The sequence below is a fragment of the Zingiber officinale genome, chromosome 11A (assembly GCF_018446385.1).
Source record: "Zingiber officinale cultivar Zhangliang chromosome 11A, Zo_v1.1, whole genome shotgun sequence".
Lineage (NCBI taxonomy): Eukaryota > Viridiplantae > Streptophyta > Magnoliopsida > Zingiberales > Zingiberaceae > Zingiber > Zingiber officinale.
This window is the reverse complement of record NC_056006.1, coordinates 3,119,447-3,191,535: the sequence shown is the minus strand read 5'-3', so window position 1 is coordinate 3,191,535 and position 72,089 is coordinate 3,119,447. Positions and strand designations below refer to the sequence as shown.

Sequence of the window (72,089 nt, the reverse complement as noted above, 5' to 3'; positions counted from 1 at the left end):
CTCATATAATAATCCATGAAACATCTCATGGTGGGTCAATTCAGTACATATTCTCTAATATATACTCATGTGTCAACGTGATATCTCATATCTATGACTTGTGGGATTAAGTTATCAATTGACCTACATGCTAGTCTCAATGTATTAATATTGTCCTTACATATTAATACTTGACTAGAAATAGTTAAGAGTAGTGTTCTATATATGTATTTACAATATCCCACTATCAATTCAACCAATTAATATGTTGTAGACTAAGACCTACTACCTTAGGACATTATTATACTTATTCATTCACCACTGAACTGGAATTAATATAATAATCATTGCCTTTGCCTTTTATTAATGAAATATGATACGAAATGTCCTAAGTCAATCAACTCTTGATTGGCTCTTAGGGTTTACACTAACAATCTCCTTATATCATTAGTATCAATCACTGAGATATCTAATATCCATTGATCTAGTGTGACCATCATTCTTCCTCTGTGCCAAAGTCTTGGTCAAAGGATCTACAATGTTAGCATTAGTCGGTACTCTGTATATCTTCACATCTCCTCTATCGATGATCTCTCGAATGAGATAGAACCGCCTTAATATATAATATCCAACACTACCATTTAAGTAAAACGCATACCCTAACTACAATCTATAATCATCCTTATCAGTTTGTAAGCTACATCATTGTAATCCTTTACAACGAGCTCCTCATCATCTCCAAATATCAATAAATATTCTTTCATTCTTCTCAAGTACTTAAGAATATTTTTGACTGTTGTCCAATGACCTTCACCTAGATTTGATTGGTATCTGCTCATCATGATTAACGCTTACGAAACATCAGGGTGAGTACAAAGCATGCCATACATGACAGATCCTATAACAAACACATAAGGAATATGATCCATGTAGTTCTGCTCTTCCTAGAAGAGAGCATTGAGTATTAGAAAGACTCACACCATATGACTTTAGCAGAAATCCCTTCTTGAAATTCTGTATGGAAAAACGATTAATCACCTTGTCAATATATGTATTCTGACTTAGACCAAGCAATCTCCTAAATCTATATCTATAGATCTTGATGTATAAAATATAATATGTTTCACCTAAGTCTTTCATTGAGAAATAATTCTCAAGCCAAGTCTTCACTGACTGAAGAGTGAGGATATCATTTCTAATGAGAAATATATCATCAACATACAATATGAGAAAGATAACTATGCTCCCACTAACCCTCTTATAGATACAAGGTTCATCTTCATTTTTGATTAAACCAAATGCTTTGATTACATCACCGAATCAAATATTCACTACAAGAAAAACTCTCATAGACATCGGTTTTCCACCGCTGTCTATTACAAAATCGACCGATGTCTATGAAGGCGATGTAAAAGGTCTGTCATTTTAGACATCGGGTTATAACCGATGTAGTATCATTTAACGACACCAGTTTTTAAATCGGTTATGAACTGGTGTAGTATCACTTAACGACACAAGTTCAGCAACGGTGTAAAACCGATGTAATATATGTTAATAACACCAGTTTTGGCAACGGTTTACGACCGATGTAATATTAACAACACCAATTCCATCAACGATATAAAACTGATGTAATATCAATTAATGACACCGATTTTGGCAGCAGTGGAAAACCGATGTAATATTAGTAATGTTTAATGACACCGATTCAATTTCCGAAACAGTGAAAACCCGATATTATACAACATTTTAATAATACAAAATATAGTTAATCTTATTATACATCGGTGTATCTAAACACACCAAGTCAATATCCATATAACCAACACATAAATATTATTCTTACAACATAAAAAGATATAGATATTGTACACATCAAGTCCGTATCCACAAATTACACAAATATTCTTCTTACAACATCAAAAGGTAATAGATATTGTACACATCAAGTTAGTATCCATAAAATACGCAAATATTCTTTTTACAACATCAAAAGGTCATAGATATTGTACACATCAAGGTAGCATCCGCAATTTATATTCCATGCAAATGCATGCATCATCCAAAGTTTTCAAAAATCAAATACCTTTCCTACTCAAATGTAATCTAGCATGCATTCAACCCACTCGAACCGCACTTTATCAATTTCAACTCTGGAGTACTTGAGATTTGTAAACTATAACAACACATAAAAACAGATATTGCAGCACTTTCAATTTGTGAATTTTTTAAAAAAAATAAAAGAGACATCATTGAGGAAAATAAAAAAGTAAAAGGTGTTGATTACAAAGAAACTTACTGAGACTTGTAAAATATCTTCACAAGCAAATGCAACATCCAGTAGAAGAAGGCATACACGGAGAGCTATTTGCTGCATAGGAAAAAATAGCAAGGCAGAATAAAAAGAATCATCTTATCAATAACTCATAAGATGATTAAATTAAGGCATACCTCTTCAATTGCTCGATATTCTGGAACAGCTTTTTGAGAACAGATAATGATTGTGCATACTCATGGATATCAGAATGATTGCCTGTGAAGAACCAAATTAACAAAAATACTAAGAAGAGAGCAATTTATTAACTCATTCACTAATTGTGGAAAGAAATTTTTTGACAAAATACGTTGAACTACATACAATATTCAGCATTGTTACTGAGACATCAAACTCTTGGGCATGGACAACTCTACTACTATTTATAGTAGCACTTTGATGAATTGAAGCACTATTAGCTTTAGACCCTGAAACCCTATAGCCTAGGCAGCTATTCTCAAAGTTAATCTGGTCCACAAAAGTATGCGCAAACTCTTCACTCTGCTCCTATAACCAATATAGTTATTAATCAAAGAGTGCATGTAAAATATCTTTTCAGTTGCAAGAACAATGCTAGTTTAAGAAATCATAGAATGTTGACTAAATGGATAAACATAGATTAAATTATTTCCAACTTTGAAAAAAAGATAGAGAAAATGGTGAAATTACATGAAATAGATAATAAAATATTAGCAATATTCAAAATACCATGATTTGGAGAAGACATGATTCCCAAGGAACAACAGACTTTTCTGCTATAGAAGAATGGATGATTCTAAAGATCATGTTTACCCTTATCATACATGTTAAGTATAATCATGTCATATAATACATATGTTTAATATGATTATAGCTTTAATGTTTAATAATTTGTTTCCTCATGAATGCCAGTATGAAGATGAGAAATTATCTTCATAAATTAATTCAAAAAACCAATTACCTGTGATTCAGAAAACTTACTTTAACCTTGTTTAATGCATCAAGGAGATTCCTAGGATCAGTGCAACCATCTCAAAAGTATTCTGCAATAGCAATGTTATGAAGAACCTGAAATAAATAGAAAATGATTAAGGTTCTCACAAACAAGAACTACACATAGTAAATAAACTTCTCTTCTTTTATATGCAAGTCAACAACAAATCATCATGTACTTTAAAAATGAGTAAGATATTAGTTAAAATAGAATTAATTAGAGGAAAAAAATAGACATGTTTCATATAGCAGCCAATTAATACATTTTGACATGGAGAAACAACATCAAACCCTGAGTTGCAACTATTAGGGAGATCTAAAGACAAACAGTGTAAAAGTCTTCGCACAAAAAGTAGAAGTGTGGATACCAAATATGCAATTTCTTCTTTCATATCAAACCCAACAAAGAATTATTGGATCACTATCATTTTTGGGAAGCAATGAGATTTCAATTAAAATAGAACAAATTTGAGGAATTTTACATTCTTGATTTGTATAATAACTGGTCAATTGATTTTCGTATGGAGAAGAACCAAGTAAAATATAGTCAGTCTAAAATCCTTAAGAGTTGAAGTCGAATTATATTTCAACTAAAATATAGATTAAATCAATGACAAATGATAATCAAAGTAAAGAAATAAACAAGTAGACAACAAGTTCCATTATCACAATAGTTCACAGAACCTAAACATTCTAAAAACACTAAATCTAAGAATTTATTTGTGGTAAAGAATCTAAGCTTGCTGTGCATGAAATGTAATGAATCTGGAATGCAAATGCTAAACACACTAGGAGTTGAAGTCTTATGAAAGGTCAGGTGCAAGAAAAGATGAGGAGGGCCCCTTGAGGTTTAATCTTAACAATTTAGCATCTAATATTTGGACACTAAAGTTAATGCAGGCTGATGACTTTTGAGTCTGAAATCTACAATATCCACAGTTCACACATGATTACAATACACTCTTCTTTATAGCAAACAACACAGAGTAGGAATCTACAAGTTCCGTTATGCAAGGTTGACCATAGAGAAAGTTAAAATCCGGTTGCTCTTACTTGTTGGTCTCACCGCAGAATTACATCCGTCATGCATTTGCTGCAATTTCATAAAAGATATCCTTAGGTCATTAAGCCATGTGTAAGTTCTGTTCATCTTTTCACCATTTTTTAAGCCCCAAAATCTTATATATATTTTTATCATAAATGACCTTTCGTTTGCTCATAGCTTGGATTTGTAGTAGCGTCTGCATATGCTAGAAGATTGGTATAAATGCTTGAAGTAATTATTGGACTAAGAGAGACTTGTCTTCTTCAGTTATCTATTCTACAAACTGTTAAGTCGTCATTCAAGCAGCACTTCCCATTGAGAATTAGTATTCGGAATCCCCCTAACTAGAAATGTATCAGATAGCGGAATCACAGTATAACGAAAGATAAATTAGACGCGCCTTCGCATCACCTCTCTTTTTATCAAAAATCTGGCTCAATATTTCAACGTACTCCTGGAACCGCCGGTTCTGGAACAAGAAAGCAGCTTCCTTGGCAAGCCCTTTGGCATCGGAGAGATTCCCTTCGTCGTTGCTAGGCCCATCCATGGTCCCGGCTAGAGCCGCCGCGGCCGAGGGAGAGGCTAGCGAATCCTTAATGATCATAATTAACTTGGTCATAAATCGATTTAACAAGAAGGTCAAAATAAAATACTCACCTAATGATCAAAGCTTTTAAGTTGTATATGTAGCGCGTCTAAGAAGCCCAACACACAAATCCTGTAGAAACAACAACAACAAAAAGAGGCAAATTTATAAACCAGAAAACATGACATATCAATCAAAAGAATTAGCATATACATAAAAGAAACTTGATAGTTCAAGGAATACATAAAACCAACTTAGCAACAGGTCTAGCAAACAAAAATGATAAAATCAACTCAGGATAGTGTTTGAGGAAATTCATCAAACACATTGCATGCATCAATCAATTAATACTTGCAATCAAGAGATCAAGAAGATGAAACTGTCGAAGATGAGGAAGGACTTCAGTAGCGACGATGGATAAAGGAAAAATTACCGGAATGCTAGCGGCGAGGAGGAAAGTGGTGGCGGCTTCGATCTAGGAAGGGGAAGAGGAAGGGGCGTCGATCATGGCTTACATATAGCGTGATAATGTTAAGAAGATGATCTAGCCAGCCAAGAAAATAAGCATATTGTGCTGATTTATAACATCAAGAAGGTGCTTCTCTGAGTCACAATTTTCAATTTCTATACAAAGCTTGACGAAGTTTGCATAGTTTGATATCTAAATTTAGTTAGTTGATTCTCCGAGACGATAAAATGGACAATAGGAGGTGAGCTAGACTCATAATCATCATGGCTTACATGTAATATATATCTTGTTATTAAGATGACAATTATATTGTGAAGATTAAGATATTATAAGAGCTTCAACCTTAAGACACAACCATAGTCTTACCCGACATTCAAATCTACTGTGTTTGAAGAGTAAATGTGAAACCAAACCATTTTTCTGAATCTGAAACGTGAGGCATGAACAAGAGATGACCAGACTAAACTTATTCTTTTAGAAATTTACCTTCAATTCAACAAGGATCTCCAACGTTCCCCTTCCAGAGGCGCAGATGAGGAACACAAACCCAAACTTCTCCTGGTAACGAATATTCCAGTCCACCAATTAGTACAGTTTGACGAAAGAAAAAGAATTCAAATCTCAAATTAAAAGAATGATCTCTAAAATAAAGAGGGGAACATGATCAGATCAACTTGCAATGTGGTATCATTGGCAGTAGCCATTGCAGCAGATTGTTCTTCCTTGGACCACCTAATCCGGCCAACAATAAAAAGTTAAAAGGATTCCAGAATAGAAAAAGGAATGAGAGGGATTGGAAGAATAGTGACTGCGAAATGGAGGGAGAGATGGATCCGATCGGCGGGTGAGCCGCGAAGGCCTTGAGCCATCCGACAACGTCGATCTGAAGAATTAGAAGGTGAGGAAAGGGGTCAGTGAGAGTGATCGAGAGTAGAGAAGAGGGGGGTAAAGGTGCGACCTTGTTGAACCAGATCCCGCAGGCAGACTGGATTGCATGGTGGAGGTCGGAAAATGGCGAGGCGGAGGCGAGCTCCTTGGCGAAACGCTTGCAGCCGCAGCACCATAGCACATCCTCCTCCGTCCACGAAAAAGACAACATCTTTCGTAGATCTAGGAAGGGGAAGAGGGAGATGAGGCGAGGAGGAAAGTGGTAGTGGTGTCGCGATGGTATATGGTGGACAGCGCGATATAGGTTTAGGTTTGGAGGAAAGAGTGAAGTGTTGCAAATTTTGGCTAAGTATTGATGGGAAAATTAAATTATTTTATTTTGGTTCATTAACACCACTTTTAACAATAGTTTTTTACTATCTGATTTCATAGATAGAATAAAGAAGCTATCATAGACACCGGGTTTTAAAAACCGCTATTAAAATCGATGTTTATTAACGAAAAAAAGGTGCTCATAGACATCGGCTAAAAAAACCGATGTCTATGAGCGAAAATCTACACTCATAGACACCGATTTTTGGAAAAATCAGTGTAAAATACACAAAAACATCGGAATTTGCTTAAAACCGCTGTTGTTCCACCGATGTCTATGAGAGTTTTTCTTGTAGTGATTCTAGTTTCTAGAATCTTGCTTTAATTCATAAATGGACCGTTATAACTTACATACCTCTCTAGCATCCTTTGGATCTCAAAACCCTCAAGTTATGTCATGGACACATCCTTGAGTATATTGTCATTCAGAAATATAATTTTGACATCCATCTGTTATATCGCATAATCATGATAAGTTGTAATAGAATTTAAGATCCAAATAGACTAAAGCATCCAATTAGTGAAAAGGTTTCATCATAGTCTATACTATGAATCCGCTTGAATCCTATAGTTACCAATCACCCCTTATAGGTATGCATATAACCATCCATATCAGTCTTCCTCTTAAAGATCCACTTACACCCAATGAGTTTAATCCCTTCAAGTGGATCAACCAAAGTCCAAACTTGGTTAATATACATGGATTCTATTTCGGACCTAATGGTCTCTAGTCATTTCTCATAATGTGGTCTCATTACAGCTTCTTGATAGGATGTAGCCTCGTTGAGACCAACAGACACTACATCACTGTGGTCAAACAAGAAAAAAATATCTCTCAGGTCGATGACGGGTTTATCAGATATGCGCAGAGCTTATTCTACTTGAACAGGTTGTTGCTCCATAACTTCTTACGGTATAATAAAATCATTATCTACAATATCTTGTGGTACCTGTTTAATTTCCATTAAGGCTTCAGTGTTAGTTTGTGTATCTTGAATTTTTTCAAGATCAACTTTACTTCCATTAGTTTTTCTAGAAATAAATTATCTTTCTAGAAAGATATTATTTCTGGCAACAAACACTTTACCTTGTGTAAAATTATAAAAGTAATATCCCTTTGTTTCCTTAGGATTATCCTACAAAATAGTACTTTTGAAAATTGGATCCTAGTTTATCTGAGACTTGACATCAAACGTAAGCCCCACATCTCTAAATTCTTGATGAAAGATATCTTGGGACTCTTCCCAGTTCATATCGTATATGATGTCTTTATCATGACTTTAGATGGAATGGAATTAAGTGTGAAAGCGGTTGTCTCTAGAACATATTCCCAAAAGGAAGTAGGAAGATCTATTTGACTCATCATCGATTGTACCATATCTAATAAAATACGATTCCTCCTTTCAGATACATCATTCCACTGTGGTGTTCCAGGTGGAATAAGTTGAGATATGATCTCAAACTCAACGAGATGATTTGAAACACTTGGCTTAGGTATTTCTCACCTCGATCTGATTGAAGTATCTTAATACACTTACCAAGTTAGTTTTGTACTTCATTCTTAAATTCTTTGAACTTTGTAAAGGATTCTGACTTGTGTTTCATTAGATACACATAGTCATATCTACTAACATCATTAGTAAAAGTAATGAAGTATTAATAGCCTGCTCTAGCTTCTATTCTGAAAGGGTCACATATATCAATATGTATAAGTCCTAATAAGTCATTAGCTCTTTCACTGTATCCATTAAATGAAGTCTTTGTCATCTTGCCTTGTAAATAAAATTCACATATCTCATATGATTCAAAATCAAATGAGTCTAAAAGTTCATCCTTATGGAGTTGTGAAATACAATTCTGATTTATATGACCGAAGCTACAATGCCAGAAATATGTTTGGTTCTAAACATTAAACTTGAACCGTTTGGTATTTATGTTATAGATCAGGTTTTCTAAGTCTAAAACATAGAGTCTATTCATAAGATATGCACTATAATAGAACATTTCATTAAAATAAATAGAACAACATTTGTCCTTTATTACAAATGAAAAATCTTTCTTGTCTAAACAATAAATATAGATAATGTTCTTAGTTAAAGCAGACACATAACAAGACTCTTCAAGTTCCAAAATTAGTTCACTGGACAAATATAAGGAATATGTTCCTACAGCTATAGCAGCAACCCTTACGACATTGCCTACTCATAGGTCCACTTCACCCTTCATCAATGATTTACTATTTCTCAACCCTTGCAGATTCGTATAAATGTGAGATGTACAGCCAGTATATAATACTCATGAAGAAGAAATAGATAGATTGACTTCAATAACATATATACCTGAGGCAGAGATCTCAGTTCTCTTCCCTTTTACTTTCTTTAGGTATAATTTAGAGTTCCTCTTTCAGTGATCGGTCTCATTGTAATGGAAGCAGCTTCCTTCCTTAGCCACCTCACCTTTTAGTTTCAATGCATGAAAGCTAGCCTTGCCTTTGGCTTGGGTCTTGCCCTTACCTTTGGGCTTCCATTTGCCTTTTTGTACCATCATTATATTACTAGGTTTTGCCTTCTTAAGGTTGAGTTTAGCAGTTCTCAGCATGCTTAACATCTCAGGCAATAATTTGTCAAGTTCATTCATATTCTAGTTCATGACGAACTGACTGTAGCCTTCTAGCAATGATTGCAGAATAAGGTCAATGGCCAATTCTTAGCCCAATGGAAATCCCAATCTTTCAAGGTTCTCAACATACTCAATCATTTTGAGTACATGAGTTCCTACGGAACTTCCGTCTTGCATCTTGCATTGAAACAAGGCTTTGGATATCTCAAATCTCTCGTGTCTTGTCTGCCCCTGATATAGTTGTTTAAGATGTGCAACCATATTATGAGAATCCATGTTCTCACGTTGCTTCTGAAGCTCAGAGTTTATGGTGTTAAGCATAAGGCATGTGATACATCTAATGCGTCATCTTGATGCTTCTTATAAGCATCCTTATCCGCACGAGTAGCAATGGTGGTGGGTGATTCAGGAATAGCTTGCTCTAGGACGTATAATTTTTTTTCTTATTTGAGGACAATTCTCAAGTTTCTATACCAGTCCTGAAAATTAGCTCCATTGAACTTGTTCTTGTCAAGGACAAATTGCAGAGAGAGTGTATTTGACATGTTTGACGAAATGATGTTCTACAACAATAAAATACAAAAATAAGTATCATATTCAAATCATTTAATTAGGTTTTTAATTAAATGATTCTCCCATTGAATTCTAAAGTTTGGTAGGAGCAAGTTGTTAGGATCGATGGTCGCGACTAGAGAGGGGGGGTGTGAATAGACGACCCCAAATTCTTTCATTTTTTCCTACGATTAGGGTTAGTGCAGCGGAAATGTAAAACACCGGAAAAATGATAATTAATAATAAGGGAATTTTCCGAAATTTTTAGGAATTTTTCGGGAATTTTTCGGAGCCCGTATGGACGAGTTCACGGGGATAAAAACGGGGTCCGGAAAAGCCTGTTTAGGCGACCCATTTTAACGAGGAAAAGTTTTCTTTTCCTTTATATTTTCTTTTCTTTATTTTCTTTTCTTATTTTTTTTCTTTTCCTCCGGTTTCTCTCGACGCCGACCCAAGCTCTCTCCTTCTCTCGCGCCCGACGCCGGCCCTAACCGCCGGCCGGCGGTTCCTCCTCCCCGAGAGCACAAACCCTCGGCCACTTCTTCTCCTTCTATTTCTTCTGCCTGAGCCTCACCCGACGCCACCACAGCGCCCGACGCCTCTGCCCTAGATCGGAGTTGAAGCCCTAGCGGCCGACGACGCAATCGGCCACTTTCTCTTCCTTTCTCCCCTCCACCCGAAGCTGTTGCCGATTATCTTCTTCTCCAAGCGCCGGCGACTCTGCCACCGCCGATTTTCCCTTGTGCCCTAGCACTATCGCCGGCACAGTGGGTGCATCCCAGCCGCCGCCGCACCTTTGCATTCCAGCCACCAGGTTCTGCCGAGCCCTAGTCCTGGTCTTCTTCTTGATATGTTTGATTTCAGCAGTGAGGGTTTATTTAACAGGATTGTGTGCTGTGGGTTGATACTGTGGTGTTGGAATTTTGATCGTGAGATGAAGTAGGACTTGTTGTGGGATTGCTTTTGGTTTCCAGCAGCTACTTCATCCTGTAGCAATCAGCTTTGACTGTGAATTGAGGTAAGATTTAGGGATTTGATGCATGATGTAGAGGATGGTTAGATAGGTAAATACATTGAATTAGGTTGGAATTGGGTTATTATGATGATGGATATGAAATAGGTTTATGGGTTGATATTGGAATTAAGGATGAACTTATTATTTAATTGGATTAGAATTTAGTTTGGCTAATTGTTGTATGATAGAATTAGCTAAACTAGACATTATGTTGGATACAGGACTTTGACACGAGACGAGTATCTCGACATCGTGTTCGGACCGGATTGGACCATTTTATCGGAGGCGGGTACTTTTGACTTATGTCATTTGATATGCTTAGTAATTAAATTAACATGTTGTATTAATTGTATTTTTTATCTGTTTCGGTTAATCACTACCCAAATCTTACATGCTTGATTGATTGATTGGTTTTGCATCTCAGGTATATTTTACCTGTTTATACATGCTTATAGGGGTAGTGATATACCATGTTTCACCATGTTCAGGACCTAGGTTTTATACCTTCTGTATACCTTTGGATTGTTTTGGATTCGTTGACCTATGATGCATTTTTATATATATGTGGATTAGGTCAGGATATTCTTGTGGTTAGTGTCATGCACCATTTGCATGATTGCATGCTGTGCGATAGTCCGCTCCATTATTGTTGAGCACATCGCCAGTTACATGGATCTGCACACACCACCACTCATGGGTTAGTGGTCGATTCAGGCTGAGTGTGTTGCAGCAGGGACTCTGTTAGGCACCGTTGGTCCGCTCATGGGTAGTGTGACACAACGTGTTATCCGGCAGGGATTCCTCCCCGTCTTTGAGTACCGGGAGATGAGAGCATTGCGCTCCCCCATTTATGATTTGGGGTAGGAGGATAGGTGTACTCCGACATCCCGTCCACTCGGTCACTCATCAGGAGTAGTGACGACAGAGTGCACGGTTGTCACAGCCCTACCCACTCGGCCTCACTTTTGTATGAGATGATCGACTGGCGTCAGGGGTGACCAGGACGCATCATTGGCATCATATGCATGATGCATTTATTGCTTGTGTTTGTGTTTGCTGCATTTATATTTGGTTGGATACATTGTTTGACATGCATACAGGATTTCCTTATGCCTCGAACTGCTTGACCTTATACTCGGACTGTTAGTACAGTATTCTCCTGTTTATTTCGATGCATTCTTATCTTTCTTATCAGAGTCCGCATGATTAGTGCTAGGTGTTGTTTTTTTACTTTGCATATCAATTGTACCGAGTGTTGGACTCACCCCGCTTCATTGTTGTTATTTTCAGGTTGATCTTGGAGAGAATTCAGTTGCTAGTCCCCACGTAGTGCTACTCCGCTTCTGGTTTTTGAGTTGTTGTTTCATTTTAGCTTTTCGCTATCGGACTTTGTTTTAGTTTTGTTTTGGACTTACATATGGATATTGTATGGAATCTTTCCGTTGGATGGACTTTTAGTATGATTTGGATTTACTCTACTACATGCCTGCTGGACGGCAGAAGAGGTAAGAAAAATCGGATTTGGGCTTTACGAGTGTAGTTGAGTAGGGTTGATTTCGAGTCAGAGTATTACTATGTTGTTTATTTTATTAACTGCGTGGTTGTGACAGCCAGAGGCTGAATACATATATAAACTGCGTGGTGATTGATTTTATTTATTGTTATTATTCCAGCCGGCTGAGTATTTAGTGCTTGTAGAAAATTTTGATTGTCAGTCGTACAGGGGAGATCTTCGAAATTTTCTTCAGGGACTCTTCAGGGGCGTGACAATTTAGTGGTATCGGAGCAGTTTTACGATCTTTTGTTTTGTATTTTGGATTTTGATTCGATACCAATTTATTTGGTATCGGAGCGGTTTATGATACCTGCTTTTGGTGTTCTGGATTTATTGGTAATCTGATACGATTTTTGGTTAGCCTAGGTAGGAGTCAAACCGGGCATTATCGGATTTTCGATATGGTTATGTTTCGGATTTCCGTTTGGATATATTTGGATTCCGTGATATGTACGTTCGAATTTTGAGGTTAAATTGGGGACTGGACAACGACGGAACATCTCCAGACGGCAAATAGGTATGTTGTTATTTTATGTTGGTTATATTGGTATTGATATCCGTAATTTAATTTAACAGATATGAGACGATCTACTCAGCTGCGAGGCGTGGTGCTGGACGACCACGTGCGAGGACCACGGGATCTCTGGATATGCCAGAGATGCCCACTGTTAGTGAGCTTGTCGGTCAGGGACAGACTCAGGATGCAGCGGGAGCATCGGGCTCTCAAATCCCGATAGCTCCTGTAGAGATACCTACTTTGGCCACACCGACCGGTATCCACGCCTACCTGCTTACTGCACCATCGGGGTACCATTGGTACCGACATCCGCCTCCAACAGCCTCAACAGATTCAAGACCACCGCCACATGGACCTACGGTGTACCCAACACCAGGACACTGCACCCCTCAAAGGCTCATGCACCATATCCTATCATTACCTACCGTACTCCACCGCCACCACTTTTGTCCCCAGCAAGACCACCGACGGCCTATGCTCCGGTATATACAGTAGCACGGGAGTTCCTCCTCCGGTTTATTCCGCGGTACCACCTGTAGTATTAGCTCCAGTGTTTCCGCTAGTTCACTTATATTGTCGCTGCACGAGCTAGGATTCCAGCACTGGCCGAGTCGATGAAGACTCGTTTCACTCTTTTCCGCGGAGATCTCGATCCGAGTATGGCTCTGTCATGGATAGAGACTATGGAGCAGACTTTCTTCTATATGGCTTGCTCCGAGTGGGAGAAAGCAGAGCTGGCTGCCTATCATTTACGGGATGAAGCTAATGCCTGGTGGGTTACTCAGCGTTCTATTATTGGTGAGCGCAACGTCACATGGACCAGGTTCAGAGAGGCTTTTGAGAGCCGTTTCTTTCCACTGTCCTATCAGATGTCTCGCCGACAGGATTTTATGAGTCTGAGACAGAATAACCGCTCAGTGACCGAGTATAATACAGAATTCCTCCGGTTGGCTCAGTTTTGTCCAGAGTTAGTTGCGGAGGACAGAACTCGCATGATGCAGTTTATACAGGGATTGGATGGTTATCTGCATGTACAGCTTGCCGGATTAGGGATTTCATCTTACTCTGATGCATTGAATCGAGCTTTGATGATAGAGTTAGCTCGGCAGACAACATATCCCAGGAAAAGGAAGCATACGGTCGACATCGGGCAGTCCAAGCAGACTCATGCCTCGTAGTAGTCACAGTACAGTCGAGTTCTTCAGGGTGTCTCGAGGCCCTCGTAAATCGAGGCGGTCTTCTTCAGACGTTCCGGTTTCTCACAGAACCGACAACCATCTTCCGTGATACACATTGTTTCGATGTGGATCCGAGATCACCTCACCCCCTGCTTGCTCTGGGACGTTGCTTTTATTGCAAACCGCCGGGCACCAGAGCCGAGATTGTCAGCAAGGCTCAAGACATGGCTTCCGGAGGGTCAGTCGAGGGACAGTCTAGTCGGCATATCGAGGAGGCGAAAGCCCAATCTTCACAATACAGGAGCAGCCCTCCGCAGCAAGATTTGGCATGCTTGGACAGAGTACTCAGTGCTTCAGAGCACCCGAGTTTTGCTCCAGACCATATTATCCGACTCGAAGACGACTCGGTCCCCACCGACAAGACGCCACCATCCTCTCGCCTTATCGCACATAGTCCAAGAATAGCCGCCCATCCGCAAGATTACCACCTCCTCCTCCGCCAGAGCCTGGTCGTGTTCATGCTATTACCAGAGGATGCTCGGGTGGAGGATCACTTCAACAGTTTCCATTTTATGCATTTCTCATATTTTGATTGATACTGGTATTTCGCACTCTTTTATATCCCGTACCTTTATGCGGGAGATTGGTAGATTACCTACTATTAGGTTGCGGCGATTGACTGTGTCCCTACCGTCCGGTGATACTTTAGACGTCACCCATGAGATCAGAGGTTGCCCGTTAGACTTTGGCAACATGATACTTACAGTAGATCTTCTAGTATTGGAGATGGTCGAGTTTGATATTATTCTTGGCATGGATTGGCTATCAGTTTATCATGCTACCGTTGATTGCCAGACGAGGGTGGTCACCTTCCGGCCTCCGAACCAACCCTCGTGGAGTTTCACTGGCATCAGAGACGACGGCATCTCGATTATTTCGGCGATTCAGGCGCAGAAGCTGCTGTCTCACGGCTGTCATGGTTTTCTGTTGTCGTTGATCAGTACTGAGGACAGTAGTAGTTCGCAGCTCTCCGACGTTCCTGTTGTTCGGGAATACCCAGATGTATTTCCAGAGGAGCTGCCAGGTTTGCCTCCCAGAAGGCCAGTGGAGTTCGCTATTGAGCTGATTCCGGGAACCGCGCCGACATCGAAAGCTCCGTATCGTATGACACCAAAAGAGTTGAACGAGCTGAAGGTTCAACTCCAGGAGCTTTTAGACAGGGGATTTATTCGCCCTAGTGTTTCACCATGGGGTTCTCCAGTTCTATTTGTCAAGAAGAAAGACGGCACCATGAGATTATGTATTGACTACAAACAGTTACCATCATAAATAAATATCCATTACCACGGATTGAGGATTTGTTTGATCAGCTCGAGGTACATCATTGTATTCTAAGATTGATCTGCGATCCGGATATCATCACCGAGGGTCGAGACTCGGATATTCGTAAGATGCCCGCACCGATACTGGTCATTATGAGTTTTGGTAATGCCATTTGGCTTACCAATGCTCCAGCTGTGTTTATGGATTTGATGAACCGCATCTTTCCGGAGTATCTGGATCAGTTTGTTATCGTTTTCATTGATGGCATATTGGTCTACTCTCCGAGGAGGAGCATGCACAGACATCTTCGCACAGTCTTGGAGATTCTTCGACGACATCACCGTACGCTAAGTTCAGCAAGTGTGCATTCGGGTTATCCTCGATCGGTTTCGGGACACGTGGTTTCCAGCAGAGGTATTTCATTGATCCTCGAAGATCGAGGTCACACCTTGGGAGCACCAAGTCACCAGAGATTCGCAGCTCGATTGGCGGATATTACCGACGCTTTGTCGAGGGTTTCTCGCGTTGCTATGCCACCGACACGTCTTACGAAAGGCGTGAAGTTTACATGGTCCGAGGATTGCGAGACAGGAGCTGAGGCGGAGATTAGTGTCGGTTGCAGCTTTGGTTTCACCTTCCGGAGAGGATGGATTTGTACTTTACACCGACGCGTCTCTATTTTGGCGTTGTTCCGATGCAGCACGGCAGGTAGTCTCTTATGCTTCTCGTCATGAAGGAGCATGAGAAGAACTACCTTGTTCATGACTTGGAGTTAGTCGCCATCATCTTTGCTCGAAGCTTGGCGTCATCATTTATACGGTATCACATTTGAGATTCTCACCGATCATAAGAGTCTCAAATACATTTTCACTCGAAGGAGCTTAACGAGGAGATGGATGGAGTTTGAAGGACTACGATTGTACCATTAGCTACCACCGGGAAAGCTAATGTGGTTGCAGATGCATTAGCAGAAGTCCAGAGGGACTTTAGCTTGCCACCGAGTCACGGACTTGATTCGAGTTTCGGAGTTAGATCTTGAGGAGCAGGACCGGAGCAGGGTATTATGGTTACCATTGTTGCTCACCGTCGATCGGACGAGGATCCGAGAGGCATGGCCGATGATCAGGATTTGCGGTTATTAGCGATCGATAGCTTCCTGACGGTAACCGAGTTTACACGAGACGAGGAGGGTATTATATTCTTCCGAGGCGATTATGCGTACTTCGGTCTCATCCGGTCTTACAGAGCTACTTCAGAGGCACACTGTTTCGATTTGCGATCCATCCAGGCGGGACCCATATGTATCGAGACTTGAGACGTTCCTATTGGTGGAACGGTATGAAGAAAGACATCGCGGATTTCGTAGCTAGATGTCTTGTTTGTCAGCAGGTGAAGGCTGAACACCAGAGACCTGCAGGGTTACTTCAGCGGATTCCTATTCCTGAGTGGAAGTGGGATCACATTACCATGGACTTTGTGGTGGGTTTGCCGAGGACACGACGAGGCCACGACGCGATTTGGGTAATCGTTGATCGATTAACCAAATCAGCGCACTTCTTAGCGATTCGGAGGACTGATTCCCTGGATCGATTGGCAGATCTGTATTGCCGAGAGATTATCAGACTACATGGTGTTCCATTGAGTATCATTTCGAATAGAGATCCACGGTTCACGTCTCGTTTCTGGCAGAGTCTGCAGCAGGCCTTGGACACACAGCTCCGTTTCAGTACAGCTTTCCATCTACAGACAGATGGACAGTCAGAGCGGACCATTCAAACTTTAGAGGACCTGCTGAGGTCATGTGTTATGGATTTCGGAGGCAGTTGGGAGGACCATCTGCCATTGGTAGAGTTTGCCTACAACAACAGCTTCTATTCGGCTATCCAGATGGCACCGTTTGAGGCGTTGTATGGTAGACCTTGTCGGACACCCGTCCTTTGGGATGAGGTTGGAGAGGCTCAGTTGTTGGGACCTCATAGAGTTCAGCAGGATGCAGAGTTGGTCCGTACTATCAGACGGAGGATGTCAGAGGCGCAAGACCGCCAGAAGAGTTACGCTGATCGGAGACGTAGACCACTAGAGTTCTCTGTTGGCGACCATGTATTTCTACGAGTTTCACCCATGAAAGGGGTGAAGAGATTTGGCCTCAGAGGTAAGTTAGCTCCGCGGTACATTGGTCCTTTCGAGATCTTGGAGAGGATCGGAGCAGTAGCTTACCGATTGGCACTACCACCGTCCCTGTCAGGCGTTCACGATGTATTTCACGTATCGATGCTGAGGAGATACGTGCCTGATCCGACACATGTGCTGGCAGATATTCCGGTTCCAGTTCAGCCTGACATTACCTATGAGGAGGTTCCGGTACGGATTCTCGACCGGAAGGAGCGTCAGTTGCGGAACAAGACCATCCGGCTGGTTAAAGTCGGATGGCAGCATCATTCGGACGAGGAGGCTACTTGGGAGCTTGAGGACACTATCCGAGCTAGATATCCCCATCTTTTCACTTGAGGTATGTGATTTATTTACCGTTCAGCATTTATACTCTATATCTGTTGTTAGTATGTGCTGATGGTAGATAACGAAATTTGGGGACCAAATTTTTATTAGTGGGGGAGAATGTAAAATACCGGAAAAATGATAATTATTAATAAGGGAATTTTCCGAAATTTTTAGGAATTTTTCGGAGCTCGTATGGACGAGTTCACGGGGATAAAAACGGGGTCCGGAAAAGCTTGTTTAGGCGACCCATTTTAACGAGGAAAAGTTTTCTTTTCCTTTAGATTTTCTTTTCTTTATTTTCTTTTCTTATTTTTTTTCTTTTCCTCCGGTTTCTCTCGACGCCGACCCGAGCTCTCTCCTTCTCTCGCGCCCGACGCCGGCCCTAACCGCCGGCCGGCGGTTCCTCCTCCCCGAGAGCACAAACCCTCGGCCACTTCTTCTCCTTCTATTTCTTCTGCCCGAGCCTCACCCGACGCCACCACAGCGCCCGACGCCTCTGCCCTAGATCGGAGTTGAAGCCCTCGCGGTCGGCGACGCAATCGGCCACTTTCTCTTCCTTTCTCCCCTCCACCCGAAGCTGTTGCCGATTATCTTCTTCTCCAAGCGCCGGCGACTCTGCCACCGCCGATTTTCCCTTGTGCCCTAGCACTATCGCCGGCACAGTGGGTGCATCCCAGCCGCCGCCGCACCTTTGCATTCCGGCCACCAGGTTCTGTCGAGCCCTAGTCCTGGTCTTCTTCTTGATATGTTTGATTTCAGCAGTGAGGGTTTATTTAACAGGATTGTGTGCTGTGGGTTGATACTGTGGTGTTGGAATTTTGATCGTGAGATGAAGTAGGACTTGTTGTGGGATTGCTTTTGGTTTCCAGCAGCTACTTCATCCTGTAGCAATCAGCTTTGACTGTGAATTGAGGTAAGATTTAGGGATTTGATGCATGATGTAGAGGATGGTTAGATAGGTAAATACATTGAATTAGGTTGGAATTGGGTTATTATGATGATGGATATGAAATAGGTTTATGGGTTGATATTGGAATTAAGGATGAACTTATTATTTAATTGGATTAGAATTTAGTTTGGCTAATTGTTGTATGATAGAATTAGCTAAACTAGACATTATGTTGGATACAGGACTTTGACACGAGACGAGTATCTCGACGTCGTGTTCGGACCGGATTGGACCATTTTATCGGAGGCGGGTACTTTTGACTTATGTCATTTGATATGCTTAGTAATTAAATTAACATGTTGTATTAATTGTATTTTTTATCTGTTTCGGTTAATCACTACCCAAATCTTACATGCTTGATTGATTGATTGGTTTTGCATCTCAGGTATATTTTACCTGTTTATACATGCTTATAGGGGTAGTGATATACCATGTTTCACCATGTTCAGGACCTAGGTTTTATACCTTCTGTATACCTTTGGATTGTTTTGGATTCGTTGACCTATGATGCATTTTTATATATATATGGATTAGGTCAGGATATTCTTATGGTTAGTGTCATGCACCATTTGCATGATTGCATGCTGTGCGATAGTCCGCTCCATTATTGTTGAGCACATCGCCAGTTACATGGATCTGCACACACCACCACTCATGGGTTAGTGGTCGATTCAGGCAGAGTGTGTTGCAGCAGGGACTCTGTTAGGCACCGCTGGTCCGCTCATAGGTAGTGTGACACAACGTGTTATCCCACAGGGATTCCTCCGGGGCTTGACACTTGTAACGTTGGCATTGCCCCTAAACCCATTTAGGAGGATAGGTAATGAGCGGTATCTAGCAAGACATCCTTACTACCCAAGTGACAAGAATGTCGAGATCCGACATCCTACCCACTCGGCCTCACTTTTGTATGAGATGATCGATGGCGTCGGGGTGACCGGGACGCATCATTGGCATCATATGCATGATGCATTTATTGCTTGTGTTTGTGTTTGCAGCATATGCATATTATTTGGATACCTATGTTTGACATGCATCTGGATTTCCTTATCCCTCGGACTGTTTGACCTTATACTCGGGACCTGAGTACAATATTCTCCTATTTATTTCAGATGCATTCTTATCTTTCTTATCAGGTGTCCGCATGATTAGTGCTAGGTGTTGTTTTTTTACTTTGCATATCAATTGTACTGCTGAGTGTTGGACTCACCCGCCTCCATTGTTGTTATTTTCGGGTTGATGCTGTCGGAGGGAGTTCCATCGCTAGTCCCCATCGCACGTAGTGCTACTCCTTTGGTTTTTGAGTTGTTGTTTCATTTTAGCTTTTCGCTATCAGACTTTGTTTTAGTTTTGTTTTGGACTTACATATGGATATTGTATGGAATCTTTCCGTTGGATGGACTTTTAGTATGATTTGGATTTACTCTACTACATGTCTGTCTGGACGGCAGAAGAGGTAAGAAAAAATCGGATTTGGGCTTTACGAGTGTAGTTGAGTAGGGTTGATTTCGAGTCAGAGTATTACTATGTTGTTAATTTTATTAACTGCGTGGTTGTGACAGCCATAGGCTGAATACATATATAAACTGCGTGGTGATTGATTTTATTTACTGTTATTATTCCAGCCGCCTGTGGCTGAGTATTTAGTGCTTGTAGAAAATTTTTGATTGTCCGTCGTACAGGGGAGATGCTGCCGAAATTTTCTCGGACAGGGACTCTTCTGGGGGCATGACAGGAAATAAACAATAGAAACGATAAAGGAGAAGCAAACCTCAACACGAAGATGTAACGAGGTTCGGAGATGATACTCCTACTCCTCGGCGTGTCCGTAAGGTGGACGAAGCCTATCAATCCGTCGGTGGATGAGTCCCCGGAAAACCGGCTAATAAGAACACTCCTTCTGGGTGGAGAAACCTCGCCACAGAAACTTCTTGCAACAGCAAGAAAGGTGTACAAAAATACAACACAAAACAGAAGACAATATGAATGTACAAAACAAAGCTTGTCTACTGTTCTTGTCGACTGGAATCCGAAGCAGCAACTTCAGGAAACTCACAGCAGCAGCTGATCAGTCGAGGAAAGCTCACCCGAAGTTTCAAGAAGGAGCGAGCTCAGCAAAGCTCAAATCACAGTAGTGAAGAAGAAGAAGCAGAAGCTTTGAAGAGAGGTAGAACTGTAGAAAGCCCTCGATCTCCTTTTATAACCTGCGCAAAGAAGACAGCGAAGAAGACGGAGATAGCCATTGTCACTCACAACGGCTATACCTGGACCGATCAGGCTCCACCCTGATCGGTCCAGGGTGCTACTGATCGGTCATGGGGACCGATCAGGCTCTATGCTGATCGGTCCCCAGACCGATCAGAACGCTTACAGAGAGTTGTCTGTGCGTACCCTGATCGGTCCCGGGTGTTGGTGCGGTTAGCACTAACGGTCTAACTCAGGTTTTGATGAATGACAAATCAGGTTAAGTTAGGTTTGTTGTTGTCTGACACTTTTATCAAGTGTGCAGGAAAAGTCCAGGTAGGTCGACGGGCTGACCGGATAGCTGGCGAGAAGTCCAAGCGGGTCGACGGGCTGACCGGACGCTTGGCGAGAAGTCCAGCTAGGTCGACGGGCTGACCGGATAGCTGGCGAGAAGTCCAAGCGGGTCGACGGGCTGACCGGACGCTTGGCGAGAAGTCCAGACGGGTCAACGGGCTGACCGGACGTCTGGCAGGTAAGTGAGGTAAGTCACTGGAGGGGAGTGACTGCGAGGACGCGTTCCCGGGTAGGGAACATTAGGCGTCGATCCGGCTTAGATCCATTTCGGATATCTGAGTCGAGATCGTGACTAGATTCCGGTCTCGGAAAGACGGAATCTAAGTCATACTTTGCTCATCTATAAAACTGTGCTAACATTCTTTGCTGCAGGGTACATTTGCCTCGGACTAACCTTTTCTTGCAGGAGAAGGACTTTCTGGAGAAGAGGGGTCCGGGCGCCCGGAGGTCCGGGCGCCCGGAAGGGATCCGGGCGCCCGGAAGGCAAATTTCATCCAGCCGAGTCGTCGCCACGTGGAGCATCATGGGATCCAGGCGCCCGGAAGGGATCCAGGCGCCCGGGACAGCATATAAAAGAAGCCCCAGGCAGGAGCTTCAAAATAATCATTACTGAGAACTCTTCGACTGCTGGTCCTGCTGCTCCACGTTCCTGCGACGCTAACAAAGCTCCGACAAAGTGCTTCTTCGTCTTTTTGGTTAATTTCCTTGTCGGTATTACTTTGTTTCATTAGCATTCCTTGTACTCATTTTGTAATTATATTCGAATTGCTAGTGATTGCCCAACGAAAGTGGTCAAGGACCACGGGCCTTCGAGTAGGAGTCGTCACAGGCTCCGAACGAAGTAAAAACAACTGTGTCTACTTTTCTTTTCCGCTGCGCTTATACTCGATATTTTCGAATCGATATTCACCCCCCCTATCGAACATGTGGTATCGGAGCAGGTACCGCTCTGATTTGGTGCAACCACCAATCAGACAGGGGGTGAAATATTTTTCAATTCCAAACTGATATTATTATCTTTTTGGAAGATTTTTTTCGTTACACTTAGAGTTCTTTTTTTTCCGCACTGCTAATCCAAGACGAAGTCTTGGGATTTCCTTTTTTCCAGTTAATTTAGTGTGTGCAGGATAAGATGTCTCAACAAGAAGGCTTCAGCACAGTTCGTCCTCCCCTATTCAACGGGGATGACTTTTCGTACTGGAAGAGAAGAATGGAGGTCTACATGAAGACAGACTACGACCAATGGATGAGCGTCACAAAGGCTTATAAAATTCCAGTAGACAACTCCGGGAAAATAATAGACCCTGAAGAATGGACAAATGATTTAAAGAAAAAGGCATCAATTGAAAACAAAGCCATCAACACTCTACACTGCGGACTAACACGAGAAGAACTGAACCGGGTCGGACCGCATGAAAACGCTAAGGAGCTCGGGATAAATCGAAGCTGCACGAAGGAACAAGCGACGCGAAGGTAACAAAAAGAGATTTGCTGTTAAATAAAATTTTTAATATAAAAATGCAGGAAGGAGAAACGGCAAGTCAGCTCCACGCGAGGGTCAAAGATATCCTCAACGGTCTCCACGCGATAGGACACCAAATGGAGAACCGAGACTTAATAAGGTACGCGTTAAATGCTTTTCCGCGAAATAATTTGTGGGCATCAATTGTAGATGCCTACAAAATTTCAAAAAATTTATCTAAATTAAAATTGGATGAACTCTTCTGTGAATTAGAACTTCATGAGCAAACTAACGCCGGGGTCGAGAAAGGTGTAGCTTTATTCGCAGGTTCATCTAAAGAAAAGAAGAACAAACCCGAATCTAAAGAAGATTCCGATCAAGACTCTGAAGACGAAGAACACCTGGTGAACCTGGTAAGGAAAATGTTCACTAGGAAAAAGAGAAACTTCAGCAAACAGGATCTTCAGAAGATCAGTTCGCCAACCGACTCAAGAAATGTCACATGTTTCGGATGCAACAAAAAGGGGCACTACAAGAACGAATGCCCAAGATTGAAACTTGACAAACCAAAGTCAACAAAGAAGAAAGCCCTCAAAGCAACATGGGACGATTCCTCCTCAGACGAATCGGAGGGAGAAAGGCAAAAGCACCAAAGTCACCTCGCGCTGATGGCTCGCGAAGCTGAAACGGAAGACGAATCAGAGGAATCGGAAGACGGGTCCGAACCCGAATCAAGCCACGAGTCCGCACTCGTTTCCGAAGGTTCCGAAGAGGTATACCTAAACTTAAATCGTAAATTCTTTAGAATTATCTCGTGTTTAAATAAAAAATTAGTTAAATTGGAAAATGAAAATAAATCACTTCTTGAAGAAAATCAAAACCTCAAGGAACAATTAAAAAATTCGAATCCAACTCAAGACCGAACACTTGAGGAGGAGAATTTATCATTAAAAAGTGAAATTAATAAGTTAAGAGAATTGTTGGAAAAATTCACAACAAGATCTAAAAATCTAGATTTAATTCTAAATAACCAAAAGGCATGCTATAATAAAACCGGACTTGGATATAAGTCAAAATCAAACAAAACCTTTAAATCATTATTAACCCAACACAAAGTAACTAAACAAGCTTGGGTCCCGAAAGCGTGCTTAACCACGCAAGTAGGACCTAATCAATTCTATATACCTAAAGATAAAATACATTATATAAACTTGAATAAATCAGATCAAAAACTAAAAAATAAATTTAACTTGAAATCAAAATTCAAAACTCAACAAAATTTAGACTATCACCAAGTTGATTATAACTATAAAAAGAATCGACACAAACCCAAAATCTAAATTAATGGCCAATAATTCAGGGGGAGGCTCCAGAATAGCTGGCACCTCCAAAACTAACATACCCGACAGGGTAACCCAAAACAAACTAACCCGACAGGGTAATTAGGATTAGTTAAAAAGAGACCGAGGTTAACTTGACTCATGGTACTGGTGAAGTTTTTGGATGATAGTACGTTAGGGAAGCTTGGGCATCGCATGTCTAGAAAGATATGGCTTCGATCTGGTGCATTTGGCCAAGTGGAACTGACCGAAGCTACCCTTAAACGAATCCTAACCAGTTAGACCAAGATTTAGTACTAAGTTCCGTGGATAGGACTATTCGGAAAACTTCGAAAGGTTGGTTACTTCTAATGATGTCCCTGTGACTCACCAAGCTTAGAAGTTTATCCGAAGAATGCCTATTTGTGGAAACCAAAACTAAATCTGAATCTAACACAAGTCAAACCAAAAGTCTGTAATCAAACCAATTTCATCTCACAAAATCATAGGATTCCCTGATTGATAACATAGATCGGGTGAGATGAATTAGGCTTATTTTAAGTTTAAACTTAAAAATTAATTTCAAAAATTTTTTTAAACTTAAAAATTAATTTCAAAATTTTAATTTTAAACTTAAAAATTAATTTCAAAAATTTTAATTTTAAACTTAAAAATTAATTTCAAAAATTTTAATTTTAAACTTAAAAATTAATTTCAAAATTTTAACTTTAAACTTAAAAATTAATTTCAAAATTTTAATTTTAAACTTAAAAATTAATTTCTAAAATTTTAATTTTAAACTTAATTTAAAATTTTTTTTAAACTTAAAAATTAATTTCAAAAATTTTAATTTTAAACTTAAAAATTAATTTCAAAAATTTTAATTTTAAACTTAAATTAGTTAATTAAAAAAAAATTAATAATAATAATAATGATTGATTAAAAATTGATAAACTAAGACTAACATAAAAATCCTACGTGTTGTAGGAAACCAAGTGGATTTTGGACAGTGGCTGCTCCAAACATATGACTGGAGATCACACCAAGTTCACTCAATTAACCTACAAAAGCCTAGGAACAGTTGCCTTTGGAAACAACGGTAAACTCAAGGTAATTGGTATAGGTAATATTGAATTAAAAATAGATTTCATAATTTCAAATGTTCTACTTGTTGAAAATTTTAAATACAATCTTCTGAGTATAAGTCAATTGTGTGACACTAGGTATAAGGTAAAATTTCTATCCACAGAATGTTTGATCAAACATCTAGATAATCCAACTATAAGCCTAAAAGGCTTTAGAAAAGACAATATCTATGCCATCAACTTAACCACTTCTTCAGTCAAATGTTATTTAACGCAAAAAGAAGAAACCTGGTTATGGCACAGAAGAATGTCACACACCCATTTCAGAAACATAAGTAAATTAAATGGTCTAGTTAGAGGCTTACCAAAATTACCTAACTTAGATTCAACAATATGTAATGCTTGTCAACAAGGCAAACAAACAAAATCTACCCACAAACCAATTAATGAATCCCAAACCAACTCAGTCCTAGAACTTTTACACTTAGATTTATTTGACTCCCACGGGGTCAAATCAATAAATGGAAGTCTGTACTGTTTAGTTATAATAGACGACTATTCTAGGTTCACTTGGGTCAAATTCTTAAAACATAAAGATGAAACCGTTGAAATTTTTACGAATTTCTGCAAACAAATTGAAAATGAAAAAGGCATAAAAATTAAAAGAATCAGAAGTGATAATGGAGGAGAATTTAAAAATCATAATTTTGATAAATTTTGCCTTGAAAATGGCTACCATCATGAATTTTCCTGCCCTAAAACTCCCCAACAAAATGGAATTGTAGAAAGGAAAAATAGAACCTTACTTGAAGCATCTAGAACTATGCTAAATGAATACAACTTACCTAAATATTTTTCGGTCAGTACAGCCTGCTATGTACAAAACCGAACAACACTAAACAAAAACCACAATAAAACATTTTTTGAAATATTTTATAACAAACAACCTAATATAAAGTACTTTAAGGTATTTGGTTGTCCAGCATTTATCCTAAATACTAGAGAACACTTAGGCAAATTCACTTCCAAAATAGAAAATGGAATTTTTCTAGGTTACTCTCTGAATAGCAGAGGCTACAGAATTTATAATAAAGTCACTTTAAGAATTGAGGAAACCACCAATGTAAAATTTAAAGAATCCAATCAAAACCTAGAACAAGCCCAACCTCAACCAGTTAACTCTGTTAACGAACATATCAATTCTGAGGGAACAAACCAAACCCAAAACCATGAAGAAGAAGAACAACTACAAGAAAGTCAACCTCCTAGAACCATAAGAGTCAACCCAAACCATCCTACTAATCAAATAATTGGTGACCCAGACCTGAGGGTTCAAACTAGGTCATCTTTCAGAAACCTAAGTCAAATCTCGTTAATCTCAAATATTGAACCCAAAACTGTAGCTGAATCTCTACTTGACCCAGACTGGGTCATAGCTATGCAAGAAGAATTAGCTCAATTTGAGCGCAATGAAGTTTGGGACCTAGTACCTCCACCTAACGATAAGAAAATAATAGAAACCAAATGGGTATTTCGAAACAAATTAAGTGAAACTGGAGAAATTACTCGGAACAAGGCCAGGTTGGTTGCCAAAGGGTTCAGTCAAGTTGAAGGACTTGACTACGATGAAACTTATGCCCCGGTAGCTAGATTAGAGTCCATTAGAATGTTACTAAGCTATGCAGCACATAAAGGATTCAAACTATACCAAATGGATGTCAAGTCTGCCTTTCTTAATGGATTGATAAAAGAAGAAGTGTATGTAGGTCAGCCGCCAGGTTTTGAAAGCCTAGAACACCCTGATCATGTCTACAAATTAAAAAAGGCATTATATGGACTTAAACAGGCACCTAGGGCATGGTATGAAAGACTAACCTCTTACTTAACCTCTAAAGGGTTCAATCAAGGTCAAATTGACCCAACACTATTTGTGAAATCAATAAAAGAAGATATTTTTATAGCTCAAATTTATGTAGATGATATCATCTTTGGTTCAACCAACTCAGAATTTTTAAACGAATTTACAAACCTAATGGAACACGAATTCGAAATGAGTCTGGTAGGAAAATTAACTTATTTTCTAGGGTTACAAGTCAAACAAACAAATGAAGGAAATTATATTTATCAACAAAAATATACTAAGGAGTTACTTAGAAAATTTGGAATGGAAAATACTAAAGAAATAAAAACACCTATGGCCATAAACACAATCCTAGATGATGATCCTAATGGAAAGTCAGTAGACTTAAAACATTATCGGAGCGCGATAGGTAGTCTGCTTTACTTAACTGCAAGCCGACCTGACATTTTATTTGCAGTTAGTATGTGTGCTCGATACCAAACCTGTGCTAAAGAATCTCATTTGACTCAAGTCAAAAGAATCTTTAGATACCTCAAGGGAACCACGAATGTAGGTATTTGGTATCCTAGAACCAACAACTTTGAATTAATAGGATATTCTGATTCAGATTATGCCGGATGCAAATTAGACCGCAAAAGCACAAGTGGTGGATGCCAACTACTTGGTCCATCCCTTGTCAGCTGGTTTAGTAGAAAGCAACACTATGTTGCACTATCTACAACTGAGTCAGAATACATAGCTATAGGCGAGTGTGTTGCACAAATACTATGGATGATGCATACTCTAAAAGATTTCAACTTAAATATCACAAATGTAAAAGTATTAATTGATAATATAAGTTCAATTAACTTAACCAAGAATCCTGTGCATCATTCAAGAACCAAACATATTGAAGTTAGGCATCACTTCATCAGGGATCATGTTACTAAAGGTGATATTGAACTCAAGTACATTGAGTCTAAATCAAATTTAGCTGACATTTTTACAAAACCCCTCCCTGAAAGTGAATTTAGCAACTTACGACGACAATTAGGGATGTGCTCAATAGACTAGGATCCTTCAAAAATACTTTCAAAACTGATTTTATCAACTTATAGGCTAAACTTGTTTGATTTCAAAATTTCCATTTTTAGACTTTCAAAAACAGTTTTGGCCTTAGACTAGTCTTACATCCTTAGAAAGCATGTACCCATAGGTTTAGTTCTTGAGCATCTCACCAACACCGTAGGTTTACCTTGCTTGTGGTTGATAAACATAGAAAGGGGTGAAATGCATAGGCCATCTGTCTGGACCTAAGATGCTTATTTCAGTGCATCAGTATCAGTCTGGACGTTAAATACAATTCAAATATTAATCAGATCAAAGTTCATCAGTCAAATCAAACACTGACTGATTATAATTAACTTAATCTGACTAACCAAGTGAAAGCTACTATTTTCTAATAGTTAGTTAGTACCTAATTGGTTAGACAGCTGGTTAGATATCAAATTCAGGGGGAGAAATAAACTACTTTAGTTTTCCAAATTGAATTTTCAACTTAATTTTTAAAATCAAAGTTTAAAAATAATTTGTTTAAAATTGTGAAATTTTTAATCTCACAAACTTTTTACCTATTCTTTGAAAACTGAACTTTTCAAGTAAAGATTTAAACTTAATCTTACTTTAAAAAAAAAAAAAAATTGTCCTGAGTCCATTTCTTAAAAATTTGATTTTACTTAATTTTCACAATTTAATTTGAAAGATAAATTTTACAAAGTTTAGTTTACAAACTAAGCTTCTCAAAATTATTTTCCTTGATTTTGAAAATTGAATCTTATACACTTAGTGTTGAAAAATAAATTTCAATCAGTTTTGAAAACTAGACTTTTCAAACTTAGTTTTGGAATTTTGGTTTTGAAAACTTATGTTTAAGTAGCATTTCAAAGTTGAAACTTGTTTTGGACCTTATAGACGTATGTTTGAAAATTAACCTATCTAAACTTAGCATTTTTTTTAAAAACTAAAAGCTAATGCTTTAAACAAAATTTCAAAACTTTATACTCCCCCAAGTCAATTTGATCTTCTCTTGGATTTAAAAAACACAGTTATTGTTCAAGGTATTATTGTTTTCGGTATTTCTCACTGTGTATCTTTACCCTTGTTTTTTGATGAATGCCAAAGGGGGAGGGTTAGGTTGGTTAAGTTAGAGCAACTTAATGCAAACTTGAAAAACTAACTTAAACCTTAAAAATCATGCTTGATTCTTGCATATTTTTTATCACTAACTTAACCAGGTTGTCATTCCATCAAAAAGGGGGAGATTGTTGGTGCGGTTAGCACTAACGGTCTAACTCAGGTTTTGATGAATGACAAATCAGGTTAAGTTAGGTTTGTTGTTGTCTGACACTTTTATCAAGTGTGCAGGAAAAGTCCAGCTAGGTCGACGGGCTGACCGGATAGCTGGCGAGAAGTCCAAGCGGGTCGACGGGCTGACCGGACGCTTGGCGAGAAGTCCAGCTAGGTCGACGGGCTGACCGGATAGCTGGCGAGAAGTCCAAGCGGGTCGACGGGCTGACCGGACGCTTGGCGAGAAGTCCAGACGGGTCAACGGGCTGACCGGACGTCTGGCAGGTAAGTGAGGTAAGTCACTGGAGGGGAGTGACTGCGAGGACGCGTTCCCGGGTAGGGAACATTAGGCGTCGATCCGGCTTAGATCCATTTCGGATATCTGAGTCGAGATCGTGACTAGATTCCGGTCTCGGAAAGACGGAATCTAAGTCATACTTTGCTCATCTATAAAACTGTGCTAACATTCTTTGCTGCAGGGTACATTTGCCTCGGACTAACCTTTTCTTGCAGGAGAAGGACTTTCTGGAGAAGAGGGGTCCGGGCGCCCGGAAGGGATCCGGGCGCCCGGAAGGCAAATTTCATCCAGCCGAGTCGTCGCCACGTGGAGCATCATGGTTTGTGCAGCTACGTCACGTTCCAGGCGCCCGGAAGGGATCCAGGCGCCCGGGACAGCATATAAAAGAAGCCCCAGGCAGGAGCTTCAAAATAATCATTACTGAGAACTCTTCGACTGCTGGTCCTGCTGCTCCACGTTCCTGCGACGCTAACAAAGCTCCGACAAAGTGCTTCTTCGTCTTTTTGGTTAATTTCCTTGTCGGTATTACTTTGTTTCATTAGCATTCCTTGTACTCATTTTGTAATTATATTCGAATTGCTAGTGATTGCCCAACGAAAGTGGTCAAGGACCACGGGCCTTCGAGTAGGAGTCGTCACAGGCTCCGAACGAAGTAAAAACAACTGTGTCTACTTTTCTTTTCCGCTGCGCTTATACTCGATATTTTCAAATCGATATTCACCCCCCCTCTATCGAACCTATCGGTCTTACACCGGGGACCGATCAGAGCTCCCTCTGATCGGTCCAGGGACCGATCAGCACCCTTTTCTCCCGAACTTCTTGCCTTCTGATCGTTGTTTCCTGATCGGTCTACAGACCGATCAGATAACACTCAGTAGGCTACTGTTTGGTTACTGATCGGTCACCAGACCGATCCAGATACCCAGTGTATCACTGGATCGATCCACTGATCGATCCAGAGCTTGGTTTTTGCCCAAACCAAGTCCCAAGCCTTCCAAACCAACATCCGGTCAACCTTGACCTGTTGGTACATCATGCTTAGCATCCGGTCACTCCCTTGACCTGCTAAGACTCCCCACCAAGTGTCCGGTCAATCCCTTTGTCCCACTTGACCTTCTCAACACCAGATATCCGATCATCCTTGATCCATCTAGATTTTTCCTTGCCCGGCTTCACTCACCAGGACTTTCACCTAGCTTCACTCACTAGGGTTTTCACCTGTCTTCACTCACCAGGATTTCCAATCTACCCGGCTTCACTCACCAGGACTTTCCCACTGCCTGGCTTCACTCACCAGGACTTTCCCACTGCCTGGCTTCACTCACCAGGACTTATCCGTCTGCCTGGCTTCACTCACCAGGACTTTCCACATCCGGTCCAGAGAACGAGCTACCGAGCCCTCTCTGACCACAGTTCGGAGAACGAGCTACCGAGCCCTCACCGACTTCCACTTCCGGTCCAGAGAACGAGCTGTTGGTGCGGTTAGCACTAACGGTCTAACTCAGGTTTTGATGAATGACAAATCAGGTTAACTTAGGTTTGTTGTTGTCTGACACTTTTATCAAGTGTGCAGGAAAAGTCCAGCTAGGTCGACGGGCTGACCGGATAGCTGGCGAGAAGTCCAAGCGGGTCGACGGGCTGACCGGACGCTTGGCGAGAAGTCCAGCTAGGTCGACGGGCTGACCGGATAGCTGGCGAGAAGTCCAGCTAGGTCGACGGGCTGACCGGATAGCTGGCGAGAAGTCCAAGCGGGTCGACGGGCTGACCGGACGCTTGGCGAGAAGTCCAGACGGGTCAACGGGCTGACCGGACGTCTGGCAGGTAAGTGAGGTAAGTCACTGGAGGGGAGTGACTGCGAGGACGCGTTCCCGGGTAGGGAACATTAGGCGTCGATCCGGCTTAGATCCATTTCGGATATCTGAGTCGAGATCGTGACTAGATTCCGGTCTCGGAAAGACGGAATCTAAGTCATACTTTGCTCATCTATAAAACTGTGCTAACACTCTTTGCTGCAGGGTACTTTTGCCTCGGACTAACCTTTTCTTGCAGGAGAAGGACTTTCTGGAGAAGAGGGGTCCGGGCGCCCGGAGGTCAGGGCGGAAGGCAAATTTCATCCAGCCGAGTCGTCGCCACGTGGAGCATCATGGTTTGTGCAGCTACGTCACGTTCCAGACGCCCGGAAGGGATCCAGGCGCCCGGGACAGCATATAAAAGAAGCCCCAGGCAGGAGCTTCAGAACAATCATTACTGAGAACTCTTCGACTGCTGGTCCTGCTGCTCCACGTTCCTGCGACGCTAACAAAGCTCCGACAAAGTACTTCTTCGTCTTTTTGGTTAATTTCCTTGTCGGTATTACTTTGTTTCATTAGCATTCCTTGTACTCATTTTGTAATTATATTCGAATTGCTAGTGATTGCCCAACGAAAGTGGTCAAGGACCACGGGCCTTCGAGTAGGTCACAGGCTTCGAACGAAGTAAAACAACTGTGTCTATTTTTTCCGCCGCGCTTATACTCGATATTTTCGAATCGATATTCACCCCTCTATCGAACCTATCGGTCTTACAAGTGGTATCAGAGTAGGCGCCTCGATTTGGTGCAACCACCAATCGAGTGGGTGAAATATTTTTCAATTCCAAACTGATATTATTATCTTTTGGAAGATTTTTACACTTAGAGTTCTTTTTTCCGATGTGCTAATCCAAGACGAAGTCTTGGGATTTCCTTTTCCAGTTAATTTAGTGTGTGCAGGATAAGATGTCTCAACAAGAAGGCTTCAACAGTTCGTCCTCCCTATTCAACGGGGATGACTTTTCGTACTGGAAGAGAAGAATGGAGGTCTACATGAAGACAGACTACGACCAATGGATGAGCGTCACAAAGGCTTATAAAATTCCAGTAGACAACTCCGGAAAATAATAGACCTGAAGAATGGACAAATGATTTAAAGAAAAAGGCATCAATTGAAAACAAAGCCATCAACACTCTACATTGCGGAGTAACACGAGAAGAACTGAACCGGGTCGGACCGCATGAAAACGCTAAGGAGCTCTGGGATAAACTGATCGAGCTGCACGAAGGAACAAGCGACGCGAAGGTAACAAAAAGAGATTTGCTGTTAAATAAAATTTTTAATATAAAAATGCAGGAAGGAGAAACGACAAGTCAGCTCCACGCGAGGGTCAAAGATATCCTCAACGGTCTCCACGCGATAGGACACCAAATGGAGAACCGAGACTTAATAAGGTACGCGTTAAATGCTTTTCCGCGAAATAATTTGTGGGCATCAATTGTAGATGCCTACAAAATTTCAAAAAATTTATCTAAATTAAAATTGGATGAACTCTTCTGTGAATTAGAACTTCATGAGCAAACTAACGCCGGGGTTGAGAAAGGTGTAGCTTTATTCGCAGGTTCATCTAAAGAAAAGAAGAACAAACCTGAATCTGAAGAAGATTCCGATCAAGACTCTGAAGACGAAGAACACCTGGTGAACCTGGTAAGGAAAATGTTCACCAGGAAAAAGAGAAACTTCAGCAAACAGGATCTTCAGAAGATCAGTTCGCCAGCCGACTCAAGAAATGTCACATGTTTCGGATGTAACAAAAAGGGGCACTACAAGAACGAATGCCCAAGATTGAAACTTGACAAACCAAAGTCAACAAAGAAGAAAGCCCTCAAAGCAACATGGGACGATTCCTCCTCAGACGAATCGGAGGGAGAAAGGCAAAAGCACCAAAGTCACCTCGCGCTGATGGCTCGCGAAGCTGAAACGGAAGACGAATCAGAGGAATCGGAAGACGGGTCCGAACCCGAATCAAGCCACGAGTCCGCACTCGTTTCCAAAGGTTCCGAAGAGGTATACCTAAACTTAAATCGTAAATTCTTTAGAATTATCTCGTGTTTAAATAAAAAATTAGTTAAATTGGAAAATGAAAATAAATCACTTCTTGAAGAAAATCAAAACCTCAAGGAACAATTAAAAAATTCGAATCCAACTCAAGACCGAACACTTGAGGAGGAGAATTTATCTTTAAAATGTGAAATTAATAAGTTAAAAGAATTGTTGGAAAAATTCACAACAAGATCTAAAAATTTAGATTTAATTCTAAATAACCAAAAGGCATGCTATAATAAAACCGGACTTGGATATAAGTCAAAATCAAACAAAACCTTTAAATCATTATTAACCCAACACAAAGTAACTAAACAAGCTTGGGTCCCGAAAGCGTGCTTAACCACGCAAGTAGGACCTAATCAATTCTATATACCTAAAGATAAAATACATTATATAAACTTGAATAAATCAGATCAAAAACTAAAAAATAAATTTAACTTGAAATCAAAATTCAAAACTCAACAAAATTTAGACTATCACCAAATTGATTATAACTATAAAAAGAATCGACACAAACCCAAAATCTAAATTAGTGGGCAATAATTCAGGGGGAGGCTCCAGAATAGCTGGCACCTCCAAAACTAACATACCCGACAGGGTAACCCAAAACAAACTAACCCGACAGGGTAATTAGGATTAGTTAAAAAGAGACCGAGGTTAACTTGACTCATGGTACTGGTGAAGTTTTTGGATGATAGTACGTTAGGGAAGCTTGGGCATCGCATGTCTAGAAAGATATGGCTTCGATCTGGTGCATTTGGCCAAGTGGAACTGACCGAAGCTACCCTTAAACGAATCCTAACCAGTTAGACCAAGATTTAGTACTAAGTTCCGTGGATAGGACTATTCGGAAAACTTCGAAAGGTTGGTTACTTCTAATGATGTCCCTGTGACTCACCAAGCTTAGAAGTTTATCCAAAGAATGCCTATTTGTGGAAACCAAAACTAAATCTGAATCTAACACAAGTTAAACCAAAAGTCTATAATCAAACCAATTTCATCTCACAAAATCATAGGATTCCCTGAATGATAATATAGATCGGGTGAGATAAATTAGGCTTATTTTAATTTTAAACTTAAAAATTAATTTCAAAAATTTTAATTTTAAACTTAAAAAATTAATTTCAAAAATTTTAATTTTAAACTTAAAAATTAATTTCAAAAATTTTAATTTTAAACTTAAAAATTAATTTCAAAAATTTTAATTTTAAACTTAAAAATTAATTTCAAAATTTTAATTTTAAAACCTAAAAATTAATTTCAAAATTTTAAACTTAAAAATTAATTTCAAAAATTTTAGTTTTAAACTTAAAAATTAATTTTAAAAGAAACTTAAATTAATCTCAAAATTTAATTTGAAACTTAAGTTTTCAAAATCTTACTTAATAATAAAAAAAAAAAAAAAAAAGGTCAAAAACCAGGGGCGGGCGCCCCTGGTATTCTCCTCGGGGGCGCCCGGAAGGGGTCCCGGGCGCCCGGAGTGCCCTATAAATAAGGGGCAGCAGGCGCCCCCAACCTCTGCCCCACTCATTCTCACTTTTGCCAAGGTTCACTTTGAACCTCAGTGCGAAAGTACTCTAAATTAAATTTTCGTGCGGTGAAGACGCTGTTGCGATTCAACCGAGGTCGTCAAATCTATATTTTTTCGATGGCTCCTCGGTAAAATATTCTTCCCCTCTCTAAAATAATTTTTTTTGTTGTCTTCTAAATTTTTTTTATATTCTTTATATACAGTAAGAAACGAACAAATACTGGTGCTGGACCCTCCAATGCTAGTACAGACCCTAGGTTTCCCACAGACGAACATAGGATTAAATTTGAGTCCACCATCTATAAGGCCATTAGGACTACCTGCATAGATAGAGCCTTCTTCCTAAGGTCATGTCCCTCTGCCTTAGAGGTTATAGGCCACTACAATTTAAGGAACCTTGTAGAATGTACCAGTCCAATAAACATAAGTCTATGTGCCGAATTTTGCAATAACTTAGTAAAAATAGATGACTTCACCTATACCACTAGGGCAGCAGGCACTGATATCGTATTTTCCCCTACGACTATTAGAGAGTTTTTAGAGTTGCGTCCTTCTACTTGCCCCTTTTTGTGCTATCCTCCGAGGGATCTACCGTTCGACGATCCCTACTCACATATTACTCTCGATACGATGTATTCGTATTTTTTTGGGGGAGAGAGAGATCCCACTGTAACACAGTTTCGGTCAGTAGAACTTAGAGTCCATGACTACGCTCTTTATAGGGTTGTAGTTCTTTGTATTTTACCACTGACCACTCGGGACATCGCTGTGATGCGCCCATTCCATTCATTCCTACTTTATGCCCTGATTCATAGGTTGGAGATTGACATTAGCCTACATATCTTCTCCACCATCACTTACGCAGCCGGATACGTGACTGACAGTCGAGTCCATATGTCATTTGGTCACATTCTGACAGCCTATATGTCCTCACTGCACATTGATGTCACTAGAGGAGACGTTGCCCATATGACCGAGTTCGATGTTATATCCTCTCGGAACTTCTCCTTAGCCGACATTCACGTAGATAGAGATGACGGGACTATGACTTGGCGGAGGGGGGCACAGCACCAGCCCGATCCAGACGCACAGATGGACGAGTTCATGCTCGCACTATTTCCGGAGGAAGCCGCACCGGCTCCACCACCACCCCCAGCTCGAGCACCACGACACGCTTCCTGCACTCTAGCCGACCGTATGACCGGACTAGAGAGAGCCATGGCGAGTCTCCAGCAGGAGAACTCCGATTTTCATCGGGACATGCGGCGAGAGGTTGCCGAGTTACGAGCTGCCGGGGACACCCGCCACACTGAGCTGATGACACTTCTTCGATCCTTGGGGTCTGGACCACCCTCTTCATCATCTCAGTAACTTTAGTGATGACCTACTTCTGTAGCTACACTATTTGTAAAATATTTTTGGAGTTATCTAGTGATATTTCAAACTTACATTGAATATGTTCTTACTCAATAGACTAGGAAATTAAAAAACAAAAAAAAACAAAAACAAAAAAAAAAAATTCAAAAAATGATTTTATCAACTTGTAGGCTAAACTTGTTTGATTTCAAAATTTCCATTTTTAGACTTTCAAAAACAGTTTTGGCCTTAGACTAGTCTTACATCCTTAGAAAGCATGTACCCATAGGTTTAGTTCTTGAGCATCTCACCAACACCGTAGGTTTACCTTGCTTGTGGTTGATAAACATAGAAAGGGGTGAGATGCATAGGCCATCTGTCTGGACCTAAGATGCTTATTTCAGTGCATCAGTATCAGTCTGGACGTTAAATACAATTCAAATATTAATCAGATTAAAGTTCATCAGTCAAATCAAACACTGACTGATTATAATTAACTTAATCTGACTAACCAAGTGAAAGCTACTATTTTCTAATAGTTAGTTAGTACCTAATTGGTTAGACAGCTGGTTAGATATCAAATTCAGGGGGAGAAATAAACTACTTTAGTTTTCCAAATTGAATTTTCAACTTAATTTTTAAAATCAAAGTTTAAAAATAATTTGTTTAAAATTGTGAAATTTTTAATCTCACAAACTTTTTACCTATTCTTTGAAAACTGAACTTTTCAAGTAAAGATTTAAACTTAATCTTACTTTAAAAAAAAAAAAAAATTGTCCTGAGTCTATTTCTTAAAAATTTGATTTTACTTAACTTTGACAATTTAATTTGAAAGATAAATTTTACAAAGTTTAGTTTACAAACTAAGCTTCTCAAAATTATTTTCCTTGATTTTGAAAATTGAATCTTGTACACTTAGTGTTGAAAAATAAATTTCAATCAGTTTTGAAAACTAGACTTTTCAAACTTAGTTTTGGAATTTTGGTTTTGAAAACTTATGTTTAAGTAGCATTTCAAAGTTGAAACTTGTTTTGGACCTTATAGACGTATGTTTGAAAATTAACCTATCTAAACTTAGCATTTTTTAAAAAACTAAAAGCTAATGCTTTAAACAAAATTTCAAAACTTTATACTCCCCCAAGTCAATTTGATCTTCTCTTGGATTTAAAAACACAGTTATTGTTCAAGGTATTATTGTTTTCGGTATTTCTCACTGTGTATCTTTACCCTTGTTTTTTGATGAATGCCAAAGGGGGAGGGTTAGGTTGGTTAAGTTAGAGCAACTTAATGCAAACTTGAAAAACTAACTTAAACCTTAAAAATCATGCTTGATTCTTGCATATTTTTTATCACTAACTTAACCAGGTTGTCATTCCATCAAAAAGGGGGAGATTGTTGGTGCGGTTAGCACTAACGGTCTAACTCAGGTTTTGATGAATGACAAATCAGGTTAAGTTAGGTTTGTTGTTGTCTGACACTTTTATCAAGTGTGCAGGAAAAGTCCAGCTAGGTCGACGGGTTGACCGGATAGCTGGCGAGAAGTCCAAGCGGGTCGACGGGCTGACCGGACGCTTGGCGAGAAGTCCAGCTAGGTTGACGGGCTGACCGGTTGGCGAGAAGTCCACTAGGTCGACGGGCTGACCGGATAGGTGGCGAGAAGTCCAAGCGGTCGACGGGCTGACCGGACGCTGGGCGAAGACAGGTCAACGGGCTGACCGGACGTCTGGCGGTAAGTGAGGTAAGTCACCGGAGGGGAGTGACTAGGACGCGTTTCCGGGTAGGGAACATTAGGCGTCGATCCGCTTAGATCCATTTAGGATATCTGAGTCGAGATCGTGACTAGATTCCGGTCTCGGAAAGACGGAATCTAAGTCATACTTTGCTCATCTATAAAACTGTGCTAACATTCTTTGCTGCAGGGTACATTTGCCTCGGACTAACCTTTTCTTGCAGGAGGACTTTCTGGAGAAGAGGGGTCCGGGCGCCCGGAAGGCAAATTTCATCCAGCCGAGTCGTCGCCACGTGGAGCATCATGGTTTGTGCAGCTACGTCACGTTCCAGGCGCCCGGAAGGGATCCAGGCGCCCGGGACAGCATATAAAAGAAGCCCCAGGCAGGAGCTTCAAAATCATCATTACTGAGAACTCTTCGACTGCTGGTCCTGCTGCTCCACGTTCCTGCGACGCTAACAAAGCTCCGACAAAGTGCTTCTTCGTCTTTTTGGTTAATTTCCTTGTCGGTATTACTTTGTTTCATTAGCATTCCTTGTACTCATTTTGTAATTATATTCGAATTGCTAGTGATTGCCCAACGAAAGTGGTCAAGGACCACGGGCCTTCGAGTAGGAGTCGTCACAGGCTCCGAACGAAGTAAAAACAACTGTGTCTACTTTTCTTTTCCGCTGCGCTTATACTCGATATTTTCGAATCGATATTCACCCCCCCTCTATCGAACCTATCGGTCTTACACGAGCTACCGAGCCCTCTCTGACCTAGTCCGGAGAACGAGCTACCGAGCCCTCTCCGACTTCCACTTGCCAAGTTCCCATACTTGGACTTCTCCGTGCCAAGTCTCCATACTTGGACTTTCTCCCGTGCCAAGCTCTCTGCTTGGACTTTTCCCGTGCCAAGCTCCCTGCTTGGACTTTTCCCGTGCCAAGCTCCCTGCTTGGACTTTTCCGAGTCAGGTCAACTCACCTCGGGTCAACCAGGTCAACCTTGACCAAGGGTTGCACCCACAACCTCCCAAGTTTCTGTTCTTGTCAAACATCAAGATACAACTTGAGTCAGGTCAATTCGAGTCAGGTCAACCAGGTCAACCTTGACCTAAGGTTGCACCAACAATCTCCCATCAAAATACAACTCTTTTGTTCTTGTCAAACATCAAAATACAACTCGAGTCAGGTCAACTCGAGTCGGGTCAACCAGGTCAACCTTGACCTAAGGTTGCACCAACACAAGTCACTACTAGCTCCAAACCCAAAGCAAAGACATTCAAGTGAGACAAGATCCATATTATACCTCATCACTACAAGAAAATTGGGATTCTACAATACTTAAACGACAACGTTTTTTTTAAAAAACGTTGTCTTTTTTTTTTTTACAACGCTTTTAATGAAAAGCGTTGTCTATTTCATTATTTTCTTATTAATAGACAACGCTTTTCTAAAAACCGTTGTCAATTAGTGATTTTTATGGGTCAAAGACAACGCTTCTTAAAAAGCGTTGTCTATTAGTCATTTTTTTTAGTGTCTACGACAACGATTTTTAAAAAGCGTTGTCTATTATCAAGTTATCATCTCAATCTTAAGTGATCTAGACCGCTTATCTCAAGATCTGACGGTTGGATCTTCATCCATCTTCATCACAATATGGACGGCCCAGATTAAAGGAGGAGAAAACTTCGTTTCCTTTTCCCCATGCGACGACACAGTGCCTTTCTGTTCGCGACATCTCCTCTCGCGCGGCTAGGGCACGCGACCTCCCACCGCCAGTCGTCTCTTCTTCCTCACCACTAGCCAGCAGCTCTTTCTTCTCTTCACTGCCGCTCAGACCCCTCTCAGGAATCGGGAAGTGCGTTGGTGAATTTCGCCGGCGATGACGACGCCCAACAACCTTCCCAACGGCTGCCACCACCAGCGCCCACACCCTCCGCCCGACCCTCGGAGGCAGCGCCACTACCTCGGCACGCCCATCGCCACCCCTTCCTCCTCTTCCTCCGCCGCCTCCTTCAAGGGTTGTTGCTGTTGCCTCTTCCTACTCCTCCTTCCTCCCTCCTCTGCCATCGCCGCCGCCTCGTCATCGCCCTCCAGACCGCCGAGGGCCTCGCACCTCCAGGTGGTCGTGCAGTACCTCCTCGTCGCCCCAGTTTCAGCTGAATCAGGATGAAAGCTGAATAGATAATGGTTGAGATGGAAAATGAAAGCTGCATGATCGGTAGCTGGCTTCCTCTAAATCCAAGCTCGAGAACCCTATTGTCAAGCTCTTGACTGAAGATTTTGGCTCTAGATCGTTACCAACTTTCTTGGTAGAGAATGGAAATTTGGGGCTTTCATGGAACCCTAGAAACCAAACGGTGGGTGTGAGCTCAAAAACAGAAGGTGAGGTTGGAGCCATTTTCTCTACAATATGAACCTTCTTGGGCTCAAAAACGAGGTGGTTCTTTCTTCTCTTCTCTCCATTTTCTCTACAATATGAACCTTCTTCTGTTCTCGCATGATCCTTCTTCTGTTCTCGCATCTGATTGCTTTAAATTTGCATTTTAATTTCTATTTGGCTCACTTTTAGTCATCATCTGTTCAGGAGTCGAGGAAAGTCTTCAAGTATAAACAAAAAGGAACAAAAAAAAAATCATGGATTATACTTGCTCCAAAACATGTTTGTGTGTGTGTGTATGCATGTCAGTATTTTACAATTCTACTAATAGCTTTTGCTGATCGGACTTTGCATTGTTAATCAATCTTCTCCCATCTCAACTTCTGTGATTGCCAAAATGCCTTCAATAAGCATTTGCTATGCACTAAGCAGAGGTGTTTATTTGCTTCAATAACCTTTCCAGGCAGAAAACTACATACTTGAGGTCGTGGGAACTGATGTCTCCATTTTGATTCAGCAATTTCAATTGATAGTTGTTCATGCTTTATTTAACCATTTGCAGCAAATTTGTTGTAATAACTAAGAACTAAGATCAAATTTTGATCGTGAGTCCGTGACACAAAGAAGAATTAGGACTAACATCATGATTATATCTTTCTTTTTTATTTTCCGAGTGTAAACATGGATGAATTCTACTGTTTCAGTGTCCAATTCCAATCAAAAGTGCAATCCTACAAAGTTTGTGACAGGGGACTGTGGTGGATCTACCAGCAAATATCGCACTCTTATTGCTGGTAATTTTCCTTGTTTCTGCTAGCTTATGTAGTGTTGCGTTACTGGTGGTAGTGTTGTGTTACTGATTGAAGGGGATGTTCATTATTTTTAAATAATATAATCTGTAGATGTATCTTACTGTTGCTTTTTCAATAGATGAGGACTACTTATTATCTTGTCAAACATTTGATAATGAGAAAGAATTTCAGTAATGCGAGAAGAATATATCTATGTGATTTATAGTATTAATATGTCTGTTAAAGAAATGTAGCCAATAAAATATAAAACCAATCCAAGATATCATTCTAGGTTCTATGTATAGAATCATGTGTGGCTTTGGTTGTCTTTTTTCTTGCTCACTAATTTACCTGCCAAAGATCCATTTCTTTCTTCTGTCTTTCTCAATCCAAATTTTCTCATTGCTGTATGGTGTGAACTGTGACATTTGTTTTCAACTTTAAGAGTGAAAATTTCTTTTGCATAATACTGATGGTATTGTTTTCTGTGGCAGATACACAGTGGTAGGTGTTTTGTCCAAGTCTCAAGCCAACAATCCTTTTTGATCAGTATATCTAGTAGAAGTAAGCATGCAGATCGTTGTCTTTGAGGCCGACTAGCTATTTTGTGCTTTTTTTTGTTTTAAATTCGAATGTCACTATCTACTTTGAAACAGAACTATTTAGTCTTTTGTGTATAGTTGAATTCTCCTGTAAATACTAATACTTTGTAATTGAATTATATTGTTTTGGTACGAGTTTGAAATCATTAGTTGAGCTAATTAATGTTATTTTATATGTCAAATTCAAATCTAGACATGGTAAACGAAAATTAATAGTTTTGTAAATATAAAAAAAATGATTTTGTAAATAGATTTTTTTTTAATTTTTATTTTAAAAAGACAACACTTTTAAAGCGTTGCACAAGTGTTGTCTTTGCCAAAAACAACAACGCTTTTAAAGCGTTGTAAAGATGATATTTTTGCAAAAAATACACAACGCTTTTAAAGCGTTGTCTTCGCTACAAACGACAACGCTTTAAAAGCGTTATCGTTGAGCAGACTTTTAACAACAGTACCTTTAACAACGCTTTTTCAGGCACAAAGACAACGTTTTAAAAGCGTTGTCTATTAGCTTTTTTCTTGTAGTGCATCTTGAATTAGCTTTAGCTAATCGTCCAAGACTTATATAATTTAGGTAGGTAATGTATACCAATTGGACAAGGTCTATATTATACCTCATCCTAAGTTAGCTTTGGCTAATCACCCAAGACTTGTATAATTTAGGTAGATAACGTTTACTAATTATATCATATGTAACTCTTGTAGAGTTAGGTGAACAAAGCAATTTATTTGTTTTTCTCATCTCATGAAATTTATACTATAACTCATCTTGAGTTAGCTTTGACTAATCGTCCGAAACTAGTATAATTGAATTATATCGTATGGGATATACCTCCAATTTCTTAATCCAATTGAGGTAACTTCGTAAAGTCGCACCCAAAGTCCAATAGTCGGGCATCACATTTGTCTTGTCTCACTCTACCAAGATAAATTAAGTCACTTTACTTTGGTAAAACCTAACTACAATTGATCAAGGTAGTAGTGAGTACCAAACTTTGATAGGCATATTAAAATGGCCTAATTACAATTAAACTATAGAATCGTTGTACTATAGGGGGTGAATAGCGCTCGTGGTTTACACGTTCATTTAAAAACTTTTGAGAGACAAACACAGCGAAATAAAGACAGAAAGAAACAATGCTAACGAATCCTGTTTTACTTGGTTCGGAACCTGTGGCGACTCCTACTCCGAGGCCCGCATGTGAGAATACTTTCATTGGGCAATCACTAGTTAATCGCAAAGTTACAAAAAGCAAATTACAATTTAGAACACGTAATTTTTGGAAATTTAAACAATACCGATGCCTTTAGAAACGAATCTTGAACATATAAGATTTCTTCCTCGAAATACTTAATTTCAAGCTGCTGTGAAGCTCGTCTTGGAATGCTATAATGCCTAACTTGGAGTTCAATTTAAACTTTTTGAGAAAAGTTTTTCCTAGCCAACTCAAACTAGTGGCTCTATTCTCACTGTGCCAAAATCATCCTTTGTGTTCTGATTTGAAAGTCTTTATCTGCCAACAACTATCACGACCCATTGGTGACACATGAATCATCCAATCACAACCTTCATCTTGCACCGACCCCTAAGCCTCTTCTTATCAACTTTAACAAACTTAACAGTCTTTCCCTGTCTAATGCAATGACTTTCAATTGAAAATTTAGCCTCATTTTTTGAGCTAAAAGTCATTCCAACTTTCAAGTTAGGGTTCTTGCATCCTTGATTGGTTCGAACAGTGAAAATTTCTGGGATTAATATCACCATCATCAGAATCCAAATTACTGTATAAGTCATTACTATCAACAAAATTATGATCACCTTCTTCATTCTGCATCTCAGCTAAAACCTTCTTAGGAATTCATTGATAATCAACCATCACCATATCATTCAACATTCCCACGTCATGATCGACATGACTATCAAAAGTCCTATCATCTTCCTCAAACTCATAGTCACTATCATGAAACTCTTCTTCTTTCTCATAATCATCATTATCCTCTAATCCACTTCCTTCCTTTTCTGAACATGTTTCACCATTGCTAGCAATCTCATCATCACATTCATATGCTATATATATCTCCACTTTGGTTAATTGGGATGTTATCTTTAATTGTCGATACATTTGCATCATTCCCCAAATATCTATCCTTGCTCGAATTAGGCCCTATTTTGTGCCAAAATAGAGGAACCTCTATCTCTTTGAAACATAATTCCTTGACAAATAAATACAAATGAAGTATTTTCAGTTTATTTGCATCCATCCAGTCATAATATTCAATGTTTCCCCCAACATATTCTTTCAATGCACTTGTGCCCTTCATTTTTCCGTTATAATATAGTTCAAACTAAAGAATGAATCATCTCCAATGTTACCTGTAAATAAATACAAAAATTCAGAGGTTTGGTCCAACAAATAGTTAAATAAAATAGTTGTATATAGTTCATCAATAATTAAACAATAAAGATAACTTCTTTTTATCAAAGAAGTATAAATATCATAGTCCGGGGTGCAACTCAAGCTTCTTAGTTTCTCTAAGGATCAATAGAAGGAGCTTTTCTTTACTTTAAACTACAAAGAATAACAAAATCAGTGTCAAATAACCAATAAACAAATGATCTAGCTACAAAATAATTAAGACAAAGTTACCTGTATTTCAAAATTATCCTATCATAATTTTTTAAACTACCCATTATTTGAATTAAGAAAATACCAATTTAGTAAATTAATAAATGTTTCAATAAATGTTCAACACAATATGTTTTAGAAAAATTATTGTAAAAAATCGGACCTTACTTTTCAAAATATATTGAAGGACTTTGATACAAGAAAAAATATATATATTGAAGTTAATCGCACAAAAATCTGGTCTCGCCAACGTTAAAACTGAGTAACAAAAATAAAAAAACATCAAAAAACTTACAATTAAGAAATTGCGCATCGCGCAGGAGATCAATTAATAGCCATTTTTTTTAATTTTTTTATTTTTTTAATATTTTAAATTAAAAAAATTAATATTTCCTTATATAAATTTTTAATATATTAATATATCCCCTCAACATATTACAATACTCAATAAATACTTAAATTAATTTAATTTATTTTTTTTTAAACCAAACACTATAACCTAATTGGGAAGTCTGAATCCTAAAGGTAAAATCTAAAAAAAAAAATAGCTTTGATACTATAACCCAAAGCCTGAACCCTAGAGGTAAAATCTAAAAAAAACAAATAGCTTTGATACTATAACCCAAAGCGCGAACCCTAAAGTTAAAATCTAAAAAAAAAAAGTTTTGATACTATAACACAAAGTCTAAACCCTAAATAGCTTTGATACTATAACCCAAAGTCTGAACCCTAGAGGTAAAATCTAAAAAAAAAATAGTTTTGATACTATAACCCAAAGCCTGAACCCTAGAGGTAAAATCTAAAAAAAATAATTTTGATACTATAACCCAAAGCCTGAACCCTAAATAGCTTTGATACTATAACCCAAAGCCTGAACCCTAGAAAAAAAATTTTAAAAAAATATTTTAATTATTTTTTTAATTCAAATTTTTTTTTTAAAAAAACTAAAATCAGTGATATCCTGCGCGCGCACACAGTCACACATTGTGCGGGCGCGCAGGATATCAAAAATGTATATATATATATATATATATGTAATTTTTTTTCTTCTAATTCACTAATCTTATTCATGGAGTTTGTTTATGTCCAATTTTATTTTTCAAATAAAAAAACCATGAATTAAGTTAACAGGTAACACTCATGACTTTAAATTCATGGATCTAAGGTACATGTTGGCAAAAAGACGAATACATTCGTCTCAGTACTCTCGTCAACCCGTCCAAGGTCAACACGGGTCTAAGGCACATGCAACAAGAAGAAGCATGTTAATTATTCGGATACACACCACACTATCATCTCCTTCCAAACACAACATGCACACATAATTAATTAATTAATTAACAGTACTGCTCGAGTGCTTTATGATTATTATTCTTATTCTTATTTTCTTAGGCATATATATAGTAGTGGTTCTAATCAGCCAGCCAGCCAGCCAGCCAGCCAGCTTCATTATTCAGCAGGAGCTTCCTCATCGGCTTCATCAACATCATCCACATACTTGGAATCAAGCGACTGCGAGACGACGCTAACATCACTGGCCATCGCCATAAAATTGGATCCCAAACCTTCCAGGGACAAGATTCCAACAAATTCCGGTGAACTGCCTGCGCCAATCGACGCACTGGCGAAGCCTCCGAGCGCGGTGGTAGAGTAATTATTCGTTTGACTATCCATCTTACTATCAATGGCGTTCCAGTTCGCCGAACCAAAACCACCGGCCGTATGGATTTCAGCGTACACCTGCATTAACGAACATTAAGAATCAATATTAATCTTAATTAGTTGAAAATTTATCGCTTATATATATATATATATATATATATATATATATATATATATATATATACTCACGCGATTCTGATAATTCATGCGGGATGTGTTCCAAGCCAGCATCCAATCACGGCCGGCTCCATCATTGTTCTCCCCTCTATACACGATAGCTTCTTTGGAAGGACCGATGAGCCTATCACGGACGTGAAGAAATCCAGCCCATTGCCCATTTTAAATGATTTGAGGGTAAGGAGATTGCCAAACAGCACCTTCCCAAGTGTGATTGAGAACGAATGATAGGTTTCCTCCGGTGGCATTGTAAATCATGCAGAGTGTCGAGGTTCCAGTGCCGTAAGCCTCCTTCAGGTTGTGCACAAACCGACTCACGTTCGTCGCTTTCTCGTCTGCGTTCATATACTGCAAAGCCACTCCGGCTCTGTCTCGGGCTGTGATTACAGTGATATTGGGAAAAACTAGTCTCACCGTGTCGTCCGTCACTGGATTCCCAAACACGTTGGTCGCCATGCTTAATTCTGTATCTTGACAAGAGATCGAAAATGTTTGTTTTATGTTATTGTTTTTGGGTTGCTCTGCATGCATGGATTGTGTGTATTTATAGAGGAATTAGATGCTCAATTAATTATTGTTAAACTAACGTGACAATAACTTTCTAAAAATAATTGAAATGGGAAAAACAACGTAACGTGACAATAACCTCTCCGAAAATAATTGAAATGGAAATAATTAAAATGTGAAAAACAACGTGACAATAGCTTCTCCGGAAATAAATGAAATGGAGGGACCACTTGCTGATAAATAATTAATTGAAATGGGAAAAAAAACGTGACAAATAACTTCTCCGAAAATAATCGAAATTGAAATGGAGGGACCACTTACTGATAATAATACAATATCTTCTCCGAAAATAATTGAAATTGACATGGAGGGACCACTTACTCATAGATAATACAATAAATTCTCCGAAAATAATTGAAATTGGACTGATAAATAATTGAAATGGGACAATAACGTGACAATAACTTCTCCAAAAATAATTGAAATAATAAACGAAAGGAAGCAAAAATATGACAAAGTTTTCAATTAAAGACCAGACCATATATTTTAATTAATTTATAACAGAGAGATCATGTTTATGGCTCTTGTGGCTGGTTAATGCGTAGATAAGGAGACTGATGAATGAAAAGATGAGTTGTCACTATATATATAGGCAATTCACAAGATAAGGCTAATAAAACCCCATATTGATATATAAAAAAGGATCTTGCGTGATTTGAATCCAAAACTTAGCCATCGAAGTAAAAACTGGCTAATTTTCTTATATATTATATTATCCAAAAGTATAATGTTTTTATTATTAATTATAATTATAAATTCAGTTAACTATCCTGAGATAATTGGTTCGATGATTGATCTGGTCCTATAAAAATTTTTCATCGACCATCAGATAAATCGAGAAGCGCATATGGTGATCAGCCCAGAAGTTCAGTATCTTTTGGTTACGTTCTATATTTGGAGAAAAAATTCCTATAAATATGTCATACCTGAAAAATCCAATTGTGAATACTAAAATAATAACTTAAATATTTTATCATGGTACCATACCCCCGGGGACTATCATTAATTATAGAGGAATCGTAGGCTAGCTGAAAGCTAAACAAACCTAATTTTATGCTCAAGTAATTATGATACGTGACAAGTTACCTAGGATCGGACCATAGGCTGATAAATATATAATTTAAATGGAGCACCAGTTTCTGAAATAATTGAAATGGAAAACAATAATGGAAAGAAACAAAATAAAAGTGCAATGCCGCGAATAAAAAAAGACAAATGATTAATTAGACTGGGTAACACACGAGTCTAGCATGATTAATTTAATTCTATGGAAGTTTTTTATCGGTTATCAAGATAAATCGAGAAGCACATATAGCGGATGACCTAGAAATCTAGTATCTCTTAGTTGTAAGTCTTATTTAGAGAAAAAATTATTATAAATATATCGTAGTTGAGAATCGAATCGTAAATACTTAATTAGGAGATAACGGAGTGTCTTTACTGCTCTACCATAGCCCCAGCTTAAGGCCGTGAATAAGAGGGAACGAAGAGAAGCCATTAGATGTAATCCAACGGACAGGATCCACTGCTCTAGAATGGCGCTTCATTTTGCATGAGAACAATACTTGTGGCGGTGAATTAAAAAATGACTTGTATGGAATCCGTTGGGAATTCCTCTCTATTCCGTGGCACGCCATATTATTCAAAATATCCGATGTATGTGGCAATGACGTGTCCTGTCATTGCCTAATGATGGTGGCATTGTTGCAAAAAAGATGAATATGTTTGTTCCTAGTGTTTCCGTCAATTTGTCTTAAGTCAATACGGAGGAGATAAATTATGGACGGCTACTAGTTTTTGAAATAGTGACTAGCACATAAAAGAGATATTTACCTCGTCTTTATCAAAATTCGAACCCTAAATCTCATTGTGATAATACTTCATGCGCTAACCACTAGAGTCATCCGAGGGGATATCATTGTCAAATGATTACCACATGGGATGATGGCATGTCGGCATATTTGGCCTATAAATATAGCTTCAGCTTCTTGCAATTTGGTATCGAGAAAGAGAGGGGTACAAAGTTTAGAAGAGATAGTGAGAGTATTTAATTTGCTTCTATATATATTAATATTATAATTGCCTCCTCTGCAGTTATTGTTTTCCTGAAAGATGAGAGGCTCCGGCAGCTCGCCCAGCTGATTCGCAACCACGAAGTTAACAACTTATACCACATAACTTTCCAAAACTTAGGGGACCAACTCGAATACCTGAGGATGAGCAACAATAACATGACAACCGTTAACACACTCCTGGACAACTGCAATGCGATAGTGATCAGGTACAAGGACGACGGTGTTCGCCGGCCCATCGCCGAACAGATTCTTGCCTATACAGAGCACTGCCTCAACAACGCACTTCAGCTCATCAGGAACTACACGCTGCGAAGGAGCTATCTCGACAAAATGACGGATCACCAACTGCAACTCTTCCAAGCGCTGGAGGAGTTGGACACTTCGAGTGGAGATGCTGTGCTTGATTTCACCGAATCCATTCAGGAACACGACCGATTGGTCATGAGCTACATGAGGTTGAATCTCAACTCTCATGCTTCAGCAGAATTCTCAAGATATCTCAGGAACGTCGGCATTGGCTTTGACGAACTAGTTCGAAGGTGAGGTTAATTAATTAGACATATATATATCTTTAATTCAATTTAATTTTTATTGTATGTATGCAGTTACCAAAGTAGGCTTGGGTATACGGGACGGTTTGAGGACTTGGAAATAGAACAAAAGCTAGAGGTATATGCCGCAATAATTGAGGCATCGGGCCGGCTAAGTGTGTTATTGCCTGAGCAGGGGAAGGGAGACGACACAGTACTGAAGGCTTCGTCGATAACATATCGAGAGAAGAAACCTAATTATGGTTCGGCAGCCATGTTCCTGATAGATGTGGGACAGATAATCTGGGACGTGTATTCGTCGGACCACCCAATCACGACGGCTACGAGAGAGGCCTTAGTTCTGGCAGCAGAAACAGGTGGAGCAGCTTTGGGAAAGCTTGTGGGAGTTGCTATAGCGACTCAGTTAACTGGTCAAGCAGCTACTACGTTGTTCGTCACGGCCGTCGGACTAATCGGAGGATTTGTGGGAGGTTTTATTCTTGGAGCCGTTGCCGGGTTCTTGTTCGATCGGATTTTCAGCTCCGGTGGGGCAGCCGTCCTTCCGACTGATGGATTTATCCTCTATGTTGCTGCCATGCCTAATGGCCACGACTTGGCCAAACAAATTGCCCATATTTAAGTTAATAATCAATACCACCAGACAATTGTAAATAAATAAATCTGTTTTTATATACAATGATATGCTGGTGATGAAATAAAAATAAATATTCAGTGACTGGAATAGAAATTATATTCCCATGTATCTTGAGTTGAGTGTGTAATCCAAAGGCTCTACTGCCTGAGCTTTTAGGAAAATATTGTAATATTGCATTTCAAATATATATTAGTTTGATGTCGATCAACTCTTGCCGCTGAGACGTCCTTTGATGTCGATCAACTCCTTGATATTCTTTCCTATGTCGACCGTTCGGCCGGTGATACTATCGACGGTTGGGAGACAACAAATATTGATGGTATCCTTGTTTAGCAGTCTGACAATTTTTCCTCGATTGTAATGATAATAATCTTGGGTATCGTGGGTCGTTGAGTTGTGATATGTAATAAATTTAGTTGGAGTCCATCTAAGGGGCTCAGGGCATTCCACCCGCTCGACCTCCACATGTTGCACACAGAAGAATTACATTGATCAAATGTCTACATTTATGCTAAGTGTAGTTGTCCATTTAATTTATATTATAGATAACATAGTGTAAGATGACACACAGAAGATCATATTATCAATTCCTTATAAATTATAAATAGTAGCTCACAACCAAGATGGAATGAGACAAACCATTAGAGTGGTTGCAGTGTAATTTGGTATTAGTTTATCTTGACTATAAAATTACACTAGTACACTATGAGTGTATTTAGCAGGACCATTTGAGGTAGTTTCTTTTTATACTCACTATACAAAAGAACAAAACCTCTGTTATTATGGAAGTGCGTACTCTTAATCATGATATAATAACAAGCACGTATACTTAATATTTATTTCTTTAATTTATCAAAGGGTGAGATTTAGTTCGTTAAATCAATAGGCACGATAAGTTGAGAAATGATATTATTTATATGGTGTGTTATTGATTATAGAATGAAATTGTGTCCTAGTAATCTAGGTTGATGATGTCCCCTTGAGGAGCTCATAAGGATTGTCATGTAAACCCTGCAGGTGGACTTAGTCCGACATGACAATAAGGTTAAGTGGTATTATTCTTGGAGCTAAATATTAATTAAGTGAGTTGTCAGTAACTTATTTAATTAGTGGACATTCGATATCTTAAACATAGGGAGACTAACGCACTCATGATATGAAGGACCCCATATTGTAATATGGGATTAGTGCGGTAGTGCAATAATAACTCTTTAGTGGTATGAGTTATTATTGATGAACTTGAGTTGGGTGTTCGGGGCGAACACGGGAAGCTTAAGCTCATCGGGAGACCAAAATCACCTCTCGGTCTATGTTGTAGCCTCTTATTTATAAAGTCTTATATCCACTTAAAGTCAAGCTTCTTACCCATCTTGTTGTGGCCGGCCAATCCAAGCTTGGAGCCCAAGCTATGGTCGGCCAAGCCAAAGATTGGAGCCAAGTTGTGGCCGGCCAAGCTTGAAGCCCAAGCTAGGTGGCCGACCACATAAAATTAAAAGGGTATTTTAAATTTTAAAATCTTTTCTTTTGTGGAAGCCATGGTTTTAAAAGAGAATTTTTAAATTTTAAAATATTCCCTTTTATAGCTATCTACAAAGGATTAAGAAAGAGGTTTGATATCTTTCCTTATTTGTAGTTAAAAGAAATATTTTAATTTTTGATAAAACTTTACTTTTTTATAACCATCCACATATTTTAAAAGAGAGATTTTAATTTATAAAATTTTTCTTTTATAACCAACAAGAGAAATTTTTATTAAAATTTCTTACAGGAAATAAATAAGAAGGTTTAATTTTATGTTTAAAACTTTCCTTATTTTGGAGTACAAGTATATGACCGGTCATGACAAGCATTAAAGAAAGTTTTAATTTTTTGTTTTAAAACTTTCCTTTTTAGTCATTGGCAAGGAATATAAGGAAGTTTTAATTATGTTTAAAACTTTTCTTTTTTTTTGCCAAGACCAAGGATTATAAAAGAGATGGAGGGGTGCCTCATGAGATAACACATCTTTTATTCCTCTCTTCCAATCCTTTGGTGGCCGATCCTTGCCCTTTTCTCTTCTCCTTTTGTTTTCTCTCTTGGAGGCCGGCGACATCAAGCATTGCTTTCTCTTGGTGGCCGGTTGCTTGAAGGAGAAGAAGAAGAGAAGGAAGCTCTCTTGTCTAGCATCCCTTGGAGGTTAGTGTAGGATCGAAAAGAATTTAGATATCTCCACAATAGCATGATATTGTCCACTTTGGGCCTAAACCCTCATGACTTTGCTCTTGGGCTCTCCCCAAAAGGCCTCATGCCAATGGAGATATCTTTTCTCTTATAAACCCATGATTTTTCCCATGTGTTTCCAATATGGGACTATGTTTGCAACCTTGCAACCCCAACAATCCCCCCCTCAAACAAAGGACCATAGGCTTCCCACGTCCGATCCTAGACCCACCAGGTCTTCCTGCCCCTCGGTCCACCCGACCTACTAGGACTTCATTGCCTAGTCGCAACTAGGACTTCCTGCCTGGTGTCTGGTCCTCTTGATCTGAACATAGGAGCCCCTACTTTCTTTGTTCGAGGTCAATATTGTACCCACATGGCTCAATCAGACCATAGCTCTTGTGCACAGTCGGCGGTTAAACCTTCTGGCAGTCTGGGCTCTGATACCAATTGTAGGATCGAAAAGAATTTAGATATCTCCACAATAGCATGATATTGTCCACTTTGGGCCTAGACCCTCATAACTTTGCTCTTGGGCTCTCCCCAAAAGGCCTCATGCCAATGGAGATATCTTTTCTCTTATAAACCTATGATCTTTCCCATGTGTTTCCAATATGGGACTATGTTTGCAACCTTGCAACCCCAACAGTTAGTTGGTGGCCGAATCTAGGAAGGAAAGAAAGAAGTTTGGGTGGATTTCATGTTGGAAGATCGTCACCCACACGACGTCCAAGAGAATGAGAGGAATACAGCAAAAGAACTAGACGTCTATAAGCTACAAAAGGTATAACTAGTTATTAGTTTTCGTATCATAACTAGTTCATTTTTTGTATAGATCTTGAAAAATCAAACACAAGAGGTTATCGGTTTTAGGTTATCGTTTATGTTATCAATTTTATTGTTCAATTTCATGTTTCGATATTGTGCTTCTATTCTGGTCTCTATAGTTAAACCTAGTTTACTGTAAGAAGTTAAATATCCGATTTCTTTGAAAAGCTTTGTCTATGAAGTGGTGGATGATCCCATACCCAAGAAGGCCTAGTGCCTCGCCATGTTTAACCTGGAAGCCGATCTTTGAAATAGATATTTGATTAATTTCTGTAATATAGTTTAACTTAGGAAGATCACATCAGTTAAACTTGGAGTAAAAATGTTAAGTATCGTTTCCAATCCAAGTTTAACTTCTGAAGGATAATTTGGATTAATAATGTTAAGCATCATTTGCAATCCAAATTTAACTTCAGTAGAGCACATGAGTAGCTAGGATAGTTCTATGCTTGTACAAATTTTTGTACAGGGGAACTAGGATGGTATTCCGAGTAACAACCAACAATTGGTATCAGAGCAAGGTTTTTAGCCTCTGTGTGTTCGATTTTTAGTTTAATTATGCACATGTCATACATATTTTAGGCAGGATAATAGTAGGATATGCAAATAGATTAACTCTGTGGTTGCAGGCTCCAACTATTATGGCCTATTGTGATTGTGTGTGATTGGACCCTAAGACATGTTGAGGGCATTTTATGTGTGTGCATGATTGTATTTAATTTATTAAATACAGCAGGAGCTATATTAGTTTTAGGATTTTACATTTTGTTTGATCTAGACTTTATGTACATTCCTTTGTGAAATATAGGAACGATATATGTAAAATTTTATTTTTATCGCGGATCGTATCCTTGCGAGGCGTGGTGCTATTTGAGGACCAGAGGCGCAGCAGAAAAGGAAGCTCGATGGACGCGACGACATGAGCCCTAGGGTTGGCGGCTAGTTTTGATGACTGCTAGGGTTCGTGGCACACGGAGGACAACTATGGATAAAGGCCATAATAGTTGAATTTTTTTTCTTATTTATTGCCTTTTATGCTGTGTGTGCTTGTGTTTGTGTGCTTGTGTGCATGTTAAAATTCCTCGTTCTAAATAACTAAGTGAGAGAGGAATTTAATTAAATTCCACGGTCTCCATTACTGGTTTATGTAAGTGATACATTCAATATTGTGCGTTGGCTCTGAGTGCCTTCCTCCACATCGAATGAGTTTGTTTGCAGATCACTAGATCAAACTTCCTTAATGGATGATTATAGGAAATTATTTAGGATGTGTATGATCTTCTCCATCTGAAGGGGCACAATCCTATTTAGTGGACTTAGTATCAAGTAATGGTATACACTTTGGCACATTTAATAGTATCATCCCCATCGGAGTCACTGTTATTATTTGTGTGACCGAAGAAAGACCAACTATTAATTTGTCATAAAGCTAGGAAAACCCCCCTCTTATAAATTATTGAATTTGTATACGTCCACACTATCGTGACATACAAAATTCATGGTGTTTGAGGTAATTTTATTTGACATAAAGTTAGGTTGACAAAATAAAATTAATGGGAAAACCCTCTTCTTACAAATGATCGAATTTGTATACGTCCACACCATTGTGGCATACAAAATTCACGGTGTTTGAGGTAATTTTAGGTTGACAAGATAATTAATGGGTAAAACTCTCCTCTTACAAATGTTTGAATTTGTATACGTCTACACTATCATGGTATACAAAATTCACGGTGTTTGAGGTGTTGGTGAATTTAAATGATATTGTTTGAGGAATCAATATTATTTTAAATTCTAAAGTTTTGACCAAATATTTGATCGAAGATAGATCAACTATTAATTTTATTTATCATAAAGTTAGGTTGACAAGATAATAAAATTAATGTTTAAATTTGTGTATATCAACACTAACGTGGCATACAAAATTCACGGTGTTTTGAGGTGTTGGTAAATTTAAATGATATTGAGGAATCAATATTATTTTAAGGTCTGGATCAAATATTTTGTGATTCTTAGGATTTCAAATAGTTTTCAATCCCCTAGCTGTTATATTAGAGAATACACTTACAAGTCCCAATTATATTAATTGGAAACAAAAAGTAGACTGCCCTCACAATATTGAGAACAATAAATGTGTATTCTATTCATTAGTTGTTGAAACATGTTTAGTGGTGTTATTTATCGGTACCTGGTGTGTAGATACGGGAGCCACTGATCATGTCTGTAATTCATTACAGGGGTTCCAGGAAACCCGACAACTACATGAAGGGGAAATCACCGTCTACATGGGCAATGCTACGAAAGTGGCGACCGTTGTAGTGGGAGATGTTTATTTAGGAATAAAATATTGATTTTAAGAAATTATCTTTATGTACCAAGTTTTAGAAAGAACTTGATTTCAGTTTCTAAATTTTTTAAGGATAGATATTCTATTTTTTTTATGACAAAGTGGTTGTCAAGAAAAATAGGAAGATTATCTGTTCTGGTACATTGGTTGGCAATTTGAAAACTCTAAATCCAATAACTCCTATGATGCAATAAAAGGAAATTAATAACACATTTTCTAATTCTAATAAGAGAAAGCAACCTTCGAAAATGAACCAAATATATCTTTGGCATCTAAGGCTAGGTCATATTAACTTGAGTAGGATTCAAAGGTTAATAGCCGATGGACTTTTGGGTTCATTGGTGGTGGAAAACTTTCCAACCCGCGAGTCTTGCTTGGAAGGAAAAATGACCAAGAGACCTTTTAAGGTTAAGGGGTATAAAGCCAAAAATATGTTGGAATTGGTTCATTCTGATTTGTGTGGACCTATGACTATCCATGAAAGAGGTGGTTTCAAATATTTCATCTCTTTTATAGATGACTATTCGAGATACGGGTACATTTACTTGATGCGCCGCAAGTCTGAGTGCTTTGATAAGTTCAAAGAATACAAGGCTGATGTGGGGAATGGTAAAAGTATCAAGACACTATGGTCTGATCGTGGTGGAGAGTACCTCTTAGGAGAGTTTAGAAGTTACTTATCAGAGGTCGGGATTCAATCCCAATTGTATGCACCTGGTACACCCCAACAGAATGGTGTAGCAGAACGAAGGAATATGACTCTTAAGGAAATGGTTAGATCGATGATGTGTTATTCAGAATTACCAAATTCGTTCTGGGGATATGCTTTAGAAACGGCTGTTTACATTCTGAACTTGGTACATTCTAAATCAGTACCCTTTGCTCCCACAGAATTGTGGAATGGGCGTAAGCCTAGTCTGAATCATGTTCGGATTTGGGATAGTCCAGCATATGTGCTGAAGGGAGATGCTGATAAGTTGGAATCTCGTACAGAAGTTCGCCGGTTTATAGGTTATCCTAAAGGAACGAAACGTGGTTTGTTTTATAGTCCTAAAGATTAGAAGGTCATTGTTAGCACTAATGCTCAATTTTTAGAAGAGGACTATGTAATGAACCATAAGTCCATGAGTGAAATTAGTCTAGAAGAAATAAGAGAGGACACGTCTACTTTAGTACCAATAATGCAAGGTGAAATATCACAAGAAACTGCAACACGTATCACAAATGATACACAACTACAGATAGTGCCTCGTCGTAGTGGGAGAGTTGTTAGGCAACTTGAAAGATTCATATTTTTGGGAGTCTTTAGACTTGATCCTAGGTAAACATGAACCTGATCCCCGAATATATGACGAAGCACTCCAAGATAAAGATGCAGCATCTTGGCAAAGAGCAATGAATTCCGAAATAGAATTTATGCATTCTAACAAAGTCTGAGAGCTAGTAGAACCATCAAATGGTGTAAAATCTATTGGATGTAAATGGATCTACAAAAGAAAAAGAGGGACAAACGGGAAGGTGGAAACCTTCAAAGCAAGACTTGTTGCGAAGGGGTATACTCAGAAAGAGGGAATTGATTATGAGGAAACCTTTTTGCCAGTAGCTATTGTTGGTGCAACATCCCTCAGGTCAAGGTTGACCTGTTTGACCAAGCTTGAGTCTTGGTTTGGGTTTCGATGTTTGACAATGCAAGGTTGATTGAAGAAGAGTCAAGTAGGTCAAGGATGATCGGATACTTGACTGGGAAGTCCTAACTGGGATGTTAGGCAGGAGAAAAATCCTGGTGAGTGAAGCCAGGTGAAAGACCTAGTGAGTGAAGCTAGACAATTGGGAAAGTCCTGGTGAGTGAAGCCAGGTGAAAGACCTAGTGAGTGAAGCTAGGCAATTGGGAAGTCCTAGTGAGTGAAGCTAGGCAGGAGGAAAATCCTGGTGAGTGAAGCCAGGTGAAAGACCTAGTGAGTGAAGCTAGGCAATTGGGAAAGTCCTGGTGAGTGAAGCCAGGCAAGAGAAATCCAGATGGGTCAAGGTTGACCAGACATCTGGTGAGAGTCCAAGTAGGTCAAAGGGATTGACTGGATACTTGGCACGAGGAAGAAAAGTCCAAGTAGGTCTTAGGGAGTGACAGGATACTTGGCAAGAAGAGAAAAGTCCAAGTGGGACAAAGGGATTGACCAGACACTTGGTGAGAGAGTCCTAGCTGGTCAAGGGTGACCGGATGCTAGGTCTTATGTACCAACAAGTCATGGTTGACTAGATGTTGGTTTAGGGGGCTTTGGGCTTAGTTTTGGGCAAAAACCAAGATCTGGATTGATCAGCCGATTGATCCAGCAGGTTTGGATTGATCCGTGGATTGATCCAGCAGGTTTGGATTGATCCGTGGATTGATCCAGCAGGTTTGGATTGATCCGTGGATCGATCCAGCAGATCTGGATCGATCAGTGGATCGATCCAGAAGATCTGGATCGATCGGCCGATCGATCCGGTGAGTCCCCGCGAACAGAACCCCTCTGGATCGATCGGTGGATCGATCCAGAGGTCCCAATCGATCAGTGGATCGATTGGGACACTGCTACTTCGCGTGATAAGCGCTGGATCAATCCGTGGATCTATCCAGGCGTTTTTCCAGAGCACAGAGGCGCTCTGGATCGATCCGTGGATCGATCCAAAGCCTCCCCGATCGATTGGGAGCATTCCAATCGATCGGGATTCGACCGTTAGCGTCGATTTAAGCCGCAGGCGTTCATTTCCTTCGGCAACTCTTCACCGATTCATTCCGGATTCATCACAGCTCCTCCCCAGCACTCTCTAAGCTCCTCACTGCCAGTTCTTGAAGGTTCTTGGAGGTTCATCCAAGTCAAGAGGCGAGTTGCAACGAGAAGAAGAAGAAGCTAGGGTTTTTACTGCATCTCTTGTAAGCTTTTGCTTATTCTTTACTACCCTTTCTTCTACTTGTATTGAGAGTCTTGTAGGGCTTCTCCGCCTTCGGTAGTTACCGAAAAGGAGTGTTTATTAGTGGAGGTGTGTGTGTGTGCGTGGATCCTTGGACTAGTCACCTCTTGTGAGGTGGATACCAAGTAAAATCCCATTGTTAGCATTGTTGTAGTTTGTTTCTTTGTATTCCGCTGCGCATCACTTTGAAGAAACAAGCAACGAAGCACGACGAGCGCACGCGAAGCTATTCCCCCCCCCCCCCCCCCTCTAGCTACTTTTCGGTCCTAACAAGTGGTATCAGAGCGAGACCGCTCTTCACCGAAATCATCACCGGAAGGGTCAAGCATAACAAGAAGAGCTAGAGGGTGAAGAAGTTGAAGCAAAATTGTCAAAGCCAAAGAAATTCAAAAGCTCAACTTCTACAATGGAATTCCGAGATGGGCTCGGATTCGACACGAGGGTGGCTCCACCATACACTTCCACGAGCTTTGATTCTTGGAAATCAAGAATCGAAAATTTTCTTATGATGGAGATAGAGCAATGGTTTGCTCTTATGGAAGGCTTCAAGACTCCAACAAACTCAAAGGGCAAAGTTCTCAAGAGGAGCAAGTGGAGTCAAGAGCAAGTCCAAAGGTGCGAGGCCAATGACAAAGTGACCAAGCTTTTGGTCAATTTATTGCCAAGCACCATCCTTTGCAAAATTGGAGAATTTGAAGATGCAAAGGAATTGTGGAGTAAATTGGCCAAGCTTCATGAAGAGATCCCCTCCACTTTACAAGAGCAAGAAGAATCCAGAGAGGGTGACTCTTTGGAGCAAGACCAAGAGGAGGACTCCAAGGTTGAGAGATGCTCAACCTCCGAAGAAGAAGTCCAAGAAGAAGCTTCATCTTCAAGGGAGTGCAATGAAGAGAACAAGGAGGGAGCATACTCCTTGTTCCGTGTACAAGATGATGAAGCCTCCACCTCTAGGATTGAGGGGGAGTGTAGATCAATGAACCCGGAGCAAGAAGAGGCCTCCACATCCGGGTCAAGTGAAGAAGAAGAAGATGGTGCCACCTCCAAAATTCAAGAAATATCAAATGGAGGAGCAAGTGCCATCCCTACACAAGAAGGTATAAATGTCTCAATTAAAAATAAAAATCATATAATATGTTTTGAGTGTAGGGAAAGTGGGCACTACAAGAGCAAGTGTCCCAACTTGGCCAAGAAGAAGGGTCAAGTGACACAAAAGGGCAAGGAGAAGCCCAAGGAGACCACCCCCGGGACAAAGAAGAGCAAGGAGCACATTGTGTGCTTCTTGTGTCAACAAAAAGGGCATTACCGAAGTCAATGCCCCAAGGGGAAGAAGATGGTCAAGGGTCAAGGAGGCACTAGTTAAGGGGGAGCCTCCAAGGTAAAGAAGAAGGTAACATTTATTGAGCCTACCCCTTTACGTTATGGTAAAAAGCATGATAGTTCAAATTTTTATCATTTTAATGCAATTTACCATAAGAATAGAAATCATGAGGGCATTAAGGAAAAGCATGTGGCCCTACATGCCAAGACTACCCAACCTAAGGTTAGGAAGGTAGATAGACATTTGGGCAAGAACACTAAGGAAAATAGATACAAGCCCAAGAATAAAAATGCTCATGGATCAAATGAAAAATCAAATACTAAGGACTTAGTGAGGGAAAATCAAGTCTTGAGGTCAAGACTTGATAAATTAGAAAAGACCCTAAAAAGATTGGAAAATGTCCTATTAGGGAAAAATGAGCATAACCTAGGTTTAGGGGTACAAAAGCCATCCAATTGCCATAGAGGTTGGGGGTACAAACCCAAAGCTAAAATGGATGTGCCTAGTTATCATAAGGTTTCATATAGTTATGGAACAAACCCTAGGTCTAGAGGTCAAGTCAAGGATACAAGGGAAGATATCCCTAGAAGTATCTTTGCAACCAAAGTGACTAAGACTTCTAAGAAGTCTAAGAAAGTCGCTAACAAGGTCACAAGGGAGGCTATCCCTAGAGTTGACCTAGAAAATGTGACCAAGGCTTCTAAGAAGCCCAACAAGGTCACTAGGAAGGTATCTAGGGAAGTTATCCCTAGTGAGTACCTAGAGCATCCAAGGAGCACCAATAGGTGTTGGGTTCCTAGGAGCATCTTCTCTACCCCATAGATGGGTTAGAGAGTGTCAACTCTGATTAGAAGGGTAGTTAACCCAACTTTGAGGAAATTGACACTCAAGGAGCATTTTCAAGGTTTTTGTTAACCTTTGAAAATGAAATGGAATTATTATTTACTCCTTGAAAGAGTAAAATGTGCCTAATGGTGGAAAAATTGATTTTATCTTAAAATGGCATAAATTGGGAAAACCTAGAGAAATACCAAGTTGAGATTTTGGTATTCTCTTAGAAATTTAAGGCAATCCGGGCCTTGATTTATGTGATTACTCCTGAGGAAAAATGGAATATGCCAACATTTGAGGAAATGCTTAATTTTTAAGTGGCATAAACAAATCAAGAGAAATAGAAATGTCAATTTAAGTTTTGGCATTTCTTTGAAGCATTTAGGGCAATCTAGGTTTAACGTTTTAAGTTAAAACACGTGGTATATTTTGGGTTAGCTAAGTGGGTAAGGATACTTAGAAAGGTAATTTAGGTATATTTTATTTATGTTAAACCTTGCCATGATTGTTTGCCCATTATATGCCATGGCATCATGGTTTATTTTTTTTTATTCATGTTTTATTATGAAAAATCCAAAAATACCATGTCATGACATTCATACATCATGTAGTTATAGGATATTTTCTTTTGAAAATTATTTCCTTTTGATGTATGCCATAACATAATCATGCATTAAGTTTAATTCCTTGTAATTAAGGACAAATGTCATTTAACAACACTTATTAACAAGTGACATCCTAGGTGGATGTCTAATATCTCTAAAATACCTAGATAGATATGCATGATTCCTAGAATAGGGCAAAACCAAAATCTCACATCTCACAAGGACTATAAGGTGACTTGTATGTGTTTTAGTGCACATTAGATACAAGTGAGATGTTAGGAAGATGAATAAAACTCATGATGTTGATTTAGTGCATTCTTTTGAGTTTTAGGTTCATCAAAACACATAGTTATGTGTTTTCTCATCATTGGGAAAGCTAATGTACAAGTCATGTGCATTAAGCCCAAGGAACATGGTGGGATATTGGTTTTGAAAATGTTTTCAAAATAATTTTGGAAAACCTTGGTGAAGGCTATCTTTTGATAGTAATCACCATTGAATAGTTAGACACAAACTTGAAGAAAACACTAAAGTTTTTGCAAGTTCTCAAGTTTGTGTCAATCTTTGAAAATATGATGTATTTTCATAGAAAACTATTTTCCCATGATAAATTATACCCTAAATAATGTCTACACAAATTTTTACGAATTTTAGAATTTTGTAGAATTTTCTAGGGGTTTCTGAAATTGGCTGAAATTGAATTTCAGCAATTTCAGGCCTCCAATCGATCAGTGGATCGATTGGAGTGCCTCAATCGATCAGCCGATCGACTGGATCGATCAGCCAATCGATCCAAGAAGATTGAATCGATCAGTGGATCGATTCAGCAGGGTTCAATCGATTGGAACCCAACTCCAATCAATTGAAGATGCTGATTTTGGCTGGGAAAACTTATTTTCAGCATTTTGAACCTATTTTAGTCTAGGTAACCATTCCAAACCCCTGAAAATACATTTGTATACATAAAAAGGGTGTTTTCGTGTGGAAAACAAGGATGGATTGGTTAAGGAAGGCTAAGTTGAAGTTTAGGTTGAGGTTTGTTTCAAATTTTGAATATTTGAACCTCAAAACTTCTAAAATTGGGTTTCCTAAAGTTTTGGGGATTCCAAGTCATTGTTGGTGCAATGACAGAAGTTACCACCATGTCTTTATGGGGAGGGACTCTTTAAAGACATAAAAATTATTTTTTCATGAACCTTGGAAGGTGGTTAACCTTCCGTTAAAAACATGCTCAACGTTGAGCGTTTGAACTTTAATGGGGAGTGGATATCCTCATTGTTCAAGTGGTTTCAAGTGGATAATGCTCAAGGATGAGCATTTGCCTACATTGGGGGAGAATGTAGGGTTAAGGTTAATGAAGGGTATGAGACCTTCATTATCGTGCTGATCACAACGAGTAAAGTTGTGAACGACGATGAGCAACTCTTCAGGGGGAGAGTTTTCAACAAGTGAATCTGTTGATGTGTGCCCAAAAATAAGGCATGGTTTGATGTGTGCCAATAGGGGGAGAATAAAAGGGAGTAAGTTAGGCTTTTATCACCTAGAGGGAGTTTGCCCTCTTAAGGGGAGAATGAAGGGCTTAACTTATGTATTCATTACCTAGTGGCATGAAGAAGGTTTAGGCTATGGAATTAGCCTAACTTACATGTGGTATTGTAAGTGATAGTGTTGGTATTGTCAAACATCAAAAAGGGGGAGATTGTTGGTGCAACATCCCTCAGGTCAAGGTTGATCTGGTTGACCAAGCTTGAGTCTTGGTTTGGGTTTCGATGTTTGACAATGCAAGGTTGATTGAAGAAGAGTCAAGTAGGTCAAGGATGACCGGATACTTGACTGGGAAGTCCTAACTGGGATGTTAGGCAGGAGAAAAATCCTGGTGAGTGAAGCTAGGTGAAAGACCTAGTGAGTGAAGCTAGGCAATTGGGAAAGTCCTGGTGAGTGAAGCCAGGTGAAAGACCTAGTGAGTGAAGCTAGGCAATTGGGAAGTCCTAGTGAGTGAAGCTAGGCAGGAGGAAAATCCTGGTGAGTGAAGCCAGGTGAAAGACCTAGTGAGTGAAGCTAGGCAATTGGGAAAGTCCTGGTGAGTGAAACCAGGTAAGAGAAATCCAGATGGGTCAAGGTTGACCAGACATCTGGTGAGAGTCCAAGTAGGTCAAAGGGATTGACCGGATACTTGGCACGAGGAAGAAAAGTCCAAGTAGGTCTTAGGTAGTGACCGGATACTTGGCACGAGGAAGAAAAGTCCAAGTAGGTCTTAGGGAGTGACCGGATACTTGGCAAGAAGAGAAAAGTCCAAGTGGGTCAAAGGGATTGACCAGACACTTGGTGAGAGAGTCCTAGCTGGTCAAGGGTGACCGGATGCTAGGTCTTATGTACCAACAATTCATGGTTGACTAGATGTTGGTTTAGGGGGCTTTGGGCTTGGTTTTGGGCAAAAACCAAGATCTGGATTGATCAGCCGATTGATCCAGCAGGTTTGGATTGATCCGTCGATTGATCCAGCAGGTTTGGATTGATCCGTGGATTGATCCAGCAGATCTGGATCGATCAGTGGATCGATCCAGAAGATCTGGATCGATCGGCCGATCGATCCGGTGAGTCCCCGCGAACAGAACCCCTCTGGATCGATCGGTGGATCGATCCAGAGGTCCCAATCGATCAGTGGATCGATTGGGACGCTGCTACTTCGCGTGATAAGCGTTGGATCGATCCGTGGATCGATCCAGGCGTTTTTCCAGAGCACAGAGGCGCTCTGGATCGATCCGTGGATCGATCCAAAGCCTCCCCGATCGATTGGGAGCATTCCAATCGATCGGGATTCGACCGTTAGAGTCGATTTAAGCCGCAGGCGTTCATTTCCTTCGGCAACTCTTCACCGATTCATTCCAGATTCATCACAGCTCCTCCCCAGCACTCTCTAAGCTTCTCACCGCCAGTTCTTGAAGGTTCTTGGAGGTTCATCCAAGTCAAGAGGCGAGTTGCAACGAGAAGAAGAAGAAGCTAGGGTTTTTACTGCATCTCTTGTAAGCTTTTGCTTATTCTTTACTACCCTTTCTTCTACTTGTATTGAGAGTCTTGTAGGGCTTCTCCGCCTTCGGTAGTTACCGAAAAGGAGTGTTTATTAGTGGAGGTGTGTGTGTGTGCGTGGATCCTTGGACTAGTCACCTCTTGTGAGGTGGATACCAAGTAAAATCCTATTGTTAGCATTGTTGTAGTTTGTTTCTTTGTATTCCGCTGCGCATCACTTTGAAGAAACAAGCAACGAAGCTCGACGAGCACACGCGAAGCTATTCCCCCCCCCCCCCCCCCTCTAGCTACTTTTCGGTCCTAACAGCTATGTTTAAGTCTATCCGGATACTCTTATCTATTGCTGCTCATATGAATTATGAGGTTTGGCAAATGGATGTCAAGACAGCTTTCCTTAACGGAAGTTTTGAAGAAAACATCCATATGAAGCAATCAGAGGGGTTTGTTACAAAGGGCAAAGAGCATCTTGTATGTAAGCTCAATCGATCTATTTATGGACTGAAGCAAGCTTCAAGATCTTGGAACATCCGGTTTAATGAAGTAATCTAGTCTTATGGATTTATTCAGTGTCCGGATGAGTCTTGTGTATACAAGAAGTATGACAGAAACGTGGTGGTATTTCTTGTACTATACGTAGATGACATTTTGTTAATGCGGACTTGGGAGAATGCGGGCATATTCGATATGTCCAAGCAATTCGATATGAAGGATTTGGGAGAATGCGGACATATTCTTGGGATTAAAGAAATAAGGGATCGCAAGAAAAGAATGTTGTGCTTATCCCAAGCTTCATATATCGATACTATCCTAGCTCGTTTTAGCATGCAAAACTCTAAGAAAGGTTTTCTACCTTTTTGGCATGGAGTATCTTTATCTAAAGAGATGTCTCCTAAGACATCAAAAGAGATAGAGGAAATGAAGGCAGTTCCTTATACTTCAGTTGTAGGAAGTCTAATGTATGCAATGTTATGCACGAGACCGGATATCTGTTTTGCCGTGCGCATGGTTAGTAGATATCAAAGTAATCCAGGACATGGACATTAGACTGTCGTAAAGCATATATTAAAGTACTTGAGAAGGACTAGAGGTTATATGTTGGTTTACCAAGCAGATGATTTGCTCCCTGTGGGTTACACGGATTCTGACTTCCAATCAGATAGGGACAATAGTAAGTCTACCTCAGGTTATGTGTTTACTTTAGGAGGTGGAGCCATAGCATAGAGGAGTGTTAAGCAGAAATGCGTTTCAGACTCAACCATGAAGCTGAGTATGTGGCAGCCTCTGAGGCAGCCAAAGAAGCTGTATGGCTCAGGAACTTTTTGATGGAGTTAGATGTGATTCCTGGTTTGCCCAAAATCATCACAATTTATTGTGATAATAGCGGTGCAGTAGCAAACTCGAAGGAATCACGAGCCCATAAGGCGAGTAAACACATTGAGCGCAAGTATCATCTGATACGAGACATCGTAAAGCGAGGAGAAGTTGTTGTCACCAAGATTGCATCAGCAGATAACCTGGCAGATCCTTTCACTAAGGTCCTTCCGGCGAAAGCTTTTGATCGACATGTTAAGGGGATGAGAATCAGATGTATGGCAGTGTTTATGGCAGCATAATCTTTTAGTATAAGTGAGAGATTGTTAGAGTGTATATTAAAAGTCTAGCTTTTTGTATAAATATTTATTTTGAAATAAGAATCACATTGGTCAAATGTTTACATTTATGCTAAGTGTAGTTGTCCATTTAATTTATATTGTAGATAACATGGTGTGAGGTGACACACAGAAGATCATGTTATCAGTTCCTTATAAATTATAAATAGTAGCTCACAACCAAGATGGAATGTGACAAACCATTGGAGTTGTTATATTGTAATTTAGTATTAGTTTATCTTGACTATAAAATTACACTAGTACACTATGAGTGTATTGAGTAGGATCATTTGAGCTAGTTTCTTTTTATACTGACTACATAAAAGAAAAAACCTCTGTTATTATGGAAGTGCGTACTCTTAATCATGATATAATAACAAGCACGTATACTTAATATTTATTTCTTTAATTTATCAAAGGGTAAGATTTAGTTCGTTAAATCAATAGCCCGATAAGTTGGGAAATAATATTATTTATATGGTGTGTTGTTGATTATAGAATGAAACTGTGTCATAGTAATCTAGGTTGATGATGTCCCCTTGAGGAGCTCATAAGGATTATCATGTAAACCCTACAGGTGGACTTAGTTCGATATGACAATAAGGTTGAGTGATACTACTCTTGGAGCTAGATATTAATTAAGTGAGTTGGCAGTAACTCATTTAATTAGTGGGCATTCGATATTTTAAACACAGGGAGACTAACACACTAATGATATGAAGGAGCCCATATTGTAATATGGGATTGGTGCGGTAGTGCAATAATAACTCTTTAGTGGTATGAGTTATTATTGATGAACTTGAGTTGGGTGTTCGGGGCGAACACGAGAAGCTCAAGCTCATCGGGAGACCAAAACCAATTTCTCCTCTCGGTCCCTCTTGTAGACTCTTATTTATAAAGTCTTATATCCACCTAAAGCCAAGCTTATCACCCATCTTGTTGTGGCCGGCCAAGCCAAGCTTGGAGCCCAAGCTAGGGCCGACCAAGCCAAAGATTGGAGCCAAGTTGTGGTCGGCCAAGCTTGGAGCCCAAGCTAGGTGGCCGATCACATAAAATTAAAAAGGTATTTTAAATTTTAAAATATTTCATTTTGTGGAAGCCATGATTTTAAAATAGAGTTTTTAAATTTTAAAATATTTCCTTTTATAGCTATCTACAAAGGATTAAGAAAGATGTTTGATATCTTTCCTTATTTGTAGTTAAAAGAAATATTTTAATTTTTGATAAAACGTTCATTTGTTGTAACCATCCACATGTTTTAAAAAAGAGATTTTAATTTATAAAATTTTCCTTTTATAACCAACAAGGGATTTAAAAGAGAAATAAAATTTCTTACCAGAAACAAATAAGGAAGTTTTAATTTTATGTTTAAAACTTTCTTTGTTTGGAGCACAAGTATAGAGCCAGCCATGATAAACATTAAAGGAAGTTTTAATTTTTTGTTTTAAAACTTGCATTTTTAGTCATTGGCAAGGAATATAAGGAAGTTTTAATTATGTTTAAAACTTTCCATTTTTTTTTTTTGCCAAGACCAAGGATTATAAAAGAGATGGAGGGGTGCCTCATGAGATAACACATATTCTATTCCTCTCTTTTAATCCTTTGGTGGCCGCGACCCTTGTCCTTTTCTCTTCTCCTTTTGTTTTCTGTCTTGGAGGTCGGCGACATCAAGCATTGCTTTCTCTTGGTGGCCGGTTGCTTGAAGGAGAAGAAGAAGAGAAGGAAGCTCTCTTGCCTAGCATCCCTTGGAGGTTAGTTGGTGGCCGAATCTAGGAAGCAAAGGAAGAAGTTTGGGTGGATTTCATCTTGGAAGATCATCACCCACACGACGTCCAAGAGAAGGAGAGGAATACAGCAGAAGATCAAGAGGTCTATAAGCTACAAAAGGTATAATAGTTATTAGTTTCCGCATTATAACTAGTTCATCTTTTGTATAGATGTTAAAAAATCAAACACAAGAGGTTATCAGTTTTAGGTTATCGTTTATGTTATCAATTTTATTGTTCAATTTCATGTTTCGATATTGTGCTTCTATTGAAGTCTCTATAGTTAAACCTACTTTACTGTAAGAAGTTAAATATCCAATTTCTTTGAAAGACTTTGTCTAAGAAGTGGTGGATGATCCTATACCCAAGAAGGCCTAGTGTCTCGCCATGTTTAACCTGGAAGCCGATCTTTGAAATAGATATTTGATTAACTTTTGTAATATGGTTTAACTTAGAAAGATCACATCGGTTAAACTTGGAGTAAAAATGTTAAGTATCATTTCCAATCCAAGTTTAACTTCTGAAGGACAATTTGGATTAATAATGTTAAGCATCGTTTGCAATCCAAATTTAACTTCAGTAGAGCACATGGGTAGCTAAGATAGTTCTATGCTTCTATAAATTTTTGTACAAGGGAAGTAGGACAGTATTCCGAGTAGCAACCAACACTCCACATGTTGCACAGCTTGATGTCGAGGCTTTGGGTAACTTGGGGGAGGACCCACTCGAGGCCCCTTATGAGGAAGAGGAGGAGGAGGCGCTCGGCGTTCTAGAGCTGTGATCGAGCAGATGCAGTGACCTCCTTCTTCCAAGCGAACTGTGCTTCTTCTACATTTCTTGATCACGGAACAGAAAAAATCACCGTCGGCGAGCTCTTGAGAAAAGGCACTCACTAAAATTTCTGGGATAGCCGAAGGGGCATCCATGACTACCTGATTGAACTTCTTAATGTAGGCCCTAAGCGTCTCTTTAGGCCCCTGCTTGAGAGAAAAGAGACTCAAGGCAGTTTTTTGGTACCATCGGCTTCTGGAGAAGTGATGAAGAAAAGTCTTGTGGAAATCCTTAAAACAACCAATGGATTCGTCGACAATCATCTAAACCACTTCTGTGCCAAGCTAGAGAGTGTAGTGAGAAACACTCAACATTTCACGCCATATGTATATATACTCATGAAGGAGGACGACATTATCAAACTTGAGGGCGTGGCCCTCTGAGTTAGTTGACCCTGCATATTCCCCGATCATTAGGGAATTATAGTGCTTTGGTATTTTGTCCTTCTGTATCTCTTGGGAAAAATGACATAATAACCCATTCAGGAGAGTCACTAATCATAGAGGCTTTTCCTTTGGGAAATCGACATACTCCGGCCTAATTCTTACATAAAACATTATTAAACATTCATAAGCCTTTCTAATATATATCCTTAATCATTTCAAACATATATCATAGATTGAGATGTAATAAACGTAACATAAAACACATATATAGTGACCGTGCATGGGGTGTTCGGACATTAAACTAAGATTACATTTGATTGGGGTAATGTAATCAAGTTTATAATATAATATAATACAATGTAATCTTGATTATATTACTACGTTTAGTAATATAATGTACGTAATTTTTTATGATTATATTTTTTATTTGATGTCTAATATTTTTTATAAAGAATGTAATTCGTATTATTATAAAATGATAAAAATATCCTATAACATCTATCGGAGGCCAGGGGCGCAGGGGCGGATTTACCTTAGGACATGAGGGGGCCACGGCCCCCCTAAAATTTTTTAATAACATAATTTTATATAGAAGTTTTTTTAAAAAATTTTATTCGTATATATATTATTTTACCTTAACATAAAATATATGTGTAGTTGGTGTATTGGTAAATTTTAATTTTATTATGGCACACCTCTTGAGGTCGAATCTTCATAGATTGAATTTAAGTTTTTTTTCTCTTTTATTTTTCACATTTCAACAAAATATATATTATGTATTTTTAAAATTTGGAGAGGTCATTATTATATAATACATTTAATAATTATTTTCGTCACTTAGTATACGGCCCCCGTAAACTTAAAATCCTAGATCCGCCCCTGCAGGGGCGGATCCACAAGGGGGGCGGCATCGGCGGTCGCGCCCCCCCCCTTGCCGACAGTACAACTCGTAGTAGTATAGAGTTCCACTGGTGAAGATAGAGGATACCGCCCCTTGTTCCGTGTAAAAATTGGTTATGCTCAGATCGTGATCGCTCCTCCATGCTTAAATTCCTGGATCCGTCACTGTCGGAGGCCACTGTCGCACCTCTTCCGGAGGCGGTGGCTGACGGTGTTCGGAGGTGGCCGGCGACAGTCGACGGTAGGCGATCGACGACTACGATCGACCGATGACCAATTTAATCATCAGTGGCATCTGCATTAGTCTAATATTATATTACAGTTTTAAAATGTAGCCTATAAGAACATGAATTACATCCTACCAAAAATGTAGCCTAACAAACTAACTAATTATTTAATTTTGTTTGTGGCATCTGCATAATTAGTGGAGTTCTGCAATACTCTTTAATTATCCATTGCCTTAATCTAGAAATTAAAGGGAGTGCATATATAATTTTCTTAATTACTTTTATCAGGTACGGTTGGCTAGCTTAAACAACAGGCATGGTAACAAGTAATTAATTATCCTCTCGGATGAGTCTAGTGACTAGCACATGAGGTATTATCATCATGAGATCTGATATTCGAATCTCGACAAAAGTCAAGGTAAATGTCTCCCTTATGTGCTAGTCATTATTCCAAAGACTAGTAGCCGTCTGTGATTTACCTCCTTCGAGTTGACCCTGAGAAGGATTGACGGAGACTTGAGAGCGTGCGTATTCGCGCGTCTTCTTGCCACCATGGTAGCAAGTAATTAATTAAAACTTGCAGGTTAATTTATATAGTTTTGTTTATTGAATTTATAATGTAATTAAGCGTACAAATTTAGCTTGATTAAGCAAAATATTTTAGAAAGATTTTTTTTTAAATTGACCAATTTAATACTACCCATTGAAAAAAATTCACACAGATCAGAGGATCGGAGGAGTTTTCATTTTACTAATATAAGAATCGAAAGGTACATGCAACAAGAAGAAGCATGTTAATTATTCGGATACACACAACACTATCATTTCCTTCCAAACACAACACACATAATTAACTAATTAACAGTACTGCTCGAGTGCTTTATGATTATTATCATTCTTATTATTTTATTTTCTTAGGAATATAATAGTACTTGTTATTTTATTTTATTTATTCGGAGATTACTTTTGTATGTTTTATATTTTCAGGAGTCGAATTTGGAGAAGAATTAATGTCTCTGGCTAATTCTACAACCAAACGGAGGGAAAACAACTTTGACAATGAGTGCCACCCGGCCTTGCAAAGGGGAATGACCCTGGCCGTGTGGTCATGAGAGGGCCGTGCAGCATTGGCAGCAAGGGAGAGTACCTGGGCCGTGTGAAGTTACACGATCGTGCTACCTTCTTCAGCCAGCCAGTGCACGACCGTGTATGGTTACGTTACACAGCCGTGTAGCCTTTCCAGTGACAAAGATTGCCCTGGTCGTGTATGATTAAACAACGATGTAGTTGTTCCAGAGTCGAAGAGTGGCATGGTCGTGTGTGCCACACGACCGTGTAACCCTTCCAGAGACAAGAACTGACCAGGCCGTCTGGTTTCACACGCCCATGCAAAGCAAGCAGGAATGGAACATGGCACGACCGTGTGACCTTGGCCGAGAGGAGAAACGCCCTGGCTGTGTGGATCTCACACGGTCGTGTTCTAGGTCGTGTGTCGCCTAAATGCCCTCCTCTATATATAGAGCTTCTTCCCATTTGAAAAGGGGAGGCTCTCCCTTTGGGGAGATATGTTCTTGGGCGAATTTCCAGCCATCGAAAGGAGATTTCTGTCCAAGATTCAACTCCAAGAGCGGAGGATTGGTTCCGAAGATCACTCATCGTATTGAGATAAGCATTCCCTTCTACTTTCTTGATTTGGATCGGGATGTCTTTAATCTTATTGTCTTCGATTCTTTCCTCAGTTTCTATGGGGTAGATTCTTTATTCTAGGAAGGAGGGAGTATTTGTGATGTAATTTGATGTAAGATTCATGGATTTGTCATCTTCTTGATTTGAGGATATTGTTATGTTTTGTATCAATCAATCTTGTATGGATTGTTGTGTTTTGTGCCTAATTACCATTCTTGATTGGTTGTTTGTATTTCTTGTGGAATCTTGCCTAGAATT

General features: G+C 39.5%; 2 protein-coding genes and 1 long non-coding RNA gene across 3 annotated transcripts; 2 read left to right on the top strand and 1 right to left on the bottom strand.

Moving 5' to 3' along the window:
* The first annotated feature begins 40,341 nt into the window (after positions 1–40,341).
* LOC122032156 lies at positions 40,342–42,022 on the top strand. The gene is made up of 3 exons (XR_006125974.1): positions 40,342–40,656; positions 41,301–41,390; positions 41,882–42,022. It is a non-coding gene; the product is annotated as an uncharacterized LOC122032156 (long non-coding RNA).
* A 3,713-nt stretch (positions 42,023–45,735) lies between these two features.
* Positions 45,736–46,643, bottom strand: LOC122032291. The gene is made up of 2 exons (XM_042591572.1): positions 46,468–46,643; positions 45,736–46,356 (listed from the first exon to the last, which is right to left on the bottom strand). The coding sequence occupies exons 1-2, from the start codon at positions 46,507–46,509 to the stop codon at positions 46,066–46,068; spliced, it is 333 nt and encodes a 110-aa protein (XP_042447506.1). The 5' UTR covers positions 46,510–46,643; the 3' UTR covers positions 45,736–46,065.
* A 2,391-nt stretch (positions 46,644–49,034) lies between these two features.
* Positions 49,035–50,484, top strand: LOC122032863. Its single transcript, XM_042592176.1, has 2 exons — positions 49,035–49,636; positions 49,703–50,484. Exons 1-2 carry the CDS (start codon positions 49,239–49,241, stop codon positions 50,265–50,267), a joined length of 963 nt encoding a protein of 320 aa, XP_042448110.1. The 5' UTR covers positions 49,035–49,238; the 3' UTR covers positions 50,268–50,484.
* The last annotated feature ends 21,605 nt before the right edge of the window (positions 50,485–72,089 follow it).

Bases quoted from the DNA above. Each gene is read 5' to 3' on its own strand.
- LOC122032291 (XM_042591572.1), bottom strand. From the start codon at position 46,509: ATGCTGGCTTGGAACACATCCCGCATGAATTATCAGAATCGC. The intron at 46,357-46,467 runs GTGAGTATATAT...TCGTTAATGCAG, and splicing joins GCATGAATTATCAGAATCGC to GTGTACGCTGAAATCCATAC.
- LOC122032863 (XM_042592176.1), top strand. From the start codon at position 49,239: ATGAGCAACAATAACATGACAACCGTTAACACACTCCTGGACAACTGC. The intron at 49,637-49,702 runs GTGAGGTTAATT...GTATGTATGCAG, and splicing joins TTTGACGAACTAGTTCGAAG to TTACCAAAGTAGGCTTGGGT.